Here is a 72,089-nt window from a genome sequence, read left to right as displayed (position 1 = left end):
CTATCTATCTATCTATCTATCTATCTATCTATCTATCTATCTTTTGTCTGTCTGTCTATCTATCTATCTATCTTTTCGCTACCTTCTATCTCTGTGTCGAGTTATCAAAATACACCTAGATGCATCTATCATCGTTTGTATGATACAAATGATTTCCATTCACATGCGGACGGTCTGAAAAGTTTACTGGCAAGTAGCAGACGTACAATGAAATAAGTTAAGCGGTACATCGAATTTTGGAAATGCTGGTGTTGTCGTTTGACATACAGAAAACTACCTACCTTTGAAAATTGAAATTGAAAAGAGATACAATGCATATGCGAGACAATCAAAATGAAGATTCAATAACCTAAAAAATTCATAAAAGATGCCGCACTTTTTTCATGCTTTACCGAGCGTGCGAAAACTGTTCGAAATGTCAATATGCAATATGGTTTCTGTGTCATCTTACTTGATATGCGAACAAACTGAAATGCAAAACGATAATTTGTGCACGTGGATTGTTTTGCTGTCCATTAGATAAGCCTCAAAGCATTCTTCTTCCGCTGAATTTACCGTTAAAACGCCTGACAGTACGGAGAAACTTCTACATCTTTGTGGTCATGATTAGAATTCACTGTGAAAATAAAAGAGGCAATTTGAGAGCTAGAAGATAGCATACATATAAGCTCTGATTTGTCCCTGAACACAAGCGCAAAGGCCTATACACTTTCTGAAAACGCAATCCGAGGGAAATAAAATGACTAATGAAATGTTTCTTTCAAATTGGCGAAAATATGACATACTCGGTATCTGTACATGAATACCCTGGTTTTATCTCTTCCTAGAATGTTTTAAGCGGACTGGCCGTTTACAGCAACATTGTCTCGGCCTTAAGACACTAAATATCAAAATGTACAAGTCTGTGACCGTCTCGACATAAGGTTGTACAATAACTGAATGCGCTGGCGTTCATTTCCTTTGTCGCCAAAAAGGGGTCCTGTATAGATCTTCCTCGGCAATCATGCGGAAATTGACTTGCATGCACATGCGCGTTCTGGCGACAGAAACTTCCAATGAGAAAGCTAATACCAGTAACTCATTGGGTCTAAAGCCTTAAATTTCCTCAATGTTTTCTGTTGATTAAGTTTCCGGTTTTCAGGTTTATTTAAACTAACAGGAAATTGAAAATTTCAATAACTATTACTCACTCTGTGATCAGAGACGTACAGCCTTCCCCAACGCTTGACAAAGTGGTGACGGGTTAGCTTGCTCGGTTGAATGAATTGTAAAGAAACCTTCTGACGCATTAAACGGTAGAGTGAGTCCGGTGCACTTCGTGCAGTCACTGTTTAGAATCTGCATTTTCTTTCTATGTGGTCTAATAAGAGTCATACGTATAACAGGTAAATACTGGCACACAAATCGTGTATTTGTTTGATAAATCTGAGCGTAGACTGACAGAAGAGTTCCAATTGTTGACAACGAAACACAGTAATAATGCATGAATAGAATGGGAAATTTGCCTGACGAACGCAACAAAAAGTGAATACGAAATGTGGTGACTTGAGGAAAATTTTTACTAGTCAGTTATTCTTGAATCGTATAATTCATCGATGAAGATTTCTGCCGTTTCTTCACGGCGGTGAGATGATGCACGAACTGATGGAAAAGTTAGAACAGTGGCATATTTTCCTCACATAACACACTCTTTTCTGGGTTAAAGAGAATCTTCATTTAACGAAGAGATGGATATAATTGCGAAGGACTGAATCAGGTGATAACCTGCTAAATTTGCTCGCCTAATTTAACTCCTATTTATGCTTTCTCAACAGCGCCACCTGCGTGCAATTTAATTTTGAATAATGAGTACCAGTGCTCTGCAATACTGTTCAGTCGGACGACAGTCTGAAGGCATCTGATAAATCGAAGTAGGGACAGAAGGACAAACTGTTGATTTGAATAGCATCTTCTACAAATGGTACTTGACGCGTAGATCGTGACTGATATAATAAAATTTACAAGAATTTTTTTCTTTAAGTAAGTTATGTGAGTGTTCCTGCCAGCTTTTCGCATCTATCATTAACATCATCATTGTTTGATGGCGTGCCTGTGAAACCCAATCTCTAATTTCTCGGAGTTCTTACGTGTAGGGCTTCAATACACGCTCCTAAGCTTTCCGCTAACAAGTGACGCAAAGTATCACAGCGATTGCATTATTGCCATAACCTGACCCATTTATACGGAATGCCAATCTAATTAGTGTCAGTCACACTAGCGAGGCAGAATCTTGACTGTAGATGGTATACTTTCTTTTACAAAGCCCGCATATCATACCCAGCTACAATGGCAAAACGGTAAAAGTAAGTTAATTTCCCCTGTGCACTCACTGGTTAGAAGAAGAAACCCATGATAGCCGTCCCATTCCTCTCCTTTAATTGATGTCAGTACGAACGTTGACAACGGCCGCCAGCCAATCATGCCGAAGGCTGACATCAGAAATCCCCCACAATGACTTCAGTATAATTATATACCTGGATTAACTCGATTCCCCACGGTACGATTACATCGAGTAAGCCTTTCCGATGCCACTTTACGACCCGATTCCCCATGCTCCGCACAGCCTGCAGCGCCGTCCTCATCGGAGGACTTTGTTCCTGTGTCAATTATAAGACGAAGACGTGTTGATGTTGCATTGTCCGCTTCGAATGGATATTTCACACCAGGAAATCTGACAATTAAGATCAGCTTGGCTGCCAGTCTTATCAGGAAACAGTAAACTCCTGCGTCTAATTGTGAAAATCTGTTAAATTTCTGCTGAAATTTAGTTGTATTCCTATGTTAACGTGTCACTTGATAACCTATAACCATTATGCTCATATGCTTATATGCTCATGGTCGCGATTTTTGTACTGTTTGTTTTTGGAGAAGCGAAGTGCACCACCAGATGTTAAGACTGAACGTTTTGTCGAGGGAAGTATTAAAGACGTTGGTTTGGATGATAAATTTGCTTTTAAAATATTCGACGATTGATGAAAACTGTGGTTCTAACGTAAACAAAATGAAATATCCATACATGGACATGTTTTGATGTGTACCTTAAAAAACTCAGTCAATTCTTGACGCAGTTTACCTTCAACATCTCATTGTCAACTGATTGTCGGAATTTGCCTCTAACGGTACAAAACCGCCACATTTTAGATAATTTTGGCTATTTTTAAATTTCGTATTGTAGTTGCTATTGATTCGATTCCACCGTCTCCACTGACCAAACTCATGGTCATTATTCGACCGTCAAAGTTTTGGCACCCGGCTTGAGAAATATTTTTCACTTGAGTCATGGTTTCTACGTCATAATCATATTCAAATATTACGTCTGGCAACGTGGCTTGGGTTATATTTTTAAAAGTGACTATTTGTTGTATGCTACTGCGAGGAAAAATGAGGAATCTTTTAAGAGAAACTGTAATGTCGGAAAACGGGACTGCGTACCCCTTTACGATGGTATGTAAATTGATTTATGCAAATGTCTCTGTTGAATGACTTAAGGAAAAAATTAACAAAAAATTGGTGAATTATCGAAATATTTCAAGTTCGGATAGTTGGATTGATGAAAAAACTACACGACACTTGAGTCCCAACTACATGAAGAGATCGCACTTTAGCACCTTACGTAGGCGAGGATGGTTTCACGATCACAGCGTCACCCTCCAATACCCCATCATTAATATCGGACATCAATTATTTAGCCTAGGTTACCGGTCTTACAAATACCAAATCTGCAGACAGTTGACGAACTACGGTCAAACATGATACAGGACAATTGTGATGTTAAATTAGCGAGCAGAATAGATAAGATGGACCTCAAGCCGCGTGATCAATGCAGACCTGACGTCATAAGACGTGACGTCAGATCTGTCCAAGAGAGTGGGTGCATCCAATCCCCTTTTAGCGTTTGAAACACACAAGTGGTTGCAAGAGACGAGTCCCTTTCAACACCTGATCCTAATCAATGAGCTGAGACCTGCTAGATCATTTGTTGCAGATATACAAAAATGACACCATATATGGCCAAAAAGTATTTAAAATTTGTAGACATGTGACCAAAAACAGAACATATACATTTTACTAAAAGACAGATATCAAACGTTGGAACAGCGAGCGGGTGATTGAGCAAAGCATGAATCATACGAAATAAGGCAGCCAGCCGCTTAACTTTCTTACAACAATATCGACCGTGATTATCACGACTTTTTCAAAGCTCATAAGATTTTAGCATTATCATTAATGAGAATCTCTCTATCCCAACGATTCAACGCGTTCCTGGTTGTTGATTTTCTACAACACTTTGAAAACAGGCAAACAAAATATTTTATTGTTTTCAGCTGCATAACTTGAATTGTTTTTGAATTCAGTGCAACAGTCTGGACATCACAAGTCAGACCTTTCATAGAATATGCAATCACGTTTTTTTACAAAGAAAACCTCCCAATATTCAACCTTTTCTGAAGAAAAAGTTGAACACAGATAGTCATATCAATATATACCAACTTATGCTGAAAAAAGTTCGTAATAATCCGAGAAAATTTAAGTTTTACACAGTGACCCCTTTGAACTGAGGTTATGGAATAAATGCCGACACAATTAACGCCGCTGTGTGTCCCCGCTTTACCTTTACCAAGAAACGCTTACGGCCTTAACGGAAGCGTACAATATAAACGTTTAAATTATTATTTCATGATCAATTAAGTGACTACCCACAGTAAATGATCGATATAGCGACGTCATTTTCCTCGACCCTTTGGCGGAGATAAATGAATTCATGGAAAGGTCTTCAGTGCCTCATACTATCGACGTGGGAGGCCGGGGCTTACCTTCAAAAGTCGGAATGTGCGTATAGTCTTATTATGTTTCGGACTGCGGCATACTTCACCTTTTAGATTTGAAAAAAGCAACAGTGTCGATTAGGTGAGGTGATACGCCCCACTGAGTCTGCTCATAACCTGTTTTATCTCTTGACAAATTGCAAACGTGACTGCGTGAATGTTTCATATTAGTGAGAAAAGATGGACGCGCATTGTAATTTAAACTTCCTTCAGCAAAGATGACCTGCTCACTTCTAAGAATGGAAAGTTTGTATCACTTGCATGACAACAGTGCAACGAATTTATGAGTACGAAAAGCAAATCGTTAAAAATATGTCACAAAGTTTGATGTTATAAATCTAGATCGCTGGTGATCTATGAACGTACCGTGGATGGTAGACTGGCCCCAGCCGCTTGGCTTTTCTCGTCAGAAGTTACTGGGCCATCGCCTTTACCAAAACGATCTACGCTACAGCCTGTCAGAGTATATTGCTTCAATTTGCTTTCAAATTACTCTGTTTTGATATTTATATGCCCGCAGACTTGGGGCAAGTCTACGTGGATGTAATGGCTCTGTACGCAATCTTGACACATATTGCCATTATTTTTAATATTCCCTTGATCATGCAGCATCTGCCGGTACTTTTATTTCTATTTCTCGTGTAAAATGCTAACTGAGCCCTCGACTACTATTTCAGTCCCCGCCGTAATGTATGCTCGGTTCGTCACAGTGGGAGATGTACATCTATGAACTGGTTTCAAACGGAAAGATATTAGAAACCGAGCAAATAACTCTGCTTCTGGGGATGTAAAACTCTTTCAATTTAAAAAAAAATGATTTGCGAGTCATGTCGAGTCGTCGGCTGTCGGCGACAAAGTTCAGGTTACCACACGGATAATTTGCCGATCACACCATCATCCACCTGATCGATCAACAGTGAAAACGCAGACATTCGATCAGAAACTGGCGAGTTTGAACATCGTGGAGCTCGCACAAATGTCGCCTGTGTTTGCGCAACAAGGAAATATGATTAGACATTGTTGCCTCAAGCCCACAGGAAACGAAGAGCATAGATCACAAAACTCGACATTGTTGCCCTGAGCCCACGGAAAAACGAAGACCAAAGACCGCAACATGAGAAACATACTGACTGTGTATCTAAATTACTTGCAAACGTAGCACATCGATTTTACTGTTGTTCTTATCAGTAAACACTAAAATGCAATTGGTTGTAATTATCCTTGCACATAGTTCCATATCCATGTCTAGATATGAAAAAAAACCCCACTGGATTAAAATGATAAAATGAACTATGATTTATAAAGGCCATCGTTAGTTGCTTTCAACAAGATTGCGGTCTTGCTGCTTGTAAGAAGCTCGCCAAAATTACATATCTTAACTTGAGAACAGTGGGTCGAATTATCCTTAATTAGTTTAATTTGTTTTACCTAGGGGTGCCGGGCGTATAATTGACCAGATATATACCCCCTAGTATACTACTGAATTGCAACAGGGTTGTGCATACAAGTATTCTTGTGGAAAGCCACTCCACGTGGAAAATGTTTCAAGTTAGGGTTTCACCATTTGATATCCTAGGGGGGGGGATACGGCGCGCCAAATGTTTCAAAAATATTTATCGATTCAGTGCAAAAATAAAGTGTTTTTCTCAATTGAAATAAAAATTCAGTCTCATTAGGAAGGAAATAAGTAAGAAAAGTATAATTAAAAAATAAAAGACAGAAATGCCATTTAATACTTCATTTTAACTTGAGAAAAAATCTTTTAAGCGTAATTAGGAAATAAACAATTTTCAACGATTTGAAAAAGTCATACATCCATACTTATCGACATACATACACGTATAATAGTTCGCGAAAAAGGTGCAATGAGTGCTGATTTTACAAAAAGAAAAAAGAAAAATATGTTATACAGTGATACGTCCAAAAAATTCACAAGAAAATCACTAAAAATCACTACTACCACTCGGAAAAAAATAGTACAAAAATAAAAACGTGAACCACATACAGAAAATAATTGTAAAAGAATCAGACAAAAAAAGCCATGCACACATAAAATTATTTATGTACTTCAGAAAATTAAAAAGCACTACGTCTCATAATAAACGTATTATAGATAATCAAAAATATAATATGAATCACCAGCCGCTTTGACAGTAAAGAGAGAAAATCAGAGAAAAAATTCGGCAGTGATGGCTCTAGACAAAAGTGAATCTCATCTACAAAAAAATAAAATAAAATAAAATAAAAACGAAAAAAATTAAAAAATGCCATGAACAGAGATACAAAAAAAAAACGCGTAGGCCTGTGGAAAGAAAAAAATAAATGAGGACTCGCCACAGCAAAAAAAAAAAAAAAAAAGAAAAAGAAAAAAAACAAAAAAAAACAAGCACTCGCCACAGAAAAAAAACAAGCCCGAAATTACAATTATTTTATTCAAAAAACTCATGGTTCACGTTTCCTTCGATCGATGAATCCCCAACAGCGGGGAATCCGATCACCACATACTCCAATGTTTGACGAAATATTAATCCAGCATTTCAGTGATAACGTGACATCTTGAAACCTAGCTCTGTTTGGCTGGCCCTGCTCTACTTGAAACCATACTTGATGAAATGAAGTGGGCAATATCACCTAAAGAACGTCCAAGTTAACAGTGAATAGTTCCAGAGAGTCAAGTTAACTGAGCAAATTTCAGGCAGTCCACAGGTCAGATCACGAGCGAGACGTACAACCCATGACCCTTCATAGCAACACTGCGAACATATCAATTGCCTTAGGCGCGGTATGGCAGGAGCCCACTGCAGGCCTTCCACCGAGCCGCACTGTCATCGCCGTTTGGCCTACATGATTTCTACATAGTTTTATACGTATGGTTCGATACATCGGGTTCAAATACCATGATAATAAACCACCTCGTTGTTTGGTAATTCCTCGTCTATCCTCAAAGATCACCCAAATCATGATAAAATGAATAGTTTTGAAGAAATCTGCCGCGTGTTGAGAGAACGTCCATCGCTTTCCGTGTTCGACAAGACAAGCGACGCAACTGTACAAGCCATACCTTACCACTACGAGTATGGCAAGAGTGTCCGGCCTTCGCAACGCCAGACACTCTCACTATACTCGCAGGGATAGACAGGCACATACACGACATGTCGATCCCCATTGCAGAAATCTTTATATCCACACAGTCCAATATATGGAGCTACGATATTTGTGCAGTAGCCTATACATAGCTCTTGGTGGCAGGGCAGGGCTGTGAGTTACCGGCGTTATACGGCCAGCTGGCCGTATAACGCCGGTGTTATACAGCCTGGCCGTATCCGGTAACTCACAGCCCGGCCTTGCTGCGGTTCCGTAGCCCTACCACTCCCTTTGCTGGTTGGTTGAGCTACAGTATACAGAGAAATAGCGGCTGCTTGATCAGTGTTTGTCAAGTCGGGCGCGTTCGCGTTCTACAGGTACTATGTGAAAACGTTGCCTCGAATTTAAACGGAGTGTTTCAGCCCGAGTATTTTTGCCTTTGCCACACTCCGTTTAGAGGCTAAACCCACGGGATACGTGTGTGGTTCGATACATAGCGGCCGCTGCTAGCTTTGCATGGCAGGGCTGTGTACGTGTTACCGGCGTTATACGGGAGGCCGTGTCACGCCGGTAACACACAGCCCTGCCATGCAGAACTAGGCCGCAGCGTGCTGCGTGGTATGCAATTTTACTATGCATACCCACACAGCGGCCGCTGTGTATCGAACCACACGTAACCGTGGGCTAGCGGCAAGCCATCGTTTTGTTGGGGTTTGGGCACAGACTGTCTATGGTTTGGGAGAGGCGGCCCTACACTTTACAGCGAGGGGATCGCTGGTTGCCGGCGTGTAGGCCTACTGTACTAGCGACGGGACCGCCGGCCGCTGGCTTACCACCTCGCAGTGTACATTGGAGCGAGGGGACCGCTGGCAGCCGACGAACCACCACGAGTGTTTTGTCCACTTTTAACCAAAACTGGTAACTGTTTAATATAGAATGGGACGTGTCGGTAACTTGGACGTCCATGAGATGATATTGAAGACTAGAAGCTGAGAGTTATCGCTGAAATACCCCAAATATCATGTCCAACATCCGAGTGTGATGATCCCAAACCCTCTGGCATTAAACTGTAACAATCATGACGTTGACAATTATTCAATTTTCATGTTGGGCTTTTTCTGCGGGGCGTCCCACTCTGTTTTCTTTTCTCGAACGGGCCTCTTTTTTTTCAATTTTATTTTATTTTTTTTATTTTTTTTTGGTAACCTCTTTTTTTTTTTTTTTTTTTTTTTGTAACCTCGCTTTGGTTTTTTTCCAAGCTGACCTCGTTTTGGTTTCTTTACAGCCTCAACGCCGGCGCGATCTCGGTCGACTTTTCAATTGTAATTCTCTTCCTTTTTTTAGTCAGACCTGATGGTGGTTCGTTTTGTTTTTTGGTAGTAGTGCAAGTACTATTTGTGGTTTTGTTTTTAATCATTTCAATATTTTTTGTGTGTGCTTGATTTTTTTTCTTTTTTCCCTTATAATCAGCATTCATTGCACCTTTATATCAAATACACATGTATGAGTACGGCGCGCCAAATGTTTCAAAAATATTTATCATCATAGAGTAAAAATAAACTGTCAAATTTTCTTTCTAAAAAAAGTCTTAAACGTGTGTGAATAATAAAGAAAAAAGTTCTTTCGTCCATATCATTGCATTTTATTAATGTACATTTTCATAAAAATAGCACTCATTTGAAAATATGTGTCATTAAATATTTGAATGTGTCTGTACAGATAAAGATGACGTGCAACCGTCTTACTCGATTGAAATAAAAATTCGATGGAATTACGGAAGAAAATAAACGAGAAAAGTATTATTGCAAAAAAGGGCAGAATGTTATGTAATGCTTAATTGTAGAATATTCTTTAAACCGTAATGATAAGATAAACTGTTTGCAAAAATTTGGAAATACCACACTCCCATACTTATTGACGTACACTTACACGTGTATTTGATATAAAGGTGCAATGAATGCTGATTATAAGGGAAAAACGAAAAAAAAATTAAGCACACACACAAAAAATATTGAAATGATTAAAAACAAAACCACAAATAGTACTTGCACTACTACCAAAAAACAAAATGAATCACCATCAGGTCTCACCTAAAAAAAGAAAGAGAATCACAATTGAAAAGTCGACCGAGATCGCGCCGGCGTTGAGGCTGTAAAGAAACCAAAACGAGGTCAGCTTGGAAAAAAAACCAAAGCGAGGTTACAAAAAAAAAAAAAAAAAAAAAAGAGGTTACCAAAAAAAAAAAAAAAAAAAAAAAAAAAAAAAAAAAAAAAAAAAAAAACTCAGTAGAAAAAAAAAAGAGGCCCGTTCGAGAAAAGAAAACAGAGTGGGACACCCCGCAGAAAAAGCCCAACATGAAAATTGAATAATTGTCAACGTCATGATTGTTACAGTTTAATGCCAGAGGGTTTTGGATTATCACACTCGGATGTTTGGACAAGATATTTGGGGTATTTCAGCGATAACTCTCATCTCCTAGTCTTCAATATCATCTCATGGACGTCCAAGTTACCGACACGTCCCAATGCATTCTATATTAAACAGTTACCAGTTTTGGTTAAAAGTTGACAAAACACTCGTGGTGGTTCGTGGGCTGCCAGCGGTCCCCTCGCTCCAATGTACACTCGAGATGGTAAGCCAGCGGCCGGCGGTCCCGTCACTAGTACAGTAGGCCTACACGCCCGCAACCAGCGATCCCCTCGCTGTAAAGTGTAGGGGCCGCCTCTCCCAAACCATAGACAGTCTGTGCCCAAACCCCAACAAAACAATGGTTAGCCGCTAGCCCACGGTTACGTGTGGTTCAATACACAGTGGCCGCCGTGTGGGTATGCATAGTAAAATTGCATACCACGCAGCGCCAAGCGGCCTAGTTCTGCATGGCAGGGCTTTGTGTTACCGGCGTGACACGGCCTCCCGTATAACGCCGGTAACACACAGCCCTGCCGGCTGCCATGCAGAGCTAGCAGCGGCCGCTATGTATCGAACCACACACGTATCCCGTGGGTTTAGCCTCTAAACGGAGTGTGGCAAAGGCAAAAATACTCGGGCTGAAACACTCCGTTTAAATTTAGCTCTGGGTGGCAGGGCTAGGCTGTGAGTTACCGGCGTTATACGGCCAGGCCGTATAACGCCGGTAACTCACAGCCCTGCCACCCAGAGCTATGTATAGGCTACTGCACAAATATTGTAGCTCCATATATTGGACTGTGTGGATATAAAGATTTCTGCAATTGGGATCGACATGTCGTGTACATGTGCCAGTCTAGCCCTGCGAGTATAGTGAGAGTGTCTGGCGTTGCGAAGGCCGGACACTCGCGCCATACTCGTAGTCGTAAGGCTTGTACAGTTGCGTTGCTCGTCTTGTCGAACACAGAAAACGATGGACGTTCTCTCAACACGCGGCAGATTTCTTCAAAACTATTCATTTTATCATGATTTGGGTGATCTTTGAGGATAGACGAGGAATTACCAAACAACGAGGTGGTTAATTATCATGGTATTTGAACCCGATGTATCGAACCACACGTATAAAACTGTGTAGAAATCATGTGGGCCAAACGGCGATGACAGTGCGGCTCGGTGGAAGTGCTGCAGTACGCTCCCTGCCATACCGCACCTAAGGCATCGATATGTTCGCAGTGTTGCTATGAAGGGTCATGGATTGTACGTCTCGCTCGTGATCCGACCTGTGGACTGTCTGAAATTGGCTCAGTTAACTTGACTCTCTGGAACTATTCACTGTTAACTTGGACGTTCTTTAGGTGATATTGCCCACTTCATTTCATCAAGTATGGTTTCAAGTAGAGCAGGGCCCAGCCAAACAGAGCTAGGTTTCAAGATGTCACGTTATCACTGAAATGCTCAATTAATATTTCGTCAAACATTGGAGTATGTGGTGATCGGATTCCCCGCTGTTGGGGATTCATCGATCGAAGGAAACGTGAACCATGAGTTTTTTGAATAAAATAATTGTAATTTCGGGCTTGTTTTTTTTCTGTGGCGAGTGCTTGTTTTTTTCTTGTTTTTTTTCTTTTCTTGTTTTTTTTTTTTTTTTTGCTGTGGCGAGTCCTCATTTATTTTTTTCTTTCCACAGGCCTACGCGGTTTTTTTTTGTATCTCTGTTCATGGCATTTTTTTTATTTTTTTCGTTTTTATTTTATTTTATTTTATTTTTTGTAGATGAGATTCACTTTTGTCTAGAGCCATCACTGCCGAATTTTTTCTCCGATTTTCTCTCTTTACTGTCAAAGCGGCTGGTGATTCATATTATATTTTGATTATCTATAATACGTTTATTATGAGACGTAGTGCTTTTTAATTTTCTGAAGTACATAAATAATTTTATGTGTGCATGACTTTTTTTGTCTGATTCTTTTATATTATTTCTGTATGTGGTTCACATTTTTATTTTTGTACTATTTTTTCCGAGTGGTAGTAGTGATTTTTAGTGATTTTCTTGTGAATTTTTTGGACGTACCACTGTATAACATATTTTCTTTTTTTTTTGTAAAATCAGCACTCATTGCACCTTTTCGCGAACTATTATACGTGTATGTATGTCGATAAGTATGGATGTATGACTTTTTCAAATCGTTGAAAATTGTTTATTTCCTAATTACGCTTAAAAGATTTTTTCTCAAGTTAAAATGAAGTATTAAATGGCATTTCTGTCTTTTATTTTTTAATTATACTTTTCTTGCTTATTTCCTTCCTAATGAGACCGAATTTTTATTTCAATTGAGGAAAACACTTTATTTTTGCACTGAATCGATAAATATTTTTGAAACATTTGGCGCGCCGTAGTATGTGTACGTCAATAAGTATGGGAGTGTGGTATTTCCAAATTTTTGAAAAGTTTATCTTCTCATTACGGTTTAAAGAATATTTTACAATTAAGCATTACATAACATTCTGCCCTTTTTTGCAATAATACTTTTCTCGTTTATTTTCTTCTGTAATTCCATCGAATTTTTATTTCAATCAAGAAAGACGGTTGCACGTCATCTTTATCTGTACAGGCACATTCAAATATTTAATGACACGTATTTTCAAATGAATGCTATTTTTATGAAAGGTACATTAATAAAATGCAATGATATGGACGAAAGAACTTTTTTCTTTATTATTCATACACGTTTAAGACTTGTTTTTAGAAAGAAAATTTGACAGTTTATTTTTACTCTATGACGATAAATATTTTTGAAACATTTGGCGCGCCGTAGGGGGGAGGGTCTGGAAGATTTTCGAAAAAAAAATCCCAGCAGATACAAGGGAAAAAAATTCTGCCTTAGATGACTTATAAAAAAAAACTGGCAAGGTAATGTGGAAGAAAAAAAATCTATCACAGTATCAGCAAGAACCTTTTGGGATGTAAATTTTTCATTTCCGTGCACCCTTCTTGTCTTTCCAAAAGCCTCTTGAAATTAATTTTCAGTTACAGGCTTTTTTAATTGCTCACTGATTCTACATAAGTGAACACACTCTGTAGCTAGATACATGCATATCATCTCTTGTGTGTTGACCAATAAATAATATTGTTCTCTGGTATGATTGCAACATGGATAGATTGCAATGACAAGTCAAATGACAGAATTTCAGAAGATGTTAAAACAAAACTGTAATCGTCAAGTATTTTAATCCGTGGTACATTTCGGCCAACCAATAAACCAATTTGCATTTTCAAAAAAGAAAAACAAAATGGAACTAATTTTCAATTTTCAAATGGTTTTATCATCTTGATTATTAACTTTTAGGCCTATTTCTAAATTTAAAATCTTTCGGCTGAAATTGAAATATAGGAAATAGGTATGTATAATGTATATGTATAGGTGTGTATACTGAGAATGGCACTTTGCAGCCATTCAAATTTCCCTCTGACAAACTCTATTTCCCACAATGCACATTTCCGTTTTTTCAATTACCAATATACCAAATGTCCAATTTTCCCATTTCATTTGGGGCGTGGCCAAGTATCTTTTCATTACTATGGCGGAAATAACTGTATCGAATTGGAATTTAGGTGTAACATTTATCTCGGTGTGACCAAATGTACTGAGGGAGGACTTGGTTATGATAATTCGAACAAGATACTTTTAAAAATTAGCGGGAATGAGGGACTGGTCAGTTTCTTCGGCCTAGGAGGCCGGTGGATTCATGGGGTCACTCTGTTTTTTACTTTGGTGATGGGGTCACCCAGTACCTATTTTGAAATGCCCAATTGGGGGTAAGTGTGATTTTAAATTTCGACGCGGGATCATACTTGCCTAAATTGCATCAAATGCATCGTGCTAGCCATGGATTTCATCATTCAGTTTCATTTTTCGGCGCGCCCTTTGGGCGCGTAACTTTTATAATATGAGGTTATTACGAAAATACTGCAAAGGATGCACGAGGACATCAGCGCAGCGTATCGCTCGACGCAAAGCGGAGGGCGATGCACGGCGCCAATGCCCCGGCGCCAATGTCCTAGTGCATCCTTTGGGCTTTGCGGTATTTTTGTGATAATCTTATTAATATAAATCTTATATTCGTGACTAGGGCATAAAATTTGTCAGAGTAGTGACTGTTTTAGTGCAATGTCAACACTTTTTCTTCCGATTTATAGTGCAAATGTAGAACGCTATCTCAGACGGCTTCTGCAAGCTCTGGAGTGTGTGTACTACACACGTACGTACAAAGAGCGCGCGAGGTTGAACAAACTATGACCAGTCCCTAAATAACATCGTCTCACATACTGGAAGACAAGAAAAAAACTGTTCTTTGGTTGGTAGAGCACGTGCACTTCAGGCAATGAATTTAAGTTGGTGCGTTCAGCCGCAAGAAATTCAAGAAATGGTTGATAAAGGAAGAGGTCACCGTAAAATAGGTGTTCATCTCCAAAATGTTCTGCCCAGGGCAAGTGGTACCCCTGAACGAACTGTAAGACGATACTGTCTCAAACATGATATCAAACACCTTCAAGGTCAAGATTTGGATTGGGTTGTAACGGGTGCAATTCATAAAGTGATCCAGAATACGGGTTAAAAACTATGAAGGGGTACTTAGATCATTATGAGGAGAACATCATTGCGTACAAAGATTGACAGCTGAATAAAATAATCAGATAAAATTAAATGTGGATGCCGCACTCCGATGATTGGGCTGATGACTGTCACAATTTTTCACAACGTTCCAGTTTGCGACATTGACGGGAGCGCACAAAACTTCAGCTGTTCAGGTCAAACTGATTATATCGGACTTTCCTTTCTGGCGGCCGCACCACTATTGTTCTTTGTATGTTCGTCACTCGATCCGTTGAACGAGTTGCCCGCGCAAATAACTGTCACAATATGATGCATTCCTAGGCTAAAGATAGATACTATCAGCTGACACGCCCCCCAAAAAATAGGAGAATAAGATATTTGGTGAATTGAAAATTGGAAAACGGAAATATGCCTTGTGGGAAATAGAGTTTGTTAGAGGAAAATTTGAATGGCCGCAAAGTGCCATCCTCGCGGCAGTATACACCTGTTTCAGAACAAAGATTTTAAATTTAAAAAAAAGGCCTAAGTTAATAAATAATCAAGATAATTAACTCGTTTGAAAATTGGAAATTAGCTTCATTTCGATTTTGGTTTTTGAAGGTGAAAATTGGTTTATTGGCTGGCCGAAACGTGCCACGGATTTATTATCATGCCAACAAGGATTTTTGAAAATCAAGGATTTTACATAAAAAAAACCATTACATTTAGCTTAGGTAACTTTAACAAATAACTTTAACAAATAACTTTAACTTTAAAATAACTCGCTAAATAAACTTCTATATTATGAACATAATCTTTTTAACGCAAACAAGTGTAAACATCAAGGATTGTCGAATCAACTGTCAAACAATTTTCTCGACCTAAGCCGCTGTCCAGGTGCAACCTTGTTCAGTCAGTGTACAATGATATTCCAATTAAGGTTTAGTTTCTTTATAAACTTTGCACTTAGGGACTGGTTTCTTCGGCCTGGGGGGGGGGGCGATGGAATCATGGGGGTCACCCTGTTTTTGACTTTGATGATAGGGGTCACCATGTTTATGAAATGCCCAATGGGGGTCAGTGTGTTTTTGAATTTCGACACGGCTCATACTTGCATAAAATGCATTGTGCCAGCCACAAATTTCATTATTCAGTTGCATTTTTCGGCGCGCCCTTTATCTATCTATCTATCTATCTATCTATCTATCTATCTATCTATCTATCTATCTATCTATCTGTCTGTCTGTCTGTCTGTCTGTCTGTCTGTCTGTCTGTCTGTCTGTCTGTCTGTCTCTCTCTCTCTCTCTCTCTCTCTCTCTCTCTATATATATACACACACACACGAAATACACAAATATTGTACCTAACATTGTCACAATGTACATAACATACTGAGGTATACAATATCCTATATATTTCAGAGGAATAATGAAAGACACCATTGATTAATTAATACGGCCAATTCTCCCTTAAAGAGGTCCTCGATGGAATATTTTCCGAAGTCATGGAAAGTCTGAAGGAAACCGAAAAACGTCAAAAAGGACAATAAATTCCGTTGTTATGTCAATAGGGTTACCATGGTATTCAACTGGTTTGTGAAAATAGACAAATCGAATCGTCAGTCAACATGACATTAAAACATCCACAGTAGTGCATTGTATGGTCTTGATGGAGGTGCAATATTTCTTTGAAGCAAGTCTGCGTGTAAATCCTTTGTACTTTCAATTGACAGCAGTCACGCAGGCGGGTCTTCAGTGAAGCATTTCGCTCGCGTCTCAGAGTCTCGGCGTAAATCGGGTGATAAGCCCCTCTCATGACAGGCTTGCCAATAAATTGAAATGCAGTGTGTTGGCAAAGAACCCCGATGATATAGATGTCACAAAATGTCGCTGGAATCAGTGACAGAATCAGTGATGTGCAAGGGCGTTCTCTTTGTATTCATAACATGAAAAGTGATAAATTCAAATACTTCGGTCACCGTGGAAACCGTTGGATGAAATCACAAAAGGCCGTAAATATGCTCTGTGAAATGCAATTTTACTTTATACTGGCGAAGATTTTGCATTATCTTTCCAACAAATGGTAGTGTTTCGCTTAAATCTTGGCAGAATTGCTTGCACATTTATTCGCCCACTTTGATTCTCTTTACCCCTAGAGTTCCCCGTACTGTGTGTACATTATTGATTTTCTCTGAGGCGAGACATCATATTAACCGAATATAGGCTGATTTCTGACTGTAAGAAACTTAATCGGGAAGGGAAATGTAAGCATTGTACCCGGAAGCACTCTGCTTCAAATTGCCAGCATCCCCTGTATTTCCCCGCTCTCTCCTCCCTGCCTTTATCAAGCAGTGAGAACCACGGCATCATGTTGAGAATATGGAAGGAAAGAAAACCTAGTAGTCAATAAAACTCAAATGTGTTGTCGGTGTTTTGAAACCTTCATCCCTTGACTATGTAGTGTGCTGAATGTGGGCCATTGATTGCAACTTCAATTCCCTTCTCGTGTTATAATGTTTATTTTATACAATATATAAATTATCTGACTCGAAAAAAAAAGAATATTCCGCAGAAACGAAGCAAATCAGTGGTAGATAAGAAGTGTAATCAGTGATTGGTATCATGTTATCTGTTCATGAACTGAATTTAAAACAACGCTGAAAGAACATTTTATCACCCAGTTAATCGAGCAGCAAATGGAATTTATTTGATTAAACTGAAACCGGCGAAGACAGCTTGACATTCAACCTAATGCCGTACAATAAAAATACTCGTGTCAGGGATTGCGTCGAGTCGGGCCTTTGAAGAGGTCGTGAAGGTATATTTTATTCCAGGAATAGTGATTCCTGAGTACTGTCTCGTAATAGTACTTCTATTATACGACCGCGTTTATACAAGTCTCGAAACCCGGAAGTAATGACTGTTTACGGTGGATGTGAATCAAGAATACATCATCCTCTACATACTAGGGGTCCTCAAAGAACACTAGAGTAATTCCCCTCGACAGCTATCGACTGCATGGCTGTACGAAGAATGCGATGTGTTTTCCATTCCCAAGTTCTGTCAAGTACGTGGAGGTATAACGGATCTCCATTTGCTGTGTAAGGTGAGAATTCGCAGTGCTTCGGCGCACTCCAGGTTTCTCAAGAGAGCGGAAGCCACATCTATCCATCAATGAAGTGAGTCTAAAATTCACTATACATTCCACTCAAGACTGTCGAAGACAGTTGAGAGTAAACCCTCTCTATCGTCAGATGTGTCAGGAATAAACCAAATCGTGTCGTTCATTCTATAGGTCTCTCAAGAAACTTTCAATTTTGAAAGAGCACCCAGATATTTATCCTCCTTTGTCTCGCCCACAGCAGACATCGCTCCCACCCGACGGTGTGTTATGCGACCACGCTTTGACTGCTTTCGAATTCACTAGAATGCCAAAAAAATGTCAATTCCGATTAAGAGGAGAGGATCAATATTTAATAAAAATTGATGAGGTCAACTTAAGGCTTTTTTATGAACATTTAATGAACTTTACAGCACCAAGGGCCATAACAGTAAAATGTAAACCGGAGTCGCTGTAAACCTTTGCCTATTCGTTCACTGGCGATCAATTTGCAATACCTAAAGAGCTAGGGCAGTGTGTGTTGTAGCACTTGTTGTATCGACGTGGCATTTGCTATAACAGTCAGCAAAGAGCGTCATCTATGAGTCATGTTGTGGAAGCGACAAACGCCATCGATTACTGGCGACAAGGCTTTCAGTGCCATAAAGCCTACCCTTTCTTGAAACATTAAATTGCGCAATGTACGGTGTGACATTATAGCGAAGGAATAAAAGACGGCACGCTGACTGTCAACGTCTGTTCATGGGCAAGGGCCAAAACTCACTTTACCTGTCAGAACGAAGCCCTTTGCTGCTATTATAGTACCAACAAGTCAAAAAAGTCCCAATTCTTAAAACTGTGTGTGCGCGAGACTGTTTGCCCTGGAACGTGGACAATGTGAAATAAGCAGAACATAGAAAGACGTTTTCGCTTAGAGTGTGCGAGAATGAAACCAGTTCGTCCTAAAATCCGTGCACATTGGTGTCTCTATACTTGTTCAAGTAAGATATCGATAAAATACCGAGATATTGTAAGGTAGATCACTCCGCTCAAATCAGCTAAAATTGAACAAAATGATTGGCTCGTGGTCAAGATATTATGAGGTAGAACGCACCTCGGGGACAGATATTCGGACTCTAAAATTTCTACAATTCTTTTCTGATATACCACTTGTGGGGTTCATTTTAAAGCTCTTGGTGTAAGAAAACTTTTCACTATCTTAGTTTTCCAAAAATCGAAAATTTTATTTTTCCTCATAGAGTTAATACAGGGGTGGTGGCCATTTTGAATTTCAAATATCGGTAAATCTTGGGCAAGTTGTTTCTCTAGTACCACAATTTGCACGGCGACCCCCGATTTTAATTCTTCATTTTGAAAGAGAATAGTTGAAGGATTCCTTGAGGAAACTTTGAGCAAAAGTTTAAGTCTTTCACTTTCGAGGTGCATACCACCTCAATGTTACTGGGCATCGTCTGATGCTCGTTTGGCGTGGTGGAAATTTTGTAATTTGGTACTTAAAAATAAACTTTAAGTGACCCAAGTTAATTCAAATATATTACGCACCGTCAGAGGCGAAGATTAAATGAATCCAAGTTTATACTTTAGAACATATTTCGTGAATATTCATCAGTATTATGTTGTTATTAATACACACGTTCATGGGCTTAAAAACGCCATTATGATTCGACTCGGCCCTATCGACCAATGGAAATGTCTAAGATTGTTGATCTGTTCGGCACGGTGTTATAATTACAAACAGGATGAGAAGACGACATTCTAATCATATGCGGAATAAAGAGTCAAAAAATGTCGACACTTCTTAGCTATTACACGAGATGCTCGTAAATACTAGAAGCTTCACTTTTTCCCTGAACGAGTTCGACTATTCACCTCACAAACTCTAAGAACAGACCAACTCGTGTCAAACGGAACAAAGTCAATTCATTGATTTCTAAAGGAAACAGTTCTCGCCCACTCGGTGTAAAGCGGAGTCTTTGACGCCGGTGCGTCTTTTTGTGCTGTAAACAGTTTGTAGACGTTGAAACGAATACCTTTCAGATTCCCATACAAACAAGGCGAAAAAAATGGCAAGTAAATCTTGAAAAGCACAGACATTGCAACATCAAGGAATATCCACCAAAATGGATTTGCATATCTGATAAATGCCGCGCTTGATTTGCTTTCTGCTCGTGTTGTCAACACGATTGAACTTTGTCCACCATGATGAAACGTGCACCTGGCGGAATGAAACTATGAACGACAGTTGCTACGGTTACGTGTTCTGCAGCCATTTTTTGAGATTTTGCTAACCTAAAGCAATATATGGAGGTTAAAAGGGGGTCAGCCGTGTCCCTCTTTTTAATGAAAAGCTTTACTATGAAGAATCATCATGGGTCTGCGGCAGTTTTACCTAGGAGTGTGTACCAGAGGTTATACGCTGTCAAAGGATATATTCATATGCTTCGTTGATCGCAAAAAAACATTGACAAACGGCAAAAGATGCTCTCAGTTCTAGAAATAAAATCCCAGCTGAAGAGATTCATATCTATTTAGATATAGATAATGTTTAGCCATTATTTTATTACTGGGATATTCTTTGTAATATCTGCTTTTACAAAAAAGAGCGATGTAAGGACGTAATATCAGGAAAATATCTACATTCTTTTTTCTGAATTACCTTTACGTTACCATTAAGCCTTAAGATTGGATCGGGGAATCATATAATACATACGACTTAAAATTTGTATATGCAAATTACCCAACTCTATCAACGTCAACTAATATAAAATGACAAGAAGCAAACCAAAGATGTTATATGAGAACGTGCTTTATTATTTTATTACATTTTGTGAAATATGAACATTTGTCTCAACATCCATAAAGATAAAAACGGAGATCAATTCAATAAATTAGGAACAAGACGACAGAAATATCTCTCTCTTCATTAAAAATGTTTTGTGTAAAATAAACAGTATACATGAACAAGCCTAAAGGTATCATCAATTTCTTGAAGTTCCATCCCTCTGTGAAGTCGGAGGAAACGGAGAAAGTGATCAAAATGGTGACTGGACAAAAATATCGATGATGCATCTGATGTAGAAAGATGTCTACCATTTATGATGAAAAACATGTAATTGTGATCTCATTGATAAAGTGAAGGGAGGCATCGTGCCATAAATCTTATCATTACTATTAGTCTTGAAACGAAATGTATAATGCCTTCCGAGATGAATAACATAAAATTCAAACAAACAATAAGAGAAAAACGGATGGTACTCGAGGAACTTTCGGTCAAGAAGGATGAGTGACGCGTTTATCATAGGTTTATAAACGGTTCGTGAACAACCAATGGAGAAGGATATCATGGACACCGTTGTTGCGCTGTAGAAATAATTTTCTTGGATGTTTGATTGTTGGTTCTTATTATTTCCAGTGCAAGCTGTACAGTAGACAAATGTCATTTGTATTATTGGCGAGTAGATCATGGATGGAGTCATGGCAACGAGACAAACTAACGAAAGCGCTACAACTAGAGAGTCTACACTAAGTGCGGTATAAATTGACTTATTAATTCCATAGATGAACTCGGCGATTATGTACCAATGTATCTGCACATGATATCATGATATTTGAATACATCAGTGCCAGGGTCGTAAAGTTTTGCGTCAAACTCGTTCAAAGTATAATCTTTGCAGGATGAACACGATATCAGAATAGGCAGTTGAAATCCAAAGCAATGAGATAGCTGCTGATGTTGACATAGAAGTGCATATCGACGCTGTCGTCTTTGCTTGTCCCCACTTTTGAAAATCAAAGATAGAAGTTGCTGCCTGTGAATTCGTCTATGGCGACGTTCGTCCAGACTTGTCTGCAAGTACGTCTATTTGGCAATAAATGCTTTGTAGACATTGACCAACATTACAACGTTGGAGAGTAAACTAAACACGAACAAACTATGCTGTAAGTAAAACCATTACAATCTACAAAAACGTTGGCTTAAATATGGATCACATGTACACCGTGCTTGAATGTCATGAGCATTTGCATGCAGAAGATGAAAAAGCCATGCTGTTGGCGTCGGTTGTTTCTTTGCACTTTAACAGATGGAATTATAACTACTTTAAGATCTTGCTTGCTGATCGTTGTCTAAAGGAAGCCAAACATTGATTACTCTCGTAATTTCACATTCTCTATGTCAATATCACTTAAATTTTTGCCTATGGTCTGTAAACGCGTTAATGGTGAGGCAAAACACCTGTCGTCAGACTTATAGCATTGATTGATGCAATCTCAGAGTCGGTGAAATATTGAACAGGATCCGCATGTCCTTTCTCCATTCACAGCACGAACATCATACAGACCGGGAATATAAATTGAAATAAGTCAGAAAATAAGCTGAGGGTAAAAGTTCAACGTTACAACTTAAAAAATTTCCAGCGCCCCATTGTCTACTATCTACAAACCATATGGGAAAATAAAACGTAGATGTATTCTCCAGTATAAAGGTTGCCGTATCTCTACATACACGTAATCTTGTAAACCTTTTTCATTCCACGCCGCCCCTTGTATACGAAAGGATAACTGCCGTCTTAGCGCTTGCGCTCAAGACCTGAAGATAAAACAGATGAAAAACAGGGTAACTTCATAGAGGAGGAATATTTTATTTTCATGTTCATTACTCAGACAGTAGAAAGATGTAATGGTTTGTGAACCTTTAATCAATTTATCTACGGCTGTTTCTTCTGTTTTATGAGCAGGTGCATAGTTACTAGATGTTTTGTCACCAACCTGCAAGTGTACTAATATTGGCAAAAAATATATTTTTGTGCGGACCCTAATTCTGACGGTGCATTCATGCACATTGAACGAGTCACTGGCTATTTTTAAAGCCTGCTAGAATATCATTATTAAGTTGGAAGTTTTCATTTGCAGTGAGCAAGTGCCATCTAAATATGTGTTTCGTGGCACTTGCGAAAAAGGGGGCACATCCTTTACCTCTGCAATCTGATGAGCCCAAATCTCCATCTTCTGATTTTTCATAATTTTCCTAACGCGCTGATGCTTGTTAGACAAGCCAATTATAATTTGACCAGTTTTCGCTATGTTTTTGTGTTTTAAGCGGACTCTCGATGTAGGAATCGACTGTAAATTTCAGGCAACTCATGCCACATGTATAAAATGCGGCGAATTGAAGCAACTTTCTTGACTTTATATCAAGGGAAGCTAAGGATCTAAAAAAAATGTTTGTTTCACTTCTTGAAGATGTTGAAGAAGTGGTAACCGCGTTTGTTGCGGTTCGCTTTTTTCTGTTGAAACGCCCACATGGCGGACAAGATAAAAACAACTTCAAATCGACCATATCCGTAACAACCCTCCAACATTGCTGTTGCACGATGGGTATGGCATTGCTTGGTAAAGAGTATAGAAAGCACAGAATGCTTTAAAAACAGCGGAGTCTGTTGATTAAATACTATCGCATTAATTTTTAAACCTTTCACAGGAGGGATTTCAGAGAACATATAATATCATTTTAAACAGGCCAGTGGCTGTAACTTCTGATTGTTTACACGCTATTTTTGTTTTGTATGTAAACAAAAGTTTCTTGTTGTACTCCCAAATGTATGTTGAGATATATTGAGCTTGTTGACTGGGCCTGTACATGTGTAAACTGCATTGTTATTGTTTACAAGTGAATTCTGGTCCAGACTAGAATTTATCAAATATAAACGATAACTGCATGTATACTCTACGCTTAAAGACGCTGTATTGTCAATCGAAATAGCAGGAGTTTCAACATGCTTTGGGGAGTAACACAAGAACTTGCAATTTACAAACAAAACACATATACTGAAAAAATACAAATTACAGCTATTGGTCTATTAAAATACCAGGAAATGTGTGATTATTCAAGCTGATCGTCTCCTTTCAAATTCTGCACACACATCTACTCACCTTCGGCAATTTCTTTTACTGTTTCTTTGATCATGCATCCCCCAAAGTAGTCATTAGTGCCACAGAACTGGTAGCCATACAGCTCATAACAGAGACTGCTGCAGTGTTCCACACCGTCACAGAACTGATCCACGTTGATACACGTATTGGGATCACTTGGGCAAGATAGACTGGTCATTGTTGTGGCTTTGTTGGCAGGGCAATCTGTACAAGGAAAGACGCCGTTACAAAGGTAATATAAATGGATCCATCCAACTTCCCACTCGTGGTACATTTTTGTCGGGCTTATGGGATTCTTACCGCAGAATCGTTTATAATACGCCCCAAGGCCCTTGGTTTAGCCATTGGAAGAATGTGGAGTGACGGTGTGCTTAATCCAGGATTCTAAGAACTTGTCCTAAGCATGGTTTTAAGCGGTAAATAAATGTCTCGCGTAGGTGGTACCGAAAAAAAGATTTCAATAGAAACAGGAGGATTGATTTAAAATCAAATAAAACCAGTTTCAAGATTCGTTTATTTGCCTAGGGTGAACTTTTCAGTATACTCCCGCGGAAAATTTCCGTTGCAAAACACAAAAATCACGTATAGAACGCAAGCATTGCAAATGTTGAACACTTCAATACATTTCCGAGAGGCCATAATAGAGAAACATTCGTACATGGTTATTGCAATTAATCCGGGGGGATTTGGACGAATGTGTCAAATTTATGGTTTTACTGTTACCGTCAAATCTTCCAACCACATTTAGTTGTAAGTCATTTCCACAGAAAGAGAAATTCTCACGAATCGACGCAAGCCTTTCCAATGTTGAATTGGACATTCTGCTATTCACGGTGAACAAGGGAGTTATAAATATATTATTTACCCCAAGGTTTAGATAAGCCTGATCTGATTTGCGTTATTGTTGAACGTCGTGTCGTGATTTACTTTGATCAGATTCTCTCATATCCATCACAATTTTCAGGAGGAAACGGTAAACCTCAAACAATGACCGTAATCCAGCTAATCCACAAATTTATCACATGTCCTCCATGTAAGAACGGAAAGATTCATTTCAAAAAGTTTAAACAGGTGTGTATACACAGAGCAATGTAAGGCAATCAGAGTAAGATAATAAGAACATTAAGACCCCTGGACAATCTGATAAACAGTGACTGTCGTCTGCTGTGTACATATCTCGGGATAAATATCGAGAATTATATTACCATGCCCTGCCTGTCGCATTTTGATTGGTCGAGCTGAACCACGTGACTGACCACAAATACACAGTAATGGTCTGTTTACATGCCCGTGAATATGAATAATAAGATTAACAACTCAAAGTATCGTAACTTTACAGCTGAAACGTAAATCATAATCAATCACAAAATAAAATAGAGCACTTGTAGGTCAAGTTGAGATACTTTTTTCTGAAAACATCCCCGGATTTGCCAATTTTTACAGCGCGCGTGACAGTGCGTCGCGTATTGCTCAGTTTCTGGGGCCAAGTTGTCGTTCGCTCCTGAAATTTTCGGAAATTTTGACGGTTTTCTTGGGTTCGCTGATAATATAATGGAAATAACAGACTCCGCTCTGACCATTAACGTTTATTTGTGGGCGCGGGCTCGAGGAAAGCCAAATTAACGGGCTCGGCGAGCCTCGCCCGTTAATTTTGGCTTTCCTCTCGCCCTTGCCACAAATAAACGTTAATGGTCAGCGCGTCGCCCGTTATTTCTATACTATTATACTTCAGTCCATTTCCTTCGGTTTAATGTCTTGTGAAATGTAACTTTCGGATTTTAAATTGATAGGTGAGTTTGGTCAGATTCGGTACCATCATGGAAGTCGATAATTATGTGTCACAGTGACTGCTTTAATTAAATGCTTTCTGTAAAGCAGAGTAAAATTCCCTCAAAGCCAAAGGCGCTCAGCCTCCGTTTGACCAAAGGCGTGAATACGCCTTCTGCTTGTCTCCTGCCGAAACGACGGGAAAGTACGATAATGAAATAAACACGTTTCGGGGTGCTTACAGGCCTATGTCTCTTCTATTCGTGCGTCAATAATGACATGAAGTGTTGTAAAATGGGCCATCGGCAGCCGATGAAACGACGTTAATCATTGTTAAAATTGAGCGAGGACAACTCGGTTACTTGACGGTCCACTGTCTGTCCTGTGTATGATAAATGTGTCAGTTGGATTTGCAAAAGATATTTCATGCTTTTGTTAACCCAGCCCCTCGTTGGTAAAATCTAGTAAACGCCCATTCACATTTATCTATCGGTGTATACCTCATTACTGCCGATAAGGAAAATTCGTTCCGCTGAGAAATGTGTCCTAGTTAACTAGGAGAGCGAGCAAGAATCGATAACACGATCATGTCTCCGTAAGAGTGAAAGTAAGTGCTTAAAAATCATAATCAACTATAAGCTTGAACAAAGTATTTAAAAGATCTTTCAGATTTACTCACAGTTACGGAGGCCCATTATCCAGAGCATCGAGAATATTTCGGAATCGTGTTCGCCGTATCCAAATCTGGGTATGCCTGAAAAAGTGACGTCATTAAAGGAAAAGTAAGCATTAATTCATGAAAGGATCACTTCTGAAGAGTTGTTGAAAACGAATAAAACAATTGTAATCGCCCACATTCTCACTTTTATAACCGTCACGACAACAGGCAACTGCTTGCCAATATAAAAGGGTTGTGAGATTGATTTTTTTTGAAAACGGATCAATTCTTGTCCGAGAAGTCCGAACGGATGAGTATAAAAAGCAACTTCTGAACGGGAAATAATCCTGAGTTTTCAAACACAAATCACAAGGAACAAGCATTGGCACTTTTGTTTCTCGAATATAGCAGATTGGACTCAAGTGATTTCCCAAAACACTTGGCGTTGTATTGCAAGGTATCGACAAATAGGAAAGTAAAATTCGGCTGGTTCAATAAATAGTGTGGCGGAAGTTCTCACAATTGCTTGAGCGAACAACGTCAGAGCGTATTAAGATACGGAACTCTACAAGGGCCCGACCCTCTCGAGTGAATCAATAATCGTACCATTTTGCTGTTAACTTCCTCCCTTTAGGTTTAAAAGTAGCTTGGATTGTGTTTACACTGATAGGGGTTGAGTGACTTCGTATTCAAAACTAACGACCAATGCCGGCTTCACACGGTCACGCCGAAAGGAATTGCCGGGAATCGCACCTCTTTTAGACGTGAGTGTTTGCGCGGGAAAAAAAAATTACCACGAGAGGGAAACAACATGTCACTCGAAGGACCCTAAATCACCCACCGTTGTCCATTATCCATTGCACCTCTTCTTTGATCTGACAAGCTTGAGAGCTTTCGTCGTTTGAGGCGACACACATTTCCTGTTCAAGTGAAGTTTCCTCACAATTGCAGTCTATTACACCATTACATGTATCTGTAATACCATTGAAGCAGGACGCGCCATCTTTTCCTGGAAAACACTGCCAACCTTCACCAACAGAACATTCTAGCGAGACGAAAGACAGTAAAATGTATGAAAATGACGACTTTAAATTCAACGATGACGTGTTTGTAAATCATAAATAATTATCTGTTTGGAAATAGTGAACGATTGTAACAAATGGTTTGAATATTGCTAACTTTCCATCTAATAATATACACTCTAGGCCCAACGATTTCGGCTAAAATCCTCAACTTTAAGAAGAGTAACGCCTATGGAAAAATAATCTCTTTTTCAGCATCATGGCCGATGTGGTAGCGCTGTTTGCTTGTTCCTCAGGCTTACTCCCAAAGAAATCCACTAATGTGTATGTGTGTATATAATATATATATATATTATATATAATATATATATATATATATATATATATATATATATATATATATATATATATATATATATAACAAATCTTAGAATTTGGATGGTCTCAATAAAACACAACTTATGCTCCTTACAGTGACAAGCTTTCGCCTTGTTCACAAGGCATCGTCAGGATAATATATATATATATATATATATATATATATATATATATATATATATATATATATATATATATATATATATATATATATATGTTATATACATAGTGAGAGAGAGATAGATAGATAGATAGATTGATAGATAGATAGATAGATATAGATACATATATATATGAAAGTAAAATACACATTATAGAATATACAATAGAAAGTAACACGAAAAAAGAAATTGAAAATTGTAATGTCTACGAGCTCGTTCTTTCGCGTGGCTTGTTCATGTAAGTTTAACTCCTATTTGTTTATCTAGCACGTCCATTCACACATAAAACAAATAAACAGAAAAACTGGAGGTTATGCAAAACAAAGTGATAAGTCATTGAAAGAAATGAACAGAATATGGAGAGAAATGAGTAAATATGCCAAACATGCATTTGAATGAAACAATCAGCGAATTAAGACTTAGATGTGGATCATCAGTTCCTATGAGAAGTGATTAAATGGGTATTATTCTGAGACGCGGACATCGTTGAGTTGTTTGAATTGCCCTTCCGATTTTCCAGTAATTAATATTCACTATATTGGAAAGAGACAGAAACGTGGAATTCTGAAAAGAGTATGTATGTCCCGCCCCATTCCGGAAAAAAGGGTGAAAAAGTCGAAAAAATGCAAAGCCGTATTTTGACTCCGGATCCAATGATCTACTGGAGTGCTGCTTGTGAAATGTTTTATTAGTTTGCAAACTTTGAGCTGTTTTCCCTCGGCACACCCGCTTGCTGCTTGGGGGGAAATCTACAAACGAGTCTTAGAAATGTCGTTTGGGAGTTTCGGTATAGTTCAGTAAAACACCGCCCACAGGACCCCCTCTCCCGCCCTACCTGGCTGTGTAAAAGATTGAGCAAGATTTAAACTAGCTCACAAACTTTTATATGCCGAAATCAAATCCAATTCAAGTTTCATTAATACCGGAAATGTCGTCACATCATACTGACTAGTATAAAGTCACAATCGCGTAAAGAAACTTTCTTTATGTAACGTTCACAGAAAATTCATATATTCAGAAATATGGCTTTCGGCGTGATTTATGTACCGTAAACATTGTGTAAATAACTGATCTGCTACCGTCGAAAAATCTGAAATTTTTCCATTATAGAGACTTTAAAGTGAATTCGTATCGACTTTGATCTCCAGTGACCTTTGGGAAAGCCACACAGATAAGCCTTTATGTCGTCACTGCAATATTTCCATCCACGGAGACACGAACCAGATTTCGTCAAATCAACAGCACTTGGTTCACAAGATAGATTTACAGAGACTACAAGATTAAATAGTTCATCTTCAACTACATGTATCAATTTTATTAATACTGGATATCTCTGACTTTTTTGGCAATATTTTCCGTTTTCATTCAATTTTACACGGAACAAATTTGGTTACATATTGTTTACAAGTTCAGAATGAATATGCATGTCACAATGAATATGCATGTATAATAAATCAATGAAAAAAGATGGTTAATCTGCTTCAATTAAGTCAAATAATTTTCTTTATTTGCCGTCAGGTTCCTTTGTTGCTACTTCGTCAAGTAGGATAAAACAAAAAAATGAACTTCCCCTATGACACGTATCAATACCCTTGACCTATCAACACACTTGACCTATCAACACACTTGGCCATTTGAAGACCCTTGAAAGCATAAAGACGATTCCACGGAGCTGTGTAAGGTACGACATACGGAAGTATGGCGAGTTTTAGACCTGGACTGAAAGTGACAGTGTTAGTCATAGCAGTACTTGATTTTGTAGTCTGATTTGAATGACTTTAATGAAACTATTAGTGCAAGATTCGAGGTATAATGATATTCAAATATGCAGATTACATTAATGAGCATTGTTTCGGTATTAAATTATATGCTAATGACCCTTAATCAATATGGAATATTCATGTACCTCGGATCTTGCATTGTATATAATGAAAGGGGTTAAAACCCGATGTCACCTCGAGACTCATGTAATGTTTCCCACTGGCAACATTTAAACACAACATCGATGTTACAATGCGTACCATTTAGGTAACAAAGCGAACTGTGATATCAATTCTGCACTTCCTGGAGTGATAAATGTCGAGTCTCAATTCTGAGTACGCATTTAATCGGGGCCATAGCCCGATGAATATTGCACGCAGCTCTGCGAGCGGGCAATATGACAATGATATTGCCCACCTCTCGGCAAGTTGGAAATACGACCGCACACGACAGGGCAATTTGCTGTAGGCGATGACGACGGCAACCATAGGCTGTGAATAGCTAGTAGGTGCGTTAGTAGGCCCTTCAGTAAGTATCCTCATAGGTACGATGAGTTTAGGTGTGCTAACACATTTTATTGTATGTCATGTGATTACATATGAACCAATCATGATATCAACTTCGCAGATGACGTTCGGTTTAGCGCAGGTGTGACACAGTCATAGCAGTATGAGTAAAATGTTTACTTGTTGCATTTACTGTTCGACTTGAAGACAATAATAGATTGATAGGTTATGCAGCTCGGGCGATATAACAGCCTGACAGTGGGGCCCTTCCCCCAGCCTTTAATATCAACCACTTGCTCGTATGTAGTTATGACAGGGTCTACGACAATAAGGGATCGACCATTTAGGTATTGAGGGGGTCGCGACATTGGAAGCAAATTATGCAGAGCGTAACTGATCAATGTTTCCGCACCCCTGCTACTTCATCAAAACAATATGACTTGAAGCTGACAAAGTGTGATGAAATTCTGGAAAGGTGAAAACCCTGTCGGCCTTCATAAAACCAATATCAAATCTGCAAGCTCTGTCAGAGAATATAAAACTGGTGCCAAATCATGAAACGCAGAACCCCAAAGAGTCGCATTTCTGCATTCTCACCATCCCCAAGATCCAATAGTCTATCCCACACAGCACTCTCACCACCCCTCCAAAATCCAGTAGTCTGTCCCACACAACATATGATACCTAACAGCTATAATCTTTATGTTAAATTTGTTCAATTTCAGACCAGTATGCAAAACATTTCGCGTCCATCTTAAATCTGTCACTTTTTCCACTTTGATCAATTACACACTCGTAAACTCGTAATATTTGTTTACTTTTTTCAGCCTCAGGGATAGTGGACCATAAAAACTGACAATTGCGACAATTTTTTTATATGATCAGCGGTCCCTTATGTACAATAGAGATAATATCATCGCATTTCCCATTTTGTGTGATGATTAGTGCAGTGTACTTGCAGGTTAATCTGATAACGATGACCCATGTGAACAAAGCATAATCTGATAATAGGCGTTCAGTTTAATCACTTTCAACATTCACAAATTTGTCACTCGAGTCCAAAACCTTATCAAGATAATTGTACATGCAATAAAGTCGTCAGCGTCAGTTGTTTAGAGAGCAAAGCAGTGCTTCAAAACGGGGAAAAAGGGGAATTCTTTCGATGTTTGCAGTGATTTAAAACATCATCGTAATCTATATCCGTCTCCTTCGAACAACGCTACAGACAAATGCTAATATAAAACATTTGATTTTATTTTGAATCAATAAAATTTCGATAAGGATCCCTGTTTTACAGACATCAGCCTATGCCATGTCTGCACATCGCTTTACGAGGCTACTTACGAGGGCACATCCCACACATATCACAGTTTTATTTCCACACGGTCGAACACGCGCTTTCCTGCAGAACAGTAATATTCACATGGGGCTTCTCACATAGGCTATATACCATCTCGTTCCTCTGGCAGAGAATGTCTCTAATGACAGATATTAAACTTTGGACCATAAAAGTCATAAAACAAACTAATTTTTGATGAGAGGTAATACAAATTTTCTCCCAAGATCGCCGCACTGCGCGCATTTCCAATTTTCATCTAGCAGAAAACCGAGGCTCTTCGCAAATGACGTAATTGTTCTGCCATTAATATACAAAAATAAATACTCATCCGCATCTTTAGATTGCACTTTTTGGAAATTACGCATGCAAGAATCACGAAGACACCGGTGGTAGGCGACGGCTTGTGTAAAATGAATACTAAAAGACGAGCTGAAACAACAGCTATGCACGGAACCACAGACAAGGAGATATCTGTGATGGAACACTGACAAAATCTGTCTGCATTTCAAGCAGCAGTCTCCCATATCGCGCATGCGTAGCTACATTTCGTAACAAACCTGTGTCCTCGAACAGCGCTATTTTACTCGAAGGTAGTGCAGCAAGAATCCTTGTGATATTCTATTCGTTACACCTCTCTTTTACTTATTTAATTACAACTGTTTGTCTTGTAGGTTAAATCTCGAAGCCCGTAAACATATATTACACTCGCTCCCAAAATGAATCTAAATAAACTTCTGGGCAAACCACTTTTGAACATCTTTTCCGCAAATGGTATTCAATACTTTTCGATCTTGAGTACTTTTTGTCAAGATATAGTGGCTTGAATTCGCATTTCCTTCCTATCCGGATAAAGCTATACCATCTAATGTAAGCCGACAGCCATTCGCACCGCAGGGCAAACATCTACATCTACACATGGACAGAATGAAGTCATGCCAAGTTAACTTAGATTATCCGGGGCGTTAAAATCACTAGATCGTGGATCATTGCAGTCTGATTTCAGTTTTCCACTCATTACTATTAAGGTTCAAATATATGAAGATAAATGTTGTTTCCGAATCGTTTTTCTCCTCTTTTATTGATAAGTTATCCTAACGGACAAGTATTTAAAGACATGGTCAGATAGCGGATAATTAGCCTGAAAACCCTTACATAGGTTTCTATTGTTTTGAACATTCTGAATGAAGGTAAACATTGTAGCGCGGAAACGTACCGTGAAAAATGTACAAAGATAAAACACAAAATATTGCGAGGGGCGATACAATATGAACGTTGCAGAATGATAAAAAGATGTAGAAATAGTTGGGTTTAATATTTTAACAGGTCTGGTTTTAGAGTTGTTTATTTGTGCCTTACTTTCCATCCCGTAATCTGATATCTGATTAAACTTATATTTTTCTCCGAGGACTTATAGCGCACGCGCATTTCGCCGCAAAATTTTTATAGCGCACGTACTTTTTCCCGCCAAATTTTGACCACCTTCGCCAAAGAATTGAATGGTCTGTCTCTTAGTTACAGTTCTAGTCCAGTTGTTGACCCTGTGGAGTGTTTTTCGTTAATGCAGGTTTTTAGAAGTGAACGCTATATGTACAACAAAATCGGTCGACCGGAGTCGATTTTTCGATCAAGCTGCTACATTGCCACTTCTCAAATTAACAATTACAGCGGGAACATGTCGATGAATTATTAGCGGCAATGCACGATTTTGCTGCGGGCTTAAAGAATCTCAAACGATAGATCGTGACAGAATAACCTATTTCCGAGATTCCATCCTAGCGGAACAAGTGCTTTTCCGGTGTAATTACCGTCTTTTATGTTCAACGCCGTCTGATTTCAAATTTCTTGAAGAATTGTTGAAATGAAACCTAAAAGATGTTACTCCTTATCATGGTTCGATTTGTCCTATTTAATGATTTCAGACTTATTTATACCACTCTTGGGATACTTGTCCATATAAAGACTAAAAATTTCCTTTTCCCTTTTCTTTCGAACTTCAAACATCCTAGTCGCGAAATAATGGAAATCGCTAATCGCTGTCAAATAAGGCTTCTACGGTCTCCACAGACAACTCACAAATGCCGGTGCATGTCGCCACTAATAATAGCTGTCCTCGGGTTTCCATAACTCCTCAAACATTTGACTTCATCTCTAAAATTATTCGACATTTGACTGGCTTTTTCCATCGTTTATTTTCATAAAATCTGTGATTGCATTCGAAGGGTTGTATGAGGTTTGCGTTACGGGCACCAAGTCTCAGCCATCTCGTGCTAAGGACGTCATCTCTGTGAACGTTATTTGCTTCAATTTATTTTTAATTTTCAGGGTATTGACGTCTTTTACCGAAGCCATACACTGATATCTTCACTATTTATATAACACCGCCTGTATTTTTTGGACTGGAAGCTTTTTTGAACCGACTTGATGTGCTAACTACCTTGTATCTGGATGGGAACAGATTGAAAAGGAGTATAACGCAATCTGTTTGTCTCGTGATCCAAAAAACCCAAATAAAAAAATGCACGCACACCGACTTTCATTAGTTCAGGTGACTGTCTCTGTAGATTGAACGGTTTAACGGTTGGAAATCTCTAAAGCCAATGCATGGGTTCAGTAACCAGACTCCAATCCCCTTTTGTGTTGCCTGGGAGATATTTAAAGAAGGGTCATTTGTGGGTAAATGCCTTCGTTGGTTTGCGTTACCCTAGGGACGAATATAATATTGTGTCTTCTTTATGGGGCCATAGTATTTCAAGCATATCGCACTAAGGCTATAGTCCTAGCGAGCTTTTCGGTATCAAACGAGAGAGGTTTTCCCGTGAGTTTAAGAGTGACTGTCAGTTCTTCAAGCTTTTCTTCTATATATCTTCCTATTTTATTTAACATTCTAAACACTATTTTGTGTCATTTTTGTGACATTTAAGCCTAACCTGTACTCAAATGATACATTAACTACGATTCTTTCATTCAATCAATGAAACGCACACGTATTTCCACTCGTTTAAACGTTCAGTGTATTTAGCCACTTCGTTCCTTAGACATTACCAGCAAACTAAACAAGGGTAAACTTGAAAGATTATCTAATCTAATGGTGGTTCTGAATATTCAAGTATCAGAAAGTACTTTTCTAGAAAGCGAAATACAATCTAAAAAATCTAGCGTTTCACTTGTAATTTATTTCCTTATGCAACACGATTTTCGTAACTTTTACTGAAAATATAGAATTCCAGATTAAATTTTCCTGTTTCATTTTTGCAGTCGTGTGAATTCAGTGCAACCGTTACGATGACTTTAATTATATCACATGAAACGACCATTGCTTTATATTAACCACAATCTGGGTTCGCCATTTTTGTCATTGAAGGCCCAATCAGCGGCCTTTTAATTTTTCCAATGATTGTGTTCTCCAGCAAAGGTTTAATCATGTCATTGTATATTGCCTTATGTAGCTACTTGTCCACTGCCATTTCACTTTTATGGGAATGCGTGGGGAAATATTGGTTTCTAATGTATTTTAAAGTTTCATCCAAAATCGAGGCCATTAATGCTCGGAGAAATTTGACATTATGTACGCACTGTCATTGAGAAAATTACACAAACACATGTGGCTCGACTAAGTTCTCCGTAGACTTTTCCTAAGAAACTGTTGTGTGACAAAAGCATGGTAACTGAGATGACTTTCACTTGAAATTAACGATTTAAACTTGAACTTGCCCCCCTTTCCTACACTGACAGGTCCTTTAGAGCAGACATGTCAATATTAACACAGCTTATATATACACACAACATTGAGAATGAAATTTCAAATGCCAATTTGCGTTTCGGTTTTTAAACCTCATTTAGAAGCCCTATGACAACTATCTTTCGTTTGAACAATTAAACTTCCCGGTATAAGTTTTTGCATGGTTTCACATTTCGCAAATGCTAGAAAAGGAAGCTCGACAAATACGGTAAATTTATGAGTAAAAACAACGCCCTCCTCGACCTTTATATCATGTGCATTTAACCTTTTCAGTACGATAACAAATGACTAATAGTTTATACAACCCTCTCAGATTATGTTGTAAAAGTTATTTTCTCAGGGGCCTTATTTCTATTTATCTATTAAGTACTCGGGGTTTTTTTTATCATATTTACAACTTTAAAGGGGCAGTAGTTGTAACTTTTAATGATTGATTTTTTTTCACTGTGTTTGCTTTTAATGTCAATTACACTTCCTTTTAATACTCTCCAAAGCATTTTGAGAATATGCTGAGTTCAGCGAGTCAGCTCAGCCTCTTTATAGGTAGCTATAGGCTGCATTATTATTGTTGGCGGGTGAATTCTGGTCCGGACTAGAATTCAAATGTAAACGATAACAGTGCATTTTACACATATACATGCTGTGTTGACAAAATCATCAGTCTGTGCCCTTTGAGAATAGAACAAAAGTAGCCGAAACAAAAATGGTAGAAAAACATAATCAAAAGTTACAGCTTGCTAGTTAATCTACTTTGAAGACATAAGAATATTATCCTTTTGCTTGTAATGTCACTCAAGCCGAAGTCTGTGTACTGTGTCTGTGTGTCTGTGTGTCTGTGTACATATATCAGATATGCGCAACATGACGTGCGGGGCAGGAGGTTTGGGAAATGAAGAGAATTGTTTTGGCGTACTTTTCACTGAGGAGCCTAAGATGCAAAATGACCGATGGCGAATTCTAGAAGCACGTTGGCTGTATGTTAGAGCAACAGGCAGAAAGCAACAGGCATGTTTACGCCAGTGTATTGCGACAGAAGGTTTGAGTTTTTGGCGGTCATATATGCCTTCTGGCCGGGGACTTTTTCTGCGCTGGCGCCATAAATTTGTGCAGACTACCGTTATGAAACGCACAGTTCTGCCTTTCGCTCGGTAGACATTGTATAACACGATGAGATGATCACAAACGCTGTACTGAAAGTGTCCACTGCATTCACAGGTAATTGTAATTGGTTCCATCTCTCACGCTCAAAGCCAACGGCAGTAAATGGATTAAATAGAATCTGTCTCCATTAAGTGTATTATGACAAATTTCAGAGAAGAAGCCGATTCGCTTCGTGTGTATGACAGTATGTCTCTCTCGTTGATTGTTGTAGGCCTGCTGTTGGCCCTATAGTTATATCCAATATAGCTCAGTGACCCGACTGTAATGGATGCCAGTGAATATGGCACAGCAAACGTCTGCCGAACGAAAATCGATGTACCACCAGTTTTATTGGCGTCGAAATCAAGCCACAAGTGACATGGTTTTCGTTTAAGTCGTTCAATGCACTCTCTACATTACACATAAAATTTCGATTTTTCCCTTTAGGTTTTTTCCAGAAAAAAAACATGTTGTGAGGGAATTTATAATCAAGTGCAAACAATACAAATAGGTACCTTGCTTGATAACTTTACTTAACGGCTTGTATCGACACCAGCTGAAAACTTTTAGATAGTCGTAGACGCTGCCTTAGGGGAAACACTACCAGTTGAAAATGTGTCCGACAAATATCTTCAAATAGTCAATAATTTGTGACTATCTAATGGTATTCGAGTTTTCCCTTCGATACGGCAAGTAAGAAACATCTTAGCGTGTCTTTAGCAAAAATAAGCGAATGATAAAACATGTTATGATAGCAATGGCAATACAAAATATTTTGTATTATAGCGACTCGAAATAAAACTTCACGATGTTAACATGGCCGCAATAAACGTAAAGGTTTGCATTGCTAAGTTTATGTTATTTGATATTTTGAATGCCTATAATCATTATAGCCTTCTCTCGCGTCAGAGCTGCATCTTGTTACCTTGGCAACGTGTCCAGCTGTAGCTTTCAAAAGAGCAGCGGTTTACGATGATGAATCAAAGCAGGGATACATCAAAGAAAAAAATTGCTGAAGACGGGCCCAAACCAAAATTATTTTCTGCTTTAAAGTTGTCAAAGTTTTCAACTTTTTTCCGTCACGGTAAAATGCCGGCACACGCCGTGGAGTCACGTGATCTCGTCTCAATCTGAGAAGCCGCGGGCGGGAAGACTGACAGAAACAGAAGTAATTATTATTTAAGGGACCTGTGTGGTCCCGTGAAATAAAGGCGCCCACTGGTCTCTTCCCTTGTCGTGTCTCAATCGAATCTACGTCACCTTAACGCTCGCTTAAGCTTGTGTTTCGCCTTCCAATAATTGTTTACATGTAAATGCATGTCAGAACGGTCCCTATTGCCAGATACAGGTGCAATGATATTACTTCGCAGTATTCCTGTCGGTGATAACTTCTCAGACGCAATGCAGGCAGAACACAACCCTTTTCTTGTCTACTGAACAGTTAGCTAAACGTATTTCCTTCACTCTAGAAAACTGAAACCTGACACACTCGCTGTTGCATGCGTGAGATTTCCAAGGCATTTTTTTTGCCGATCTTCTCGACTTGCATCTTGTCATTTTCGTCTCTAGGCGGGGTTTGTCGTCGTTGTCAACAATATAGAAATTCCCGTTTCAGCTCTCATTGTGTAAACGTCGTGACGCCGATAGGAGAAATTATGAAGGCGTTAGATTATATCCCTCCGGTTCAGAATTAGAAATGCAAGTCTTAATAATGACAAAAATGTATTACGGAGTCTTAATAATGACAAAAATGAATTACGGAGCTCTAAAAGCTAGCCTTGTAAATTATTGGACAAATGGCTTCTATCAGTGCGGCGAAAAATTCGCAGCGGGGCCCGGATGACAATTATTAGGTTCCCTTTCCGATCTAAATTGGCACGGCAACCATGAGTATCTCAATTTCATTTTTGTTTTTCGAGTAGTTCCACGGGGTTCTTGTGATCGCCATCGGTACTTCAGGGATGTATATGTGCTTTGGAGTCATGAATACAAAGTTTGTGCCTTCACGACACAAGCACGATCATCCAAAACGGAACTCGTATCGAGCTACACTGAGTCGCGGTAACCTGAAACGTCGGACATCGCAGACTCGCTAAAATGAATACTGTTATCACGCTGAACGAACATACTATATGTAATTTGAACTGCACTTTTAAGTTCACATGCATTTGTCACGCGCTAAAATGATATCAATGGTACACAGGTACAGTTTTACGCATGGTGAGATCTCAACAACGCCATTGTTATCATTCACAAAAGACTACGAATCATTACTTCAAGAAAAACGAAGCGATGACAATCACATTTTGAAAACGAAGTGAACAATTGCAGTCTCATAGTCAAGAGTACATATGTAGTTGAATAGAGAGACTTATCTGTCGTCGATTCGTATCAAAGACTCACTAGTATGCGTGCGTACATCTGTACACTTACATACATACGTCTGAACATACAAATCGAAAGAAGTACGCGTATCTTTTGTTTAGATACAGACGCGGAGATCACTTTACCATCACGTATTCCTTATTATAAACATAGGCGGCCCATACATATTGATAAGCTTATTATTGAGTTTTTCTCAGTTTTCTCTGTCACTGTCAGCCCCTCTCCTTTTCTTCATGCTCTGACTGATCGTAGTAAATAAAATAAATGACTATATAGCCTAACCTATAGCCTCTTGACTCTTTATTCATTTTACACTCCATTACAAGGACGTATATCTCTCATACACACATGCTGTAATTGATTAGTCAACACAACTAATTATGCTAATCCGTGGACTTATCAGAGGTTGGTCAACATCGGAAAGATAGTGATGTTTCCCGTTTTAGTAACCATTCCTATCTTTCGCGATGTTGACCAACCCGTAAAATCCCTGATAAGTCCACGGATTAGCATAATTAGTTGTGTTGACTAATTAATTACAGCATGTGTGTATGAGAGATATACGTCCTTGTAATGGAGTGTAAAATAAATAAAGAGTCACAGAGGCTACTACCTCCATGGTTATATAAACCTTTTATTTTATTTATTCCGATCATTCAGAGCATGAAGAAAGAAGAGAAAATGATAGAGAAAACACTGAAAAACTGAGTAGTACTTATTGGGTCGCCTGTGTTATAAAGGGGGTGAATGATGCGATATCGCTGTACAAATCGGCAAACGTAACTTGATTTGCAGAGTAAAACTGACTCCGTCAATAAAACGTCATTGTAAATAATCTAACAATTTTTACCGCACGAAGTAAAATACCTATTGAGCTCTTATTCTTGTTAAATCAGAGGGTAATGACTCAAAGGTGTTCATGAGAATGCACTGTGCACAACATGTTTTCCCGTGTGAAAGTTAAACTATATCGTAGGAAATGTCCTCTATGATTACTCTGCAGAGTTTTCTATGTGGCGTTGTACAAACTCGCCATTTTCCTTCACGAAAGGAAGAGGATAGACTAAGTACATGTATAAGATATGCAGGTTTTATCTTTATGTGCCGTTTCATGTGAAATTCTTTTATTCGGTCTTCCTTTCAATCAGCATGGAGGTAAAACGACCCGCCTGGTGCAGAGGGATATCCGGCCATACCACGTGACCATACACGTCATTATCTGTACTCAGGCAATATTAGGAAGAAGATAGTTATTCCTTATGTGATAAGTTCCGCTTCCTCGACTCGTAACCTTGAAGCGATAACCAAAACATTTCCGCGGTAGATTTCGTATGCTCTCTCAAAAATAATACCACGGGATCCTACAGGAAGATTCGGGTTTCAGGAAGGTACGTCTATATAGGAGTAAGTAGCAGAAATCTATCATGTTATCACATTACAATTGCTAATTAGTTCACGCACAAATAGGTGATTTCTGAGACTCTGTCTAGAAACAGTTGTCTCTTTTGATTTCCTTAGCAACGGGTGATATGATGACAGATGCGCCCCTTTCATTTTTCACAGTTTTACTCGAGCTGTATTCGTTGAGCTGTGATGGTACCGGAGAAATTTCAGTCACATAATTCAAACATACAATAGTGATCACAGAATTATACAGTGGTAGATTATTCATGTACTTTATACTTAATTCAAACTGAAGAAGTGTACATATAGAATGCTTTTATTTGCTCTCACTCATATCAACCCGTCTACAAGCGCTGTCATGTAGTCAATATGTTGGATGGCATCTAATTTGGTTTTGCCTCTATGCGTTGCGTTGATTTTGGCACACCTGTAGAACACTGGTCTCCTTATGGTATTCGTCAGTGCTTGTCGTCTGAGGATGCCTTTCACAATGAAAGCATACCGTACTAAGATAATGTTGAATTACAAGGATACTTTTGCTCGTTATGGGCCAGTTTTCTCGTTCTGTCCTGAATATATGAACACACAACCACCAACTATGATTGAGCAAACCACGTGACCAACTGATTATTTATTTCGTGCCATACTTTCAACATTTTCCCCATCGTATCCTTGTGCCAGACATATTCAACGTTTCTTGAGGTGTAACGTATCGCCTCACGGATTTTTTTTTACGAAGTAGGGGGCCTAATATTTAGGACTGTATTCGCTGTGACGTAATCAAGTGTAGATCTTGGTCGGCCCAGAAGGTGTCGCAACAGCAATGACACAACTGAAGGTAATATGCGCCTCGAAAGTGAAAGACTTAATCTTTTGCTCAAACTTTCCTCAAGGAATCTTTCAACCATTCTCTTTCAAATCAAGAATGAAGATCGGGGATCATCGTGCAGATTTCGGTACTAAGAAAACAAATAACCCAAAAGATTTACCGATAATTGAAATTCAAAATGGCCGCCATTCCTGTGTTAACTCTATGAAAAAATAAAACTTTAGAATTTCGAAAAACTAAGTTTGTAAACACTTTTCTTTCACTAAGAGCTTTAAAATGAACCCACAAAAGTGGTAGATCAGAAAAGAATTGTAAAAGTTTGAGAGTCCGAAAATCTGTCCCCAAGACGCGTTCTACCTTAACAGCTATGCATTGGTGACGTATTGGGAGTCCTTCGAAGTGCGTACTATGTCGCCATTCACTACGGGTTTGTATCGTTTGACTATATCTCACTAAAAGGGTCGTTGTAGACTTTGTTCAAGTCGCCGAAGTTTTGAAAATTAAATCATTTGCAAAAGCTCCTCTTTAGTCTCTTCTATTTCATACAAACCGAATTTAAATTTGGCAGCCCAGGCCAGGTTCTCCTAGCTTGCGGACGAGTTACCTTTGAGTCTGCGCAGTAGTGAGTTAGTTTCTGCCGGATTCTTGTTTTTCAGGGTGAAACTCCCCTCACAAGTTCACTCCACTCATGGCGGGCACCCCACTCACACATTTACAAATCACAGATTTGCACCAAGTTTAGGGTCGCAGTAGCGATACCAGCTTTTCAGGTGCACGTAACGTTTCTCTCAACACACTGATAGTTAACTGGTCAACAGAAAATCTCTAAAAAGTCAGGGAAGATAAAATGGACGGCGTACTCCCTCGTATCATACACTTCAGTTTCCTCTTTCAGACTGGTGGTTTCTTCAACGAGAATTCTTGAATTGTTTTCTTTAGTTCTTTGATTTCAGAAAAAGTCATTCCCGAATCACCGTGGTATTGGTCATTGGACCGTTGCTTTGTAAGACACGACTACCTCCTCCACATCACCATGAATGGTGATAGGCGTACTTTTATCGTTAAGAATATAATGTCGTGATATAGGTCTTGATACACAGTGATCACGGTTTATCAAATTTGCATGAAAATTACCTGATGTCAAATATATGCAAATTAGGGTCCTTTATATCTATAAATCTGTAAAGATGACAGAAGGTTGTTTTCGAAGCTGCACTTGTGTGAATAAAGTTATGGGTACATGATTTTTCCCCGCCACTAACTAGGATACGAGAAGTATGACGTGCAAGTGACATAATATACGCATGCGCATTTTATACGCTCGCAAATATCAATCCTGTATCTCTTCAAGTATTTTGAAACTTCACGACAGTTTGTTTCATAACACATACGGTTTTCTCAAAAAGCGCACGTTCCAAGAGAGAAGGAGGAATATGTTCCTGATCACTATTTCCAAAATTAAAATATCCACAAACAAAGTCGATGAATGAAAATTGACATTTCAAATCAACTGCAAGAAAGAACTCTCTTTAAATTTTACTTGAATGTCGAAGATATAGTGGGACTTGAATGTAAACGACGTTTATGAGCTCTTTTACGGCAATAGAGGTCACCATTTTTACGGGAACAAACTTTGCTTGGAGGATTGTTAAGAGCCTGTCGTTTTATTTGTACAACATTTTCTTTGTAGAACATAGCTAATTACAGGTAACTTTACAGTTCAATTTACCTTCAGGTACACGCGAAACATTGTTTCTGATCATGATATTCAATTGTACAAAATCGTATAAATCAAAAATTGTATAAATCTTACAAGATTGTAAAGGTAAGAGTACAAAGAGTGTGTATTTCTATTTTGAAGAACATAATTATATTTTTCAAATCGTACTATTCTCCATGATGACATTGTTTACTTCTTTGATATTTTAGAACATACTGATGGGATGATGTACAGATAACGTCGTCTCCCAGGCTCATTTTTATCACTGACCGCTTTATTATTAGTCGATAAGCACTGCGATGTACATGAAATGTCCCGGGGGCTCTCATTTCTCCAACGGCAATTTGCAATGACTCCTGTGGGTTTCAGGAGACAGTGCCTGAAACAACAGAGGCAGCGTTTCAACCCATGACTCAACTGTAATTCTGGGATGTTTCTGATGCCCATCACATCTCTACAGCAAAGGCTATTGTGCCGAAGTTAGAGATATTGATGCCCGGGGGAACAGTTCAAAATTAAGCCAATTACAGACGTGTTTCGGAGCTTCTCCGTGAATTTCAAAAAGGAATATTTCACCAACTCCGTATCGGGTCGCCGAGTTTCGCTCTTCAGCAAGTTATGATAATAAAGAGAAAACCGAAAAAGCTTGTTTTACCGTCAGCCCTCGATAGAAAATGAATTTGCCACTGATGTTTTACAATGTTATGTTTGTAAAGATAACAGACAAGGATATAACGAACTTCTTAATATAGTGTCACGTGTTCTGTCATTGACCAATAAAAACTAGTCACCGGACGTCATGAATGCTCTGAGTCTGCGCGAATGACTTGAAAAAGAAGAAATGTTCCTCATACATACATACATACATACAAACACAAGTACTAGAAATCTAAAATGGGCAAATAAACAGCCATTTTGCTTGATGAGCTACACTTTTGAAACCAACCCGCGTAGCAAGAAGGGGTGATTAGCGAAATCCTAAACACACATATACCGATTGGTTAATTACTGTGTGTGCGATGGGACATCCAAAACGAGGGCAACGTATGATACGTCACAATAATCGTTAATCAAATTCGTTATACGACTCTAAAGGGCCTCTTCGGTTACGATTCATTGAATCGGCGACCGAACGACAGCTACATACCTACTTTTCAAACAAAACGCCGATTGCAATTCGAAACTGACCGTGAAAACGGAGGTTAAGCTTGCAAAGGTTGAAAGCGATGTCTACAGCCCATGACTGTAGTCCAACACTTCAAATACATTTCTACACTCATTCGTTCGACATAATTTCAGAGTTTGTGACTCGATTCGATAAGTTTTGGCGCTAAACTTACCGTTTGCTTTCAGGTACTTACAGAATTTACAGAATAGTTTACAGGATAGAACTGCCGGGAAAAATTGGCCCCCGGGTTGTTGCCATACGGCTGTTCGCGGTACATTTTTCTTGAATCGCAAGTTGATTAACTTTTCTGCTTTCATACCCTCGTTAACCTGACCATCATATGAATACATTTGTTCAAGAATCACCATTACAGGTAGCTCTTTAAATTAAGAGGCAGACAGAAAATATGTGTATTGATATCGTTTGACAGCGGAGGTTCTCTTGGCAACATGCCAACGCAGAACGGGACCAAATCAAACTGCCGGAGTTACAGACATGCGCACACACTGCGGTCATTTCTTTTAGGTCAAAAATGACTAAACAGTATTAGAGATACCTAACTATATTTACCCGTTAGCTTATGACCATCCTCGTATTTAAGCTTTCGACAATCCAAAGAAACGGCAGAGCGATAGATGTTATAAGCGCTATTATTCAAAGAGTACTTTGTTGTGCATACTGTGGCCACACTGCACGCGAATGGATCTTTCTCGCTACTGCAACACGACATATCTCAGATATCTTCTCCGAATATTATAGGTCTTACCAGAACGCATCTATGATTATATAGATTATGAATTTCGCTAAACAAAATGAATCTGCATCCCTTAGTAATGATAAACAACTCGAATGCTATACTAAATTATGAGTCCCGTCGATCATGTTTCTGGAACTCAGCAACTGGGTGAAAATATCTTCGGAAATGAAGATTCACGAAGACATGTGAATTATTAGTAATTTTTAGTTTGAAAAACAAGAGTTGTAATAAGGGATAATGACAGCACGGAAGGAAAGGAAGGAGCCTAGAATTGGAAAGTTTTCGAAAAAAGCCAACAGCGGCGTGATTTCAGAACACCGTGAGAGGGTTTCCATTCTTCACTTTCTGCAAGGAGCGATCGAAGATACGCACTGTGCCTTTTCCGTGGTTTCAAAGCAACTGTAGGCGTAGAGCAACTTCAGTGGGAATCGTGGTGTTGCCATAGAAACAGCATGGCCAGAGATTCAACAGCTTGTCGTTGTGTTTTTTTTCCCGGGCAATAAATTTCTACTTCGTATCGCTGAGGGTGAACATCTCTCCTTAATTGCTCGGCATCGGAGAGATAAATAATTTATAATAAACTAATACGAGTAATGCCGTTGGCGATTGGTAATTGGGGTCACTTTTTATATTGTATATAATCACGTCTAGTCCTGGAGTTCTTCTCGCAGACTTTGTTGCTGTTTAAGAAAAATCCATACATACTGAAGCTCCAAACACGCAAGGAGTTGACACCATGACGGTGTTTTAAAAAAGTTGCATCGAGGTTGATTATAGTTGTGTGTCTGGCAGAAAATTAAAACCACAAACTGTAGTTGGACAGAATCACGATGATTGTATGAGAGGGGTCACAGACTGTATACCGGGAGCTTTGCGTAATAAGCCGTTGAAATTCCTGATGTAAGAAGAGATGTCACGCTCAATGATGGCAAATGTTACAGCGTCGTGGTTCGGAGCTGAGTCTTAGGTTTGTCGTGACGAGCAGCTGCGAGGTATGAAGTATGAACACGGCAAATATCATACACGAGCAGAAGGCTGGGCATCATGGGTGAATTACCAGAAAGTCACGGCCAACGTTCAGTGGAACGTGAAAAGGGGAACGAAAATTACCATATGTGATCACATAAAGCGCATGCTCTCAAATAAGACTTTAACAGTACAGACTGTGAGAGAATGTTTTAGAGTAAAACTTACACACACACAGAAATTTAGACAACTGGAAAAAAGGGATAGACACACAGACATACTCTTACAGTCCATCAGGACAGACGAAACTTACTTGGTATACCCAGGAATTCCCATGCCTTATCTTCGGTTGATTTCGCCATTTTTTCTGCTAAAATTTTTTCCTGTAAAATTCGAAGAAGAGTAGAGAGTCAGAGGAAAGATCCGAGGCGTCGCGAGTAATAAACGGAAATGGCCGACAGAGTTGTCGACTTTTTCCCGTTCTTAGAGCTCCAACGATACACAAAATATGAACCAAAGAGGGTCCTGTTAAAACTTGAAAGTGCATCGAATTTTACAGTGGGGAATAAGAAATATAAGAAACTGCAGTATAGAAATTGTGAATGTTGGAAATATGCGTTAAAAAAGACAGAGTATGACGCCTTTTGTGTAACTTATCGGATGTCGCTCTCATGCCGCTTGTCTTGTTTGACAGAAACGTGGATGGGAATTTTTTTCCTTGGCGATCAATGAATTAGAAAAGTGGGCGATTTTAAAGTGTCTTGTGAAATGGCCGCTTCAGTTCTGTGTGTTTCATATCGAATTGCGATAGATTAATGGGTTCATTGGTCGGAGTCGACAGGTGTTGTAGTCAAAAAGCATTTTAACAGGTAACCTTCCAACAGCTGCATGGGCACGGAAAAACACGAAGCTTGGCAAGATTGACAGGTTACTATTAAGTTGACTTGCCTAAAAATTGTCAATTTGAAACACAAATTGATTGATTCTTCTTACTAATCGAAAGAAGTACCATTGTTTCAGATTTGCTATCTAAGAACATCAAAACTCCTTCAGAGTGATTTCAAATTGTAGTCTTGGCAAAAGTTTGAAAAAGGCGCAGATATCAACCTAAGATAACAAGGAGATTTTATCCTCATTACCCATCAGTACTCGTTAACCGCATTACCAGGGGATCTTATCCCCATCGCAAAAATATTCTATTCTCGCAGTAAAATCAAGGCTGACAGAAAGAAAATAATCCGATATTGTGTACTTTTACTGGAAGTATGTGTCACTCCACGTAAGAAAGCGTTCTCAAATTTCACTCAAAGTACGTTTCGGAATCGCACTATGATAGTTACTGCCAGAAAACGTTGTCTTAATTGCTTTGTGGTGTGAATCCAGAAAGATCAGGTTTACTTACCAACATGTTCATGAAGTGCTCCCGCCTGTTGACACTGAGACAATTCACGTCTGTGTATTGTTGTAGAAGAACAACTGTGAACACCATATAACTCACGGGAAACATGTTGGCTGCGCGGTCGCGGTGATGTACGAGGCGGCGGGAGGTGCGAGTAAAAAAACTCACCTAGCTTTCGGAGAACGGAAATTAAACAAGCAGGCGTTGTAGTTTGTCGTTGCGTACGGTGAACTGTGATTCGGAATTAACTGGAAGTGAGAAAACCGCGGCGCGCTTTATATCGAACTAGTGCGCACGTGACTTCGCGTAAAGCCCTAAGACTATGCGCCTCTCCATAAAATGCGAACCTTCGCGCTGTACAGAGCTGGCTTTAGTCAGAACTCCGATGACGTGTATATTTGCATAATGACGAAGGTGACGACAGGGCGATTGATGTTGGGTGACGATTGTAAGAGGCAGATGATTTCCCTGTAATTTCACGCACACTCATTAAGTGTTGTGAGATAGCAGGGACTTAATGCCCAATAATCAACGCGAGCTAATGACGTTGATTTGGTCGGACTACACACAGGGCTCGAGGCGCCATTTTTGCCGAGGCGATGCAGAACACGAGGGGCCAATCAGAGAAAAATCAAATTAAATTTCCTGAGTTGCCATCTTCGCCATGTTTGCTCCGGGGAGTCTGCTGTGACTTATCCATTGTTATTTACTCACTTTCTTCGGTGAAGACATCAGTGAAAACGAGAAGCCTGGCTGTAGCATCACTGTCCCCGCGCCCTGAAGTCACAAATCCACGTGGACAATATCGGAAACATTGGGTTTTCACATTATGCAGAGGAAACACAAGGACAAGTCCGTGAAGTTTTCAAGTTTTTATCACTTGATAATTTTGTATAGAGCAAAACGTTTTGCATGGAGAATGGCCCTCGGGAGGGTTGCGTCTTTCTGGTGATTTCCCTACACTATGGCAATCTTTATGAAATCGAGGCTGACCTTGTTGCTTTAACCTGGTAGTTTTGCCGTCCAAATATAGACATTCACAAAATACGTGAGTGCCTGTCTTTATTTATCTATATGTATATTTATACACATACTCGCGCATGCACACACATACCAATTGTTCTTGGTAAACGGTTAATTGATATGAAATAATGAAAATACGCTAGACCTATTAACATCGTAATAAGGGTCTTCTTGGCCCAGCTGTCTCGGCCTATCCCCGAGGTAATTCATAACCAATAAATACTTTGAATTGATATATACACATACATACATACATACATACATACATATATATATATATATATATATATATATATATATATATATACACACACACACACCACACACACACACACACACACACACCACACACACACACACACACACACACACACACACACACACACAATATATATATATTATATATATATATTATATATATATATATATATATATATATATATTCTGATGACGCTCGCTTCTCTTGCCTTGTTGGCTAAAACTAGCAATACCTAAAAAAACAAAAAAATCAGGAGGAGTCAGTGTTGCCTTATTTGCCTACTAAAACGGAAATTTGTCAGGTTTTGAGCGTCAGCACGACTATAAAAGTGACACGACAAGGAAATTGAAGCACCAAATTCGCTGTAATTTTTCAAAACGGAAACTTCGGGTAAAAAGTTCAGCTGTTTTTAGTAAAAATCCAGTCTAAATAAATCGGTGATCTTGGAAAAGATTGAAAGAGTTATGAGACAGAAAGTTTCGCCTCACTGCAACCGAATGAGATTTAACAGAAACCGTTTCCATATGTCCATAGTAACGAGCTGAATGAATATAGGCAGGTAACGTGTACTATGGAGTGGTTTGTATTTTTTTTATCCATTTGTGCTCTTCACTTAGCATGTAAACAAGATTGTGCGTTATCTCTTCGTCACAGCATATATAAACATTACTTGTCTTCGCTGGTTGATAGAAGTGGTACCACGTGGCTTTTATTTTGTCGTCTATCTAACATAACACATTTTGACGTCACCAACCTTTGCGAGTCGCCTCCGTTCAAGCATGAATCGCTTTTGTGTTTGTTGCTTCCGTGAGCTTGGTTTGAGTCATCTGGAAAACAATTGGACGAGCCTCGGGCGCCACCATGACGAAGAGAACGATTCATCCGACGGTTGCGTCTGTCATGAGACCAATAAACGCAAAATGAAATTTCTGAAAAAAAAAAAGTTTTCTCATGGTATCTTATCAAGGACATCATTCGTCAATTTTTCCCTGCAATCAGTGTTTTTCCTCGAATACGAGGAAATTCAAAACTTTTGACACTAGAAGTAACGAAAGGATACACGGACAATTTTGGTTTGAAATTACTGAAGGACTCGATGTTCACAGCCATGGGCAAGGAAACTGGCAATGAGGATGGTGTTGAATTTCATCACTGCTTCAGGGCATACATCACAGAAATCAAATATACCTAATTATTCGCAAATCATATTTTCCTCGGAGCAAACAATGCCCTTCTGTCGATAAAAGGGTCCTATGACGAGAAGGGAGTTTGAATTCTCTGACAAGTTTAAGATCATTTCCAATCACAAAATTTCATATCTATAAATATCTAGATCTGTACATCCTGTTCCCGACAAGTCTGTCATACATACATACATACATACATACATACATACATACATACATACATACATACATACATACATACATACATACATACATACAGAGCACAACCAAGTTAATGCATCTATATACCAACCTAGCAATAGATAACATGGAAAGTGTGTGTCAATTCGTTTGTTCCCGGTAGCTTCCGGTAGATCTGTCGATTACGCTAACTTGCGCTCTGATAGGTTGGCGAAATGTGGCAGAAGAAGAGTGTCGGCTAATGATCTTAAAATTGGTCTCCTGCACTGTGATGTAAAAATGTATATCCTCTTTATTTGGGGGTTTTAGCAGAAAACCGCCTTCAGCCTTGAGGATCTTTGCAAAAAACAGCGTACACTCAGCAGATTTGTCTCCGTTGTTGTTGCTGTTGATGATGGTATTGATAATGATGATGATGATGATGATGATGATGATGATGATGACGATGCTGGCAATGATAACGATGACGTCGGCGATGCTGCTGATGCTGATGAATGTTCATGTATTTGCGATGACGCGACGATAATCATGCTCACTTGATGACAGCGTATAAATTGAATATATAAAACGCTGGGAAATGTGGTGAAAGCACCAAATGACAAATAAGTCGAACTTTCTAAGTGTAGATCGTTGTCGCAAGAAATTATACCGGCAACAATAAATAACATGTATAGCCTTGGAGCCATATAATTCACAAAGTATCACTTGCCCAACGAATGTTGTTTGTCCTTATCTTATATTATCATATTCCTAAGAGATCAATCCAGTTGTCGTTTCATTGGCAGAAAACATAATTGATAAGTCAAAGTTTTAAATAAATGGAAGATTGAAGGGCCTGATATCTTATATCTGTACAGAGAGATTGTGCAACAGAAACTATTTTTCTTTCTTATATGAAGTGGAATGGCCAAGGCAAAATATGTCGGTCGAGAAACATTACGATACAGTTTATCACAGCTTGTAGATAATTGCCAAGTGAACTGATAATTTGCAGAGTTTGCAGTATTAGGGGGAAAGTATGTTTTGAAAGTGGGCCTTATCCATCCATCCATCCACCATCCATCCATCCACCCACCCACCCTTTCATCCATCCATCAATCCATCCATCCATCCATCTATCTATCCAAGGTGACAGTTGGTGAAAACGTTTGAAAATTTCAAATTAAAATGGCACAATTTAGTGACACGTAAAACATATCACAGATGAAAACACAACACAGATGAAAATGACTGTACAACCCCCTGTTTGTTTCTGATGTTTTTGAGTACCCCTTACTTAGTGACCCCTCCCAATCCTCCGACCCCAGGTCGTGAATAAGTGACAGCTCCCCGAGCTCATCTGTGAGTTCATTTTCGGTGTATTTTATGATGATTCAAATTCGATCACAATCTTTTTAATTGATTGATTTGGTTCTCAAAATGTGTTGACTGTCAATTCCTTGAAACTTTTACAGTCAGAGAATCTATCATATGCAATAATTTACTCTTACTAACTCAAAATACTCATGGCTCTCGTCCGATTGTGTGCTTCTTGTATCTTTACCGCTTCGGAAAATTTCAAAACCTTTCGCTATACCCCTGAATATTGTATTGTTTTGAAATATATACCGTATCATACCAAGATAGAGTACGTACATTCTTTATTTGGCGTCCGTCAGTGCGTGCGTAGGTCTTTGGTGTTTATCAGGCAAAAACAACCACAAACATATCTTGCTGAATTTTTGCGATGCTAGCGATATTCTGTCGCAAAACAAAGCCATCAGGAGTTTTACACTGTAACAAAGTACATCCTACATTGATCTTATTACAACCATTTAACCATCTGGTGGAGTAAAATTGTTTTCTCTAGAAGCATACAGTTACGGGAATGCGTAGGTTGTACGAGAAAACTGTCAAATAATAGCAAGTACATTGATTTCCGCCTACCCGCCTACCTTTTGAACAGACGCAAAAAAGAATTTACTCACTCTAGCCTCAATAGTTAACAACACCAGGGAAGTAATATTTTCCATGGAGTCCACCGATTTATTCCAGATCTAGAAAGGGCTTATAGCATCTTATATTCCAACCTTCTTTGAAAAACGATGTTTGAACTAACGAGAATAGCCTTTGAGGAAACATGTACATACAGATCATAGTATATTAAGAAGATTAAAATAGATTTAAAGATAAATTTATGCAACAGTGTTTAACATGTTACTCCATCTGTAAATTACATTCATTATACCATGTGCTATGTCCCTCATGAAGACTTCATCCACAATCTTACATGTACGTGTTTAGGCATTTGGCCAAAAATCTCAACAGTAATATTGCAAAAATTCAAAATTATTCATTCGTAATCGATGTAAATAAACATAAAACGAATTTTTACTCTTTTGTTAGCTTGAATAAGGTCACAGCCATTTTTTTGAATTCCCGTATTAGACTTATTTGGAGTTAGCACAACATGCATGTTTTTTCCAGAATTTGGCAGTTTCTAGTGAAATGAATATATTTTGCAAAGTGTAGCAATGCTGCAATATTTTAAAATCATAACTGTTTCACACTTTTAGCCCCGATTCTCAAGTTCTAACGGTAGACCCAGAGATCATGTTTAGTTCGTGCACATCACTAATGGCTATCGTCAGAATGTTACTTTGTAAAAACAGACAGACAGACAGACAGACACAAAGACAGACAGACAGACAGACATGCAGGAAACCATGCGTGCTTTCATGTACTTTTCGAAAAGGTACAATCCAAATATCTCATCGTTAACCTCAGTGCATCGCCTTATCAGGGAAATCCCTGCCCAGTCTTTGCCCTACCATTAAACATTAATCAAGGTAAGTGTTTTTCAGGCATATCGTGGAACCATCTTTTCCAATAAAAAACAGATATATGAGTGTTTTATCTCGGTGGGACTGAGATAGTGAGAGAGATTCCGTTCAATTTCCTCCAGATTTCAGCGTAACTACCTTTTAGCTGTGGGTAATGTGAAGATTAAAGACCCCAAAGGGAAGTCCTAGTCTTAGATACATACATACATACATACATACATACATACATACATACATACATACATACATACATACATACATACATACATACATACATACATACATGCATGCATGCATGCATGCATGCATGCATGCAGGCATGCAGGCAGGCAGGCAGGCAGGCAGGCAGGCAGGCAGGCACACACACACACACACACACATACATACATACATACATACATACATACATACATACATACATACATACATACATACATACATACATACATACATACATACATACATACATACATACATACATACATACATACATACATACATACATGCATACAGGCATGCAGGCAGGCAGGCAGGCAGGCAGGCAGGCATGCATGCACACATACATACATACATACATACATACATACATACATACATACATACATACATACATACATACATACATACATACATACATACATACATACATACATACATACAGACAGACAGACAGACAGACAGACAGACAGACAGACAGACAGACATGCATGCATGCATACATAAATAAATTAAATAACTCGAACTACGATCTAATAACTAAAGTTTTATGCACTTCTTCATGAGATACAGATAGGCGGACACTGACTGACATAGTTTGCGCGCGAGAGGCGGCGTTATTTTGTGTGTGTATATACACACAGTCACAGACATTTTCGCGCGTGCCTTAGCGTCAAGCCTTTTAGGTTATGGCATTTTTGGAAAGCCTAATCTCGCTCACATAGATGTATGGTTTCTTCATGATGACCATATTTAGTCAAAATTACTTTTCTATCTGACGACTCATTTTTACATTATCTCGTGCCTTCATCAGCCATTGTGGCTTTGTATTTCCTGATAAATATAGCTTAGGGAGTCTCAAACCAATTTAACTGTTGTCGCCGATACTTTGTTCAGGCGTAATATTGCTGTCATGAAGGTGTAGTACAGATTTAGACGCGACGCGACATTAAAACGAGTTCTTTGACTTCTTTCCGTCAAATCCAGGGACGTATCATTAGATCGCAGGAAAGATGGTTAAAATAAAAGGATCGTTATTTGTAGAAATTTGAAGAAATTTCGACCTGCTGTTCCTTCATCAACTTGAAATTACATTTAATATCTCAAAATTTTGCATGTTCTGAAAAAGCCTTTCTCCTTCTTTGGACAATGTTTGGAAGGTTTTCCCAGAACATACAATGTCTGGTACATCAACTGCATATTGTACATAAAACTTCAAACACATCATTTGAATCATAGTCTCTCTATACACATACACGCATGAAATACGTTGTTTGTAAATAAGAAAGTCGCACAGGCGCAGCTCCGACGACCCCATCCTTTTAAATCGTTCATCACACGTGTGCATATGGTGCACTACTGTTTGAGGTAGATGGATATTCTCCATAAGTGATGAGTAATTATTATCGGCTATGCATACTTCAACGACACTCATTAATTCACGTTTTTGAATGAATGCCAATTTGTGCTAAGCAAACATGACCAGGTGAGTATGAAGTACAATTCATTCGGTTTCGATTTTAATACATATTAATACTTAAATAGTGATGACTCTAAACACGATTGTAGAAAACATGTGGCTTTTGAACATTTATATCTGACACGTATTTTTCAAATTTACATAAGGCAATGTGTACATTTTGCGCGCATGCGCTAGAAAAATCATTATCGGAAAAAAGTCAACTTTCGTTGGTTGGCAGTTATTCCTAACCTTGAAAGAAATAACTTAACTTTTTTTATCCTTTCAATTGCTACGGATGTATATGATCAGTCGCATTTTCCCCAAATAGTACGTTAAATTTGTCGTTTACTGGCTTAATGCTGGAAGATTTCGCTCTAGAGATAATAAGTAAGAGGACACGTCGAAAAATAAAATGGATTAAAGTTATTTATAAAATGAAATGTTTTACTATCTCTCATTCTTCTTGACAATATCTTTAATGAGCGCTTGGTTGTTATGCGTGTTGTTGCTATGAATACAGTTTCCATCAGGTCGCATCAAACTATAAGCTTACGTTATTCTTTCCGTAACATTTTCTGTATAGCATAGAAAACCAAGTGTCTTAATAAAATGAAACCGCTTTACCTTTTCGACATTTTCTGTCACACCTTGCGAATTGTCTCTGGCATAAAACCGACGCATGTCTTTGATATCATAATGGACGCTAAACCATGACGCGACATCTGCATATTTGTAAGTGAAACTAAAGGATTGCTGATACTAGTATGTTACACCACACTGATTCCTGCGTATCAATTATGTCTTAGGCTTATTTATAACTCTGATGATAGCAAACTCGCCCTTAAAGGCAGAGAATACGCCTCTAAACCTTTTATAATATATTTTTGGTCACCGCTTTAGGGGTACTCGTTGTAAAGCTCACGGATTAAATACAATTTTCTCAGGTTTATTTTTGTGAAAATTGGAGATTAATTTTTCCTAGAAAGTAAAACACTTGTATGGCGGCCATTTTCAATTTTGAGCGTATGGGAATGCTGGGTTACTTGTTTCGCAATACGAAATTTTGCCCGGTGACCTTTGATTTTAATCCTTGATTTAGAATGGGAATGGTTAAAAGTTTCCTTAAGGCAAGTTTTGCAAAAGTCTTTCAATTTCAAGGCGCGTACTACCCTAGGTAGTATTAATTAAGCCCACTTTCCACCGCGAACAATATGGACTTATACTTTGACGAGAAGAGCATGTCTTTCTCGTCCGCTGACGGCCGCTAGCGTTCGCCAAGTGCAATCAAATTCACTTTAGTGGTCTCTTACTTGTTGGATATCTTTCCCCTGGAGTTATTTTCGATGAAAGGGGCGAAAATCGAGTAAATTGAGTGTCTCACATTTTACAGGAGACGTTCGTCTAATTCGCGCATGCCAGGCCACAGGAAACGTAGTATAGTTGCAACAAATCTAACTTTGGTGTTCATTATTCAAACTTGTAAAAGGCGGCAACATATACTCACTTAAAGAAGACGAAAGGCGACTGCGAGTCAAATGAGATAGATATCTTGAGGAATCAAAACCAATTCATAGGGTTTTCGGTCGTTTACTTTGAAGTGACCGTTTCTCCCGGACATAGGCTGATAAAAATCCCTTTGCGGCTGTTGCACGTGAAATCTGCCCAGATACTTGTCACAGTGACCATCGTGCAATCGGAATTAACCAGCAGCGGTTTTCCAAGGATAACTGTTGGTAATTGGTCTCCTTGTCTGATATTCCTTGTTTAGACCGATCCGCGATTTGGACAACAGGTACATAAATCTTATAATAAGTGACATCATATGTAGCTATAAGCTACAGTAGCTCATAGTTACGAGGTACAAAAACAACATGCACGGAACACGATAAATGTTTATCAAATCAGTTTGCTTCCAACAAAGTACAGGTGCAGTGCACTGAACGGGACAACATGGCAACGCGAATACAAAGGCGGTACTGCAGTACTGTCGGGGAAATTGTTGATAGTTTACCCGAGAGACTCTCACGTATTATGCTATGATATTTTTGGGTGAAGCACCATATCGGCCACATCTTGCCTTCTTATAGTTGTGCAAAAAGGGGACCCTCCCCAAAAGCCATGCGTGAAATTTCATGACCCAAAATTACACAATTCCCCCCCCTGTAATTTCAGTCCAGTTCCTTACAAAAGTTTGTGAATATGCAAATTACCAATTATAGTTGGCAATGTATAGTCGTATATGACTTAATATCGGTATAAAGACTCAATAAATCTGACACAGCGACCATGAGATATCTGATATTGGAAGACCAATTTTACAATAATCATGCAAGTCATATCACCTCTGCACAAGCACCGGTAACCTGTTCCTAGCATTCCGCGATAGTCAACGAACAACATTCGAAAAGCCGTTCTTCAGATGTCGAAGCAACGGACAGGCAGACATCGCTACGACATCAGCCATTGCGTGAACATACAGGGGTTAAACATGTAGACGTTGCACCATTCACAAAGTTTTTAATCTTACCTTATCCGGTATATTTCAGGTGGGTACAACCTCTGTTCGGAAGTCTCGGTTAAAAGTGGTACTGTTCTTATCTTGTTGACCAGCGAATAAGGAAAACTTTCAGGAGACTGAATTATTCCAGATTGCCAACTCGACCGTATGTGACAATTTTGAACCACCACCCTTACATGTGGCACAAAGATATTGCAAATAGATAAATATGTTATTCACAATGTCGAAATTTAATGAAGAAACATGTACTATGACATTTTAAATACTATTGAATGACTGGTCCGTCGACTAATGGCTCGGCGTGGTTTTCCTTTACTATTTTAATCATGCACAGTGTCATTTACAAAGAATTTAAAAATAGACGTGAACTCATCTGGTGTTAGAGTCACAGAGGTAAATGCTGATGGTGCGGCTGCGGTTCATGACAACGATGGCGATTAATGGAAATTCAGCGATATTATTAAATTTGGTTGTATAAAATACATCCTCTCTCCCTACTACCACGCAGTCTATGATGAAGCCAAGTTGACGAGTCTTGCGTTCACCGTTTTTGATATTTTGAATGCATGCCGAAGTTTGCTGTCCAAGATCTAATTGAATATTTTGACACTTTGCGAAGAGGATCAGAAGAATTATCTTCGTTAGAAGGCTGTTGGCTGTGAAATTTGTCCTGAAGAAGAGCAAAATTCAAATTAGATTTACCAATGTCTGCTAATTCAACACGTTTTTCACATTTCTGTGCTGTGGTAGCCCGATAATCGAGCACACTCCCCTCCTACTTGCATTGGTTCCAAAAATAATGAGTCAACGCTTTCAAGATAAAACGCTTTTATTCTCTAATATCCCCGGTTATGCGTATCTGGAATCAAATATTAAGTTTAGGGAGTTTTTGCATTAATTCCTTCTTCATGAGGAAACGGAAAGATGCTATTTTGTTACGGAGTTTGTCAAACCTACATGCGAGGTCTGCAAAATCGTTCTTGTGTAAATAACACAAACCTGCAGAGTTGCTTCGGTGCAAAAAAGACTCTCGCCGAGGGCAGACATCGTATTGTTGAACTGAATTACTGTGACTCTATTTTCTTACCCTCGAGCATCTAAGAATTTCATGAACCATTAGTTCATCTTCATCAATTTAGGTCAAATCAGAACTTTGATTGTGATTTTGCTCTATCTATATTGTCACAGGACTTTTCAATGTGAATCGTAGTATTTTCATTGGTTGAATTTTCTTTTTTGTTCTAAGATTTGCACAGAATGTATATTTGAATGTGTTTATCCTATTAGCGCATGCGTATCCTGCATCGTACCACCTACGAGTGCATTTTCACTTGACCGTTAGTGGCTGGGGATCTCGGTTTTTCTTGTAACATCTTTAATTAATTTTGAAATGAAAGTTTATTGATGAGGTACACATTTTTAGGCTCTCTGATTTCTTATCGACTTCATACTTTAAACCTTTTCCTTGATAGAGGCCAAGATTGATACATTTGTGATATGACCAAGATACTACTATCTTGCGTACGAAAATGGCAGTAGAATTTTCTCGATTCAATTTTATAACGCACGAGTGCTAATCGAAATTTCCTTTTTTTATGGAAAGCTCGTTCTTGGACGGTATGTCTCTAAACTGGCGTCTGTTTCGACGCTTGTCTGTTTTTATGACTGACTGTTCATTAAGCCCTGAAGTGAAAATGATACCGATTCATCGACGTAAGAAAATTAACTATTTTGCGGGTAAATACTGTAAGATTTCATCATTTCAACATGTTCTGTATTAGGGAATGCCTATGCTACAGATTATTATACTTCTCACCGGGCTTCGTTCCCTGTTTGAAAAAAAAGTCTGTTTGACGCCAGCTGCCTGACCGACTGACTACTGTTGAGCTTAATTGGTCACGATAATAGTAATTTCTCTTATAGACAACTACCAAATAAAGATATCGTGACTAGTGATCGATTCAGGGAAAATTAACATTCTGAAGGTGAAAGCCTTGTTTTAGTTCGGATCATAATTCTATTTACATTACGCATGCTGGAAAGGTAGCAAATACAAACTACAATACAATGACAACTTCGCCATTTTGACGGTCCAGGAAGACACTACTCGGGGCTCCACGTATTGTTAGTATAGTTTCTGATCAACTTGAACAAAGAAATGACTTGCTTGATTCGTATAGCACATACATGCTCTCTCTCTCTCTCTCTCTCTCTCTCTCTCTCTCTCTCTCTCTCTCTCTCTCTCTCTCTCTCTCATGCCCAATCATCATCATCATCATCATCATCATCATCATCATCATCATCATCATCATCATCATCATCATCGTCATATCATCGTCGTCGTCGTCGTCGTCGCCGCCGCCTCCGCCGCCGTCGTCATTGTCTTCAGTCATCAGAAACTTCAACTGCTTTCAGCCTATGATCTGGAAGAAAGTCAAACATCTTATTCACAGAGGTGACCAAACCTTTTTGTTGTAAAATATGCACTGAAAGTTTGTGCTTGTACTCAAATGTTATCAATTGGGACTCGTGGTAATTGGAAATAACCAATGATCCTCAACTCGGAAGAATCTTCCCTTTTTGTGTGATCTCGATAAAACAATTTTACTTGAAAATAATGTTCTCTTTCGCTTTTAGTAGAAAGCCCTTGAAGAACACATTCATGGAAAAGACAAAGGTTCCTACCGGCAACTAACCCCTAAACCCTACATTCCAAGAACAGGTTGTACCAAAGTTAAATACGAAACGAAACGAAAAGCTTTTTTTTCCTGCATTTTTATTTCAGTTTTCTACACATTAGGATTGGGGATTATATGTTTTCTATGTGATTCTTTCATCCATGGATCTTTTCATCTGGTGAATAAATGTAAGAAACGTCACTCTTCAAATTTGTCCTTCAAAACGTCGCCTCCTTGTTACCGTTAGAAGGCTGTGTAAAACACATCGCATTATTTTACCACCATGAGACAGGTGGTGACACTGCCGTAAAGTGTTTCACAAATGGCATCACGATCCTTCCAACATTTTGTTCTGAGTCGTGATCAAAAAATCGTGACCGGGACCAAAAGCCTGTGTAATATTTGCCAGTCTGTGGAGATAATTAAACCTGCAGGCGAAAACGAGCCTTGCGCGAGGTTGCTCTCCAAAATGACATTCTCTGCCAGATATTGTTTTATCAGGGACAAGGTCGATGTGCGCAGAAAACGATACCTTGTATCTGATCAGAGAGGTCACGCTTGGTCAGTAATGATACATAACGTATAAATTAACACCGACTAGGGCATCGTACTTTGTCGTATTAATAAGTTAATGGGCTCGAAGACTGATTAAATTGATAAAAATCGCCTTAATGGTTAACGCAAATAAAACGTCCTCTTCGTAATCGTTATTCGATGAGTACTGCGGCAAGAAAATGGACCAGCTCTCGTACACTCATCTGATTATGATTTTTATTCCCGGAGGGACAACGATTCATCATTCAATGGCAGACATTTATGATCAATTACTCACAATCAGGGACTAATTATTGTCCGATCTACTAAATGTTCTAAAAATACAACGATAGCCTCACTAGTCTACAAGACTGCTAGTAAAATCAATTTCAGGGACAGTAATCAGTCAAGATTTGTCCACAGTAATGACTTTTAGGAGCTGTTTGTCCTACATGAAACTTTAACGCCTCCAGCAGGTGTTACTAAGGGAAACGTTATGCGGAAATCCCTGGGATCTTGGATTGGAGCTTCAATCGACTGCATAACTTGACAAATTTAGTGATTCAAATACATCACGATTGTGAAGTTATCAATGAAAAATTGTAAAGTCAGACTTCTTCCTCCTTTCATGTGTTATATTTTACACTGTTTCAAATTTATTGTGGAAATAAAGTTCATTTAAAATAACAAAAATATCCCCCTCCCTCTCCCCCCTCTTCCCCTCCCCCCTCTCTCTCTCTCTCTCGGATACGTCATGTTTTTTATGTTTTCAAACACTAACGTATGAAGAGAATTGGGATGAAAAGATCTTATGCACTTGGACAACCCAGAGTATACTGTAGGGAGTAAATTCAACTCGGAAACAATTTACAATATTTAACAGATACAGTCGTCAAGCCTTATTTTGGATCATTGCCAATATATCCATTTTAATCCGCTGTCTTTGTTCATATGGCCTTGGTTTATCCATGTTGATATGATACATACAGTTTTCTTTTGCCTTTCTCGTCCTGAATCGATATGGTAGATCGACTTGAGACTCTTTGAATTAAACATTAAACACCTGATACAGTTCAAATGACAATAAAATGACATATTCACGTTTTGCGACGATGAGGGACAGACTTGCGCATGACAAATATGAGCATGCTCTGATATCCAATCACAATTACTGTTTCAATGGAACTTACAAACACGATAACTCGGACGTGGTGACACTGTCTGACAAACCAAGAGTAAACACGTCTCTGACACGAAGATTATTCCTCGTCTTGTCACGAAACACATAAACAAGCATTCGTGACATAATTCCAATCCCTCTCTTTCCTCTCTTTCTACCCCGGCACTTTTTACACGACACGAGATCTCGAGTTACAATTAAGGCCTAGAGCGTCGACAGTGAGGTACTTTTGCTAACCAAGAGCTAATGCCTTACAGGGGATGTTGACTTAATTCTCATAAATACACTCCATCACAAATGTCCTACAGTTGGAGGTGTGTTTTCAAGGGAAACTGGCTATGTACAAGAAATGAGTGGCTGCCCGTTCCGTCTTTTCCTTAATGAGTCAGACATCCTTTGCCAATTTCCCTTCGAATATTACAAACTACCATTTTAGTTGACGCCATACAATTTTTGAAAAGTTAAAAACGTACCTGAGAGTATACTCTGTACATAAAACAGTTCCTGCAAAAGCTTCAAGTCTCGCGAAGATTTAAAGATTTACCACAAAAAGATATATTGAATGTTTAAAACATACCCTGAGGGAGCCGATTACACTAACGCACAATTAAGTATAATAATTCCTGTCATCTAAACCATTAGAAACGTCTGCATTACAGTCAATGTTACATTTGAACAATGGTTGTTTTTTATGCTATCAGGTTGTGGGAATTCTTTTTTCCGCATTGAGATGGTCTACTGAAACATTATTAATCAAATATGTGACTTTAATACCATAGATTATTAATTTAAGATTATATTCCATTACTCACTCGCAGTATTAATATCATTTTTTGTCTAAGACTCTTTGAAGCGACTTTTTTCGTTTTTGAAGTGACTTAGTTCCGGTAGGAACGAATAACATCATTTATATTTCCATTATTTGCAACACTTTGTTATTTCCACTGAGTTAACAAGATCTGTTGTTGTCCCGGCATGGGTTGATACAGCCGATATTTACTTACTCTATTGCATAACCAAACATTGGATATTCTACGATATGCAACATTTTACCAAAATATGTGAAATTCAACCTCATATGTCGTACTTAATTCAACATTTCAAAGTTGGCAAATAAGCCTGATATCGTTGGTCCTCAGGACGGCATAGTTGTATCAACATTTGCATGCATGTGCGTGCCTTGTGGATCATGTTATCACATCTGGACAGTATTGTATGACTGCTTGGCGTTCAATTTTCTTGGACTTGGAGTTGACGATAATTTCGGGGTAAGGAAGTAGGGGCGAAAGTGTCTCTCTAAAGTACAGTCTGATATTTCTCTGAGACAATCCCACTTTAGGGGTGCACTTGTTGTAGAAATGCTAGGGTCAAGCATGTGTACACTCCCATTTGGCAAATTGTGTTTGATAGTGTGAGAACGGATGAAGTAGTTGTCGCTTAAGTACTTGCACGATTCATCGGTCAATTGACCTGCTTTCGAGTAAGGATTGCGTGCCTTGTGGATCATGTTATCACATCTGGACAGTATTGTATGACTGCTTGGCGTTCAATTTTCTTGGACTTGGAGTTGACGATAATTTCGGGGTAAGGAAGTAGGGGCGAAAGTGTCTCTCTAAAGTACAGTCTGATATTTCTCTGAGACAATCCCACTTTAGGGGTGCACTTGTTGTAGAAATGCTAGGGTCAAGCATGTGTACACTCCCATTTGGCAAATTGTGTTTGATAGTGTGAGAACGGATGAAGTAGTTGTCGCTTAAGTACTTGCACGATTCATCGGTCAATTGACCTGCTTTCGAGTAAGGATTTCGACAAAACGGTGTAGATTTTCAGAAATGACCTCCATCGAACCATTGACCCCTTGTAGAGATGACAACACACCAATCGTCTATCAAATTGCCACAGAAAATCCCCTTTGATATTTTCTCAACAGTGCACTTAAACCAAGCTAGGCTAAGACAATTAAACCTCCACGTCCACACTAGTCGTTCACTTTGTATATGAAAATATGTTACTGAAACCTAATCTTGGTAGAAATAATCAGTAAGGCCAATCCATGTCTGCTTTTTGACTTTACCAGATGGATGTCACTTAAATGAAAAAATGGCACACGAGTAAGAGCAAAGATTGAAATTTGGCTTTATCTATATGCCCAATGTAAGTCGGGGTGTGTCGACACAATTTCTGCATGCATAATTGTATTGAAAGTCTATAGAGAATAACCATCAATTGCACAGTTTATTGAGTATAGAGCTGCAATAGAACAATGGAAGAGGTATGGATTGACGCGAAATGATGAGAGAGATTAGGGAGGCGAAAGGGAGGGAAATGATCAAGAGATGTGATGAGATAGACCTAAACGTAGAATGTGCCTCGGTGACAGATATTCGGACTCTAAATTTTTTCAATTCTTTTCTGATCAACCACTTCTGTGGGCTCGTTTTAAAGCTCCTGGATTAAGAAAAATTTGCACTGCCCTAGTTTTTTGTAAATGGAAAATTGTATTTTTCGCTATATGGCGGCCATTTCGGATTTCAAACATCGCTATTTAAATGTTAGGTTATTTACTTCTCTAGTACAAAACATCACAGGGGTATCGCAACATGGATTTTCTGTTATGTCGACAGAGTTGACCAAGGGTAACTTGTTTGATTTTATGAAACATTTTAAAATTCAACATCTCTAAGACGGAACACACCTCTTTTACAAATGCTATACTTTGGTCTTGCAGTAAGGGACGGCAGCAGTTATCTTCAACAAAGGCAGAATTCATTGAATTGAATCTTCGCATAGGTGCAATGCCATTGAACGTGCTTGTCAAACAAAGAAAGCACTATACGGAAACGCGTCGATCACGCTTTAAACAAAACCCTGATTCATTGGCGCCTGTGGATAAAACGCTGATCTGATACTTTAGTTCTTACATCAAGTCTCTCGTCACGACTTGTCACCAACTGCATGGTACGGCATCTCGATGACGTATGCTCTAGCGAGAAAAGGTCATAACTTACGGCGCTATCATATTTCAAATTCTTCGAGACTTTTCTCGCAAGAGGAGGCCATGACTTGTGAAAACTTAAACATTTTTATCAAACCCTCTTCTTCATCCCTCATCTTCCATCTCTTAGAACGTTTTCCCGGGCCAGAAGTGTGAAACTTAAACTGCATTTTCAACGACACCTTTTGTGTATATTTTCTCTGTCTAGTTTCAGATCAAAGGGTTCCGGCAAGCTCTAATGACTCATTCACGGTTATAAACCGCTAAAATTCGCTTTACATAAGTCACTAGTCACTGCTTCTTTAAAATACGAACTCAGCCAACATTATTCGGCATTTTTGGGATGAACGTTATTTTGTAGCGGACCGGTAATTTTTTCTGCTATCCTTCGATTAATCTGAGATCAATTATAATCACAAGAAATCACAGCTATTGTCTTGACCCCTTCTGCTAAATGCTAATTTTAAAAAAGGATATTAACAAGTCAACGCCATGAACAAACATTGTCTCCAGTATCACATTTTCAATGGCAAGTTCACGTTCACCAAATTGCAGCCACGTGGAACTCATCTCAAATGGATCGATCGATGATACATGTATCATAATTAATGTCCTTGCAGATCTGAAGATGGATGCATTTGAGGCCGTTGAAGAATCTCTTGTCGTTGTAAAACAGTTTCAGAACCAATCTGGTGATAATTCAGGGTTTTATCTTCATGGTTTATCGGGATTACGGATACTATCAGTTGTCCTTCAAAAGGTTGAGTATTTGAAATCTCTCTATACCTACAGGCAATTGAAACTCGAGGAGTATTGCCATCATACGCAAAGATGCTGAGAAAAATGGTCCTGCTATTCAATCTTTTATGATAGCTGCAGTGCAACCGTTGGCCTTAAAGAGATCCAGAAGCTTTTAACGTCCTCTTCTGGTAAAATGGAAAGAAATTGCTCTACCGTATTGATGGAATCACGAAATTCACTGTCACCAATAGAATACTATTGAAAGTATGAATATATCATCCTTGAACTTGACAAACTATCATTTTGAAAAAAAAGTAAGTTTCTTACAAAAGTTAGGCCACGATTGAGGTCGATATTCGACTCAATGTCATAAAAACTTTTGCTTTTACAACAACCTTTTTTTAGGTTATGTCCACTTTGCTGGGATAATATCTTATACAAGTAGTCCTTGTATGTTCTCTTGAATAATTCTCGTACTCCAACCTTTCCTGTTTCATCTAATCAACGTAATTCACTCTCGTCTCAGTTTGACTAATATTGTCCCTTGTCTTGTTTTCTTAAACCAAAGGTTGCTTAATAATGTTTGATATGGTTGTAGCGAGTGTAGTTGGGACCACTCCCTTTGACTTTGCAATCAATTTGAAACGTTGTCTTAAGGATAATTGGTCAAATCGCAGCAATTGTTTATGAATGTTGTGCTCTAAGTCATCCTGGCGAACTCGGTAGTGTTGCTTTGTCTTTCCAACTGTCTGTAGACAACTTCTGTCCCTTGCTGTAACTGTAAGTTCTGCTTTCCGCCCTCTTTTCAAATGATGATTCCAAGATACCTGCTATAAACCGATGATGAAACGCGCAAATAATTCACGACCTTACTGCCTGCCGTTACTCGATGCCCGTCATTAATATTCATCTGCCGTTAATTCTTTTAATCGCCAGTTTAACATTGGCAAAGTAAATTTTAATAGCAAAAAGAAAACACTCAATCAATCGAAAGGACACATAGGCTCAACATGACATACAAATTGTTGCCGCTTATTTGAAAGAAGTCGAAGATGAAATGTTATGAAAATGTCGTTTGCTGTCATCAGTTTTTTCTATGTATAAAGTGATCGATCTTTGGAGTGATTACGTCATCAATTGACTTGTCTGACGCCTTCAGCTAGACAATCACGCCTCACAATAGTTGGAACGTTGCCACATCAAAAACAGCCGCGGAAGAGGGAAAAGCAAAATCTTTAAAAACACATCAAACTTCCGTTAATTGTTAACATCGTTGATTAGTTCGTGGTGGGGTGTCGATTACAATGTCACCCGGATGTCGGCTTTGCAACGTTTTATTTGGTTTCACATCAAAGGACACACATTGGTGTCCATTTCCGTTCTATTTAGTGGCTGTGTTACCTTTCACTGGTGAAAATGCGAAATGTATTCATGACGAAGAGAAATCCATGGGCATGAATAGTCTGTGATGACGTATAGTGACGTTATTGAGGTTTTTTAGTTTTGATTTTTATTATTCAGGACTAGTTACTCGGTATATTTTATTCTGTCTTACTTTCTTGACATAATGGTATAATTCACAGCAAATCCTTTTGAGTCGCCGAATTGGCTTAAGTGAACTAAGTCTACTCTTTTCATGTTTATGTTGTTGCCAATGACGTGTACTCTCCAGTTCGTAAGATCTCGTACACGAAGAGTTGAGGTCTTTTTTGATTAATTTTTCTGCTTTATGCTTTCCGGAAAGTGTACAATTTTATGTCCGTATGTTCGTAGATTATATCCTAAAAGACTTTCTGTTTGATACGTGTAAGTTTGTCCGTCATGCAACCATCATAGATCATATGTCTATATGTATATTTGGCACACTAAATTAGGTAATTACCCAGCAACTTGGCCGAGCAGTTTGCTACATGCCGAGGCATTTACCTGAACAAGGGTCTGTTTTATGGTCTGAAGACTGATAAGGAATCCAACAAAATCGGCAACTCCTCCACTGGGTGAAATGATATGCTTATATGGAACAAATAATTTTCTACAAGCATGGGGACTTCTGAAGGCGGAAATAACATTATTTATTATAATGAAGAGTGGAAAACACAATTGGTTTTAGTTACATTTCAAATACCATAAGAAAGACAGGACACAAAATGAACAAGATAGATGATGCAACTGCAACTGTATTCAATGATCCACAGCCATGAACACTCGTGACTTTCTCCAACTGTTGCAATGATGATTTCACACCTGGCTATATCTGGGAATAATTATTTACGATATTGAGAATTCGAATTTGGAAAAACTATTACCACGTTTTGATTTGAAAACGAACGACGATTCAGAGAAATTATTATCATTATTATTAAAATCAAAACGATGGTTTCATTCTTTTTGTATTATTTTCAATTTTTGTTTCAACCAAGAAGTTCGTTAAATCATTTTGATAGCAGAAGAATGGTTCATAATTAAACTTATTTACAAAAGTGCAGTCTAGCTCGGAGTACATCGAAATCGCGTAAACACACGATAACGTAATCCTCAGTTTACACGCCTACGAGAAACGTCATGATAAAGTGTTTACGACATACGCTCCCGACCAGGATGAAAGCCAAGCTCTCGGGATGAGGGTAATGACTAAAGGTATTTCACTCAGCTGGATACCAAAATGATGTCAAAATATGGCAATTTGGTGCCTTTTACGATATACCGACACAAATATCCCGCCTAACAAATATCAAAGGATAGCGTTTTATTAAGAGATAGAGCAGATAAATATGGTTTGACACTTTCCATTAAAATAACGCAGTAATGTTGAAAAATGCATGGCCGCCAGCTCTGTCGAGAAGAAGTGTTAGGATATTGCGTCGGTATCGTCACTGCCGACACATTTTATTCGACAAAGTATAACTTGACATGTCATTGGTACAGCTTAATGGTCTTTTACGAGTAGCCTCTTATAACATACTGTTTTACGTATTTTCATTTAACACTTGCTGGTTCCTTACTCTCCGTTCAGTTATTATGAATGGATTGTACATTTGGTTACATTTACTTTTTGACATGTCTCTCCCCCCCTCTCTCTCTCTCTCTCTCTCTCTCTCTCTCTCTCTCTCTCTCTCTCTCTCTCTCTCTCTCTCTCTCTCTCTCTCTCTCTCTCTCATGTGTTTTAAAAGTATAACTTACAGAGTAGAAAGAGTCAAATAGTTACACATGACAATTTGGTGGTTAGTGCGAAAACGTATCCAATGGGAAAAACGCGTAACTAACACCTTGTGTTCATTAGTTTTCGGTATCGTAACCTGGCTCCCGGCTTTGGTTTTCAGACGTTCGACCGAACGTGCGGGCGACATTGACGCGATCACATAACCACAGTCTGGTCTTATATACATCCAGGACTAGACTAGTATACCGTCAGTATACGTCCCGACAATTTATGCAAATGACAGGACACATTGGTGGAGTGACTGAGGTAACGGCGTCCATGGGTGTCGACTTTATGACAATATTGAATAAATTAAATACGTGAAGATGAGAGGGAGTTTTTCAGTTTTTCAAAGCACGGTCTTGACGTCATTGCATCTCTTGAATATTTAATATAATCAGAGTTCGTTCCCATCAGACCAGTCTGAGGTATTTAGCGCGCAGTTAATTACGTGTATTCATCGAAGTAGTAAGGGACTGGAAATAAATTACAGGGGGTGGGCCGGTGTTTTTGGGGGGTGGGTCGCCATTTTTCGCGCAAGCATTTTTGAAGGGTCATAAAATTTTGTGCAAGCCTATGGGGGAGGGTCACCTTTTTTTATGCATCAAAGCTGAAATGCATGTGTACGTATTGTAGAATATGGAATACTGAAAAAAGAAAAAATACCTCCTGGCACTTTCATTTTCTGCCATTACCATTTTCCGTGCACCCTTCGGGCGCAAATTTCAGGTATAATAAACAATGTATTGATGATCCAAGCAGCCACATTGATTTAAGTTGTCATGATTTCTACTTATTCAACTCCTCTCTTGTGCATAACTGTCCCCTATAATGACTGTTTCAATAACAATTTGGGAGATCACTTATTTGATAACATTCTCCCATTGACAATACATTGGGTATAGGTCTGTGTCAAACGTTCATGTCGCTGTATGTACATTTTTTATTTTTTGAGGACATTGACAGAATACAAACTTTTCAGAATGGTGCATAGTGTCATCAATAACAACTGGAAGCTCCAGGTCAAACAACTTTTGAATAACAATTTAGGATCAGATAACCTATGAGTTATTTGTAGTTTCCTCATAGCCTACAATGTATAGTGAATCAACATTTTGGTGAAATTCCAAAATCAAATTTCTTGCACAACCATTGACTTGAAACCACTCTAGTCTAATCATGAACATTAATACCAATAATCAAGTGTACATAAATGCACAGATTTTCCTATTTTTGTATTGGAAAAAATTGTTAATAGGGTTTCATCATAGACTGCCATGTATAATGAATCAACATTTCGGTGAAATTCCAAAATCAAATTTCTTGCACAACCATTGACTTGAAAGCATTCTAGTCTAATCATGAACATTAATACCAATAATCAAGTGTACATTAATGCACTGAGTTACCTAGTTTTGTTTTGGAAAAAAAATTATTCATAATTTCATCATAGACTGCCATGTATAGTGAATCGACATTTAAGTGATATGCCAAAATCAAATTTCTTGCACAACCATTGACTTGAAACCACTCTAGTCTAATCATGAACATTAATACCAATAATTGAGTGTACATAAATGCACAGATTTTCCTATTTTTGTATTTGAAAAAAATTATTCATAGGGTTTCATCATAGACTGCCATGTATAGTGAATAAACATTTCAGTGAAATTCCAAAATCAAATTTCTTGCACACACATGAACTTGTAACCACTCTAGTCTAATCAAGAACATAAATATCAATAATTAAGCATACATAAATACACAGATTTGCCAAGTTTTGTATTTTAAAAAAATTATTCATAGTTTTGTCATAGACTACAATGTATAATGGATCAACATTTTATGCGAAATTCCAAAAACAAAGTTATTGTACACAGATGCACGTGTTACCACCCTCTTCTAATCAAGCACAATTATGTCAATTATTCACTGTCCATATATGCACAAATAGTGCATATTTTTAATTCTGAAAATTTTTTTTTACAGTTTTGTCATAGACTCCCATGTAAAGTGGATCAACATTTTATGTGAAATTCCAAAAACAAAGTTATTGTACACAGATGCACGTGTTACCACCCTCTTCTAGTCAAGCACAATTATGTCAAGTATTCAGGGTCCATATATGCATATGTTTAATTCTGAAAAAAAAAATTTACAGTTTTGTCATAGACTCCCATGTATAGTGGATCAACATTTTGAGCGAAATTCCAAAATCAAATATCTTATTCACATGTGCACTTGTAAACAACCCATGCTAATCATGAACAGATGAACAGATATTGCTAGTTTTATACTGGAAAATACACGTTCGTAGTTTTCTTATAGTCGACTACCATGTATAGTGAATCAACATTATCGATGAAATCTAAAAATTACATTTTTTGTACAGGCATGCACTTTTTACCTGCCACTTCAAGCAAAGTACATTTACATGAATTATCACACACATATGATTTTATATTTTTTGGACAACGGCCACATCGGCCACATTTTGCCTTCCTTTCGGGAGGGCGACTTAAAAAGCATAGCAAGTCAGAAGGGGGTCTTGAACACATTGCAGGTTTGTTTTGGGGGGGGGGGTATTGAGTAACAGGTGAGGGTCACTTATTTTCATGCACGGATAAGGGGGAGGGTCACTAATTTTTGTGCATGAACTTTAGAAGGGTCACTATTTTTGACGCAGCGGTGTTTCGAAAAACACCCCCCCCCTGTAATTTATGTCCAGTCCCTAAAGTATCAGAGCTGGGCCAGTCTACGAGAAACCTTCAAATCATTCGTTGACCAGTGCGCCTAATATCTGTTACATTTGAAAACGATATTATCTTTATGGAGCTATGTTTAAGAAAGATTCATGCAATTTGATTCTCTTTTTTTCGTTCAAGCTTACTACCCTTGAGTCGTATATACAGTTTGTTAGCGTGTCGATAACATGTGATCGCAAGAAAGAGAACACTTTTGATGTATTCAATTCAAACAGGTTCAACCGACGAGTGATTAGCGGCATATAGCGGCGATACATATACTTCTCGTCTCTCCTTTGAGTCTTCAAAGAAGCAATGATGAGTTCGTGCTTGTTGTGCCATCGTCAACACAAAAGCAAAAATTCCAGTCTTTTGGTTATGTGAGAGACTTTATTTTCTTTTCAAGACGCTTGTACGAAGTCGCTTTAAAACTCAGATCACAAGCCCATTCACTCCTTCATGTAGTTTGCGTGTATACACTATAGCCAAGCTAAGATGTCATTGTTGTAGTTCTCCACGTGCAAAAGGCACACACATAAAAAAACCCAAAATAGTATCTTTGGCAAACAAAATGATAGCATGCGCTGGGAGAGCCTGACAGATGGATCAGCGTCTTCTTGTAAACACATTAAACCGTTTCTGTACCCTACGGATATGACTTGCTGGAGTATTTTATGTCAATCCAAAAATATAGGACATAAATTTCCATTTGATAATGAATTACATGGGGTAACCATGACAGAAGGATGTACAAATGACAGTTATAAAAGCATCGAAAAACACGTTCACGGCACAATACATCTTTTAGTATGATAAATCGATGACGTGGATCGTATACTTCGGGTTAGACGCTCGTTACTCGGCGTCAGCTAAATGAAAAAATTTGGTTATTACCGAACATGACCTGTTGTTGGTTTGATCTGACGCGTAAGGGAGTCGTACAGCTGACATGACGCAAGGACTTTGCAAAGATTAATGTCGCCGGAATTTAGATAGAGTTTGTTTTTCAGATAGAATTTTTAAATCATAGATGCCGGACAAACGAAGCCGATATTACGAATTCAAAATCCTTGTATTAGGGGCAGCACTTTTGAATTGCTGCTTCAAAGTCCATACACTCTTACGTGGACCTTTTTCACCGTACATTGACACCTGTACGAGGCTGACATCGAGTAATGGTTCTCATCGACCTCAGCAGAATCTCTCTCTATTTTCCTCATTTATCCCTACTTACGCCGTCTATGTCTTCAG

The 72,089-nt window shown here is 38.6% G+C and overlaps 1 protein-coding gene across 1 annotated transcript; it reads right to left on the bottom strand.

Annotated features, from left to right (window-relative positions):
• Positions 1 to 20,858: 20,858 nt before the first annotated feature.
• On the bottom strand, positions 20,859 to 47,456 carry LOC139119943 (uncharacterized). Its single transcript, XM_070683908.1, has 6 exons — positions 47,104 to 47,456; positions 46,015 to 46,084; positions 27,268 to 27,471; positions 26,448 to 26,522; positions 24,002 to 24,205; positions 20,859 to 22,658 (listed from the first exon to the last, which is right to left on the bottom strand). Exons 1-6 carry the CDS (start codon positions 47,206 to 47,208, stop codon positions 22,639 to 22,641), a joined length of 678 nt encoding a protein of 225 aa, XP_070540009.1. The 5' UTR covers positions 47,209 to 47,456; the 3' UTR covers positions 20,859 to 22,638.
• Between the last annotated feature and the right edge of the window lie 24,633 nt (positions 47,457 to 72,089).

This window comes from Ptychodera flava, chromosome 20, assembly GCF_041260155.1.
Source record: "Ptychodera flava strain L36383 chromosome 20, AS_Pfla_20210202, whole genome shotgun sequence".
NCBI lineage: Eukaryota > Metazoa > Hemichordata > Enteropneusta > Ptychoderidae > Ptychodera > Ptychodera flava.
The sequence above is the reverse complement of the archived record's forward strand: the minus strand, read 5'-3'. Positions and strand labels throughout refer to the sequence as shown.

Coding starts and splice junctions, on each gene's coding strand:
- LOC139119943 (XM_070683908.1), bottom strand. CDS start 47,208: ATGTTTCCCGTGAGTTATATGGTGTTCACAGTTGTTCTTCTACAACAA. Junction 46,085..47,103: donor AGCACTTCATGAACATGTTG/GTAAGTAAACCT, acceptor CGAATTTTACAG/GAAAAAATTTTAGCAGAAAA. Junction 24,206..26,447: donor GATAATGGGCCTCCGTAACT/GTGAGTAAATCT, acceptor TTCCTTGTACAG/ATTGCCCTGCCAACAAAGCC.